Source organism: Cajanus cajan, chromosome 1 (genome assembly GCF_000230855.2).
Source record: "Cajanus cajan strain Asha chromosome 1, NIPB_CcT2T_4, whole genome shotgun sequence".
NCBI classification, from domain to species: Eukaryota; Viridiplantae; Streptophyta; class Magnoliopsida; order Fabales; family Fabaceae; genus Cajanus; species Cajanus cajan.
The window spans coordinates 65,678,788-65,750,876 of NC_138517.1; the positions used below are offsets into that span (position 1 = coordinate 65,678,788).

General features: G+C 38.8%; 3 protein-coding genes and 1 long non-coding RNA gene across 4 annotated transcripts; 2 read left to right on the top strand and 2 right to left on the bottom strand.

The window, feature by feature from the left end:
* The first annotated feature begins 3,823 nt into the window (after positions 1–3,823).
* LOC145953978 (uncharacterized) lies at positions 3,824–18,332 on the top strand. Its single transcript, XM_083067710.1, has 8 exons — positions 3,824–4,008; positions 16,157–16,429; positions 16,518–16,759; positions 16,847–17,053; positions 17,126–17,218; positions 17,310–17,411; positions 17,493–17,777; positions 17,867–18,332. Exons 2-8 carry the CDS (start codon positions 16,159–16,161, stop codon positions 17,960–17,962), a joined length of 1,296 nt encoding a protein of 431 aa, XP_082923836.1. The 5' UTR covers positions 3,824–4,008; positions 16,157–16,158; the 3' UTR covers positions 17,963–18,332.
* Positions 9,774–11,771, bottom strand: LOC109818355 (uncharacterized). Its single transcript, XM_083070003.1, has 2 exons — positions 10,260–11,771; positions 9,774–10,172 (listed from the first exon to the last, which is right to left on the bottom strand). The coding sequence occupies exons 1-2, from the start codon at positions 11,769–11,771 to the stop codon at positions 9,774–9,776; spliced, it is 1,911 nt and encodes a 636-aa protein (XP_082926129.1).
* On the bottom strand, positions 12,211–14,840 carry LOC109818356 (uncharacterized). Its single transcript, XM_020383803.2, has 2 exons — positions 14,490–14,840; positions 12,211–14,349 (listed from the first exon to the last, which is right to left on the bottom strand). The coding sequence occupies exons 1-2, from the start codon at positions 14,838–14,840 to the stop codon at positions 12,211–12,213; spliced, it is 2,490 nt and encodes an 829-aa protein (XP_020239392.2).
* Positions 18,333–47,057: 28,725 nt separating the features above from the next.
* On the top strand, positions 47,058–51,952 carry LOC109818358 (uncharacterized). Its single transcript, XR_014428379.1, has 5 exons — positions 47,058–47,641; positions 47,762–47,837; positions 47,963–48,051; positions 48,814–48,870; positions 50,038–51,952. It is a non-coding gene; the product is annotated as an uncharacterized LOC109818358 (long non-coding RNA).
* The last annotated feature ends 20,137 nt before the right edge of the window (positions 51,953–72,089 follow it).

The window sequence follows — 72,089 nt, forward strand, 5'->3', positions numbered from 1 at the left end:
GCCTGTAACAGAGGTAGGCTCTTTCCTTTGAGTGCATGCGTTGTTGACTACTTTGCTTCCTTTTTGATATACACGTGTTCGAGAGGACATGGGTAAGACACTATTTTCCTAATTATTGGTGTACCAATTTTAATATAAATAAATAAAAAAGATTATTTTAATTCAGGTTCATATTTTATGAATATAATATATAGCACATCATAAATATCGGTGGCACTATTTTTCTAATTATTGGTGTACCAATTTTTGTTACCAAGATAAAATGTATGGTTACCTTGAAAAGCCAACAACAATTTAACAAAATGAAATATGATAACTAATTTTGATTCAAGAACAATATTATTAGTAGTGATTATAATATATTAATTAAAAAAAAATCTCAAACATAACATAAGAATTAATTTGAAACATTCTCTCTCAAAATTTATATAAATCAATATATGTTTTCAACATAACTTTATAAACTTTTATAAAGAGTTGTCATGCATTTTTGATGATGTGCTAGAAGATAGATCATGCGACTCATTATTTGGTTATGTTAAATTTTTTGTAAGCATGTTTGATGTGATATAATTTTTGTACCAAAATCATGCACTACTTGTGCTAAGTTTGAACTAAGTATTTGTAGGTTGTTTAACTTATCTTAGACTAGTTTTGGGAGATGCATTTTAGGAATTGTTACGAATAAAATAGCTAAAACTAATTTAAATTTTCCTAAATTTCTATAATTAAGATATTTTATTAATTATTGGAGAATTTTCATTAATTTTTATATCAAATCAACTTATTACAACCTGAAAATTTTATTATAGGTTAATGATATCCTTATAAAAAATTTATAAAATTTAGGGGTCACTATTATTCCCACCATCTCGGCTCTTGGTTCTAGCAACAAACACTCCATTTTATCAATCCATCATTTTGTGTCCATAAGAAACAAAAAAGTTTTAATTTGACTAGGAAGAGGAAAAGGTTGGTTTACACATAATATTTACATTATATTGTTAATTTATTTTTATTTTTATATCTTTCCTTTATATCGATTGTAACAATTTTTATCACTCTTTTTTCTTGTAGGTAAATGGCATCTCCTAGCCAAGATGATAGCTTTGATTCTAATGAACCTAAATGGAAGAAAGGTGTAGTTATTATGAAGAAAATCATTCGAGCTAGAAGTGAAGGAAAAAAAATAGATGTAATGTATTTATTTTTTGCTTTGGAATCTTATTTATGTTTCTTGTATAAAAATTAATATGTGCTTATTTGTTTTATTAGGTTTCATGGAATGCAAAGGGTCAACCAATTGAACCTGGTGGAACAATATTCATTAGTTATCTCGGGTCCATTGTCCGATCTAACATTCCTATAACATGTGATAATTGGAAAGTTTCGACTCTAAGTGCCTATAAGAACATGGTTTGGAAGGATATACAAGTAAAATATACTAATTATATCTACTTATTTTAAATTAGTTTCTATGGTTAACCAACTTATTTCTATTATTACTTTTTTGACAGTTAACTTTTAATGTTGATGTATCACACAAGAAACATGTACTAAAGGTGGCAGGTAAATTGCTTAGGAATTTTAGAACTTACTTGACTAATTATTATCTAAAGGATGAGAATGGAAATTATTTAGATAGTCCACCTATTCAACCTCCTGAGCAGTATGCATCCATGATCACTGAGGATGTTTGGAGAAAATTTATTGCAAAACGTATGGATGTCATTAAAAAATGCTTGTAGGTTAGTATGTTCTGCTATAGCATTTTTAGGCCATGCCACTTTTCTTTTATGCTATTTTTTTAATCTTCATACATTTTATTTTATATTGTATCTTGGTGACTTATAATTTTTCTTTTCTTTGTAGAACCAATGGGCTGTGGAATATTCTAAGAGAGAGAACTACATGATATTGGACAAGCATTGATTATATGTTACTGTCGAGTTAATGTCAAATAACTAAATGTAATATGTTAGGTCTATATACATTTCCTTTTTTTTTTATTTGAGTCTAAGACTAGGAGTTGCATGGTAATGGACAAACATTGATTGTGTTTAGATATATGTAATTATTATTGCAACAAACTAAATGTAATACATGTTAGGTTTATATAAACTAATCTTTTAATTTTGATGTATTACATTATACATTATATTTATGAATCAAATTTGGCTACATTGTTGATTGATTGTTATAGTTCTATGTCTTGGGATTTATTTTTGCATGCATAGCAAAATCAACAAGTGTCAATGATGTAAAAAAATTATTAAAAAAAAAATTAAACATATAGATAGTGTTTATATAAGGAAGCGCTTTCTATTGGCTAGAATATTAAAAGTAGACATAGATAGCGCACTTAAAAGGAAGTGCTTTCTATTTGCATATACATAGTTAGCACACTTAAAAGGAAGTGCTTTCTATTTGCATATACATGGATAGCGCTTTTTTAGAAACGCTATCTATTAATAGACATCGTTCAAATAGAGAGCGCTTTTTAAGCGCTGTCTATCATTAAAAGAAGCGCCATCTATTGATGTTTTTGACGTAGCGGTTCAAACTTATTTGAACTTAACTTGGTTACTTCCCTTCAAGACAAACTTAGATTATATGAGTTTTCTAGACTCGTCTTAACTCCATTTTCTCATATGTATCTAACAAATTATGCAATACAAAGTTGTTTAGGTAATTTTTTAGTTAAGTTTTCTTTATTTTCCAATACATACCTAGGTCATTACATTGGGCACCTCAAACAAGATATTTTAATTTTTAGGACTAATACATTAGTGTACTATAGTTTGTCTTTTTACCTTTTTAGGTTTTAGTTATACACCTAGACTTCACCATGGGGAGGATCCTATCCTTAGCATTAGAGGGTCTAGTCCTTTTAGTTTAGACAATCTTTTTAGCATTTTTAGTGGAACTCCTCTTAGGATACACTTTCCATTTCTATCATATACTGTCACCTTTAATGCTTATTTTTATGTTTTTGTTGGTCATGAGGCCCACCATGAAGAACCTTTTGATTTGAGGTCAAATCCTTTTCAAGAGGGAGGGAATGATGGAATAACACTAAGGCCAAGAAGACCAAGAGGTGATATATTGAAGGAGACAAGAGGAATGAGTTAGTGTTGAAAAACTATAGGAGGAGTAAGCCTACTTTTGGGCCTTAGCTCCTAAGTTTTTATAGCATTTATTTTTATTCCTATTTTTGCCCTTGTCTTTAATTTCCTATTTTACCCTTGTATTTTGGGTATCTTAGTCATATGATTTATTTTCTTTTGTATTTCTCATTTTACCCTTGTATTATGGGGTGCTTTAGATCATAGGTTTTTAATTTTGGGCTAAGGTATTTAATTAGGGAGCTAGACGCATTTTTGGTGGTGTTTGGACATGTTTTTGGACTTAGAAAGGCTTAGGCCCAAGTGGAGGGCAAAGGTTGCATGGTCTTATCATGCACCTAGATGTAGCCTAACTAAACCCAAAGATTCCATCCTTGGCCACCAAGTTGCATCTAGGGTTAATTTGGGTTTCATTTGGTGTGCATTTGGCATTGTGAATTTTGGCCATGCAACCCTAAATGCAACCCTAGTTGCCACTACACCAAAAATTGAAAATTACAACACATACTTTAGGGCAGTTTTGTAAAATTGTCGCCGCTTAAATAAATTCACCTAAGCATATATAATTTGGGGCAGTTAAATTGAAACCGACGCCGCTTAAATAAAAAAAATGCCCCTTGTTAATTTATTCACCTTTCTCGGACCCACTCCCATCTCCCTTCACCGCTCTCATCTTCCTCCCGCGCCCGCCCCCCTAATTTTTTCAGAATTCATTCAAGGGCTTCGGAGGTGCGTTCTCTCTCGCTCTCTCTCTCTCACTCTCAATCTCAACATTTTCTCATGTTCTTCTTCGTCGGTCAGACATTGCTATTGTGAAGTTGTCATACACTCTTCGGGAAGCTCCGTTGCTCCACACTGCAGTAGACAAGGTTTCTACTTTTAGGTACTGTTTCAATCTTCAATTTGTTTCTTTGTGTGTTTAGTAGTCAATTTGTTCCATTCCATAGTCATACACCAATTTTCTAAAAGTAGCTATGTGGTAATTAAAGTGGATGGGGAAAACAATTTGTCATGAAAAAAATAATTTGATGGCTCTTTGGAAAGAATTTGTAGCAATAAGTAAATGGAGGGGTGGTCAGCCTTCCTTCATGTATGTTTGATTTCATTTCTCTACCTCCCTTTTTTGTTTCTAGGCTTTTGACTAAAATCAACGTATGTGGTTGTTGCTGACAGCAAGTCATGTACAAAATTTATTTACTTATTTTTGGTTTCTCATTTCTTTTTTTTTTTTTTCTCAAGGATAAGTCCCAATTTGCTTATTATTAGCTTATTTAATAGTTTGGCCGACTATCTCATATAAGTTGGACCATTTAAAAAGTAACATGTTTGGAACATTTGACAATTCTTTTGATGCCTTTTCAACCTTTTAGATTGTAAAAGAAATAGTGGGTTTTTAGTTAGTTATACCTCCTATATGTCTCAATTGATTTTCTTTGGCCACTGTTATTCTGTCACTGTTTTACCCCACCCAAACACATTGTGAGAGTACTATACCGAGGCTAAGGATAGGGATATGAATGAGCTAAGGATAGGGATATGAATGAGCTCCTGAGAGTGAAGTACTAGCTAGCTAACAATAAATATATAACATGAGAGGGGAAAATATGGTAATTGAGAATCTCTCCAATGGTGAGAGGATTAAGTATTTGATCTCTGCTAGTGCAACAACTTCTGCTACTCTAATAGCTTCCTTCATTTTTCTAGAAGCAACCAATCTGATTTCAGCAGTTCTAATGGTAGCTTTTGTATATTCAATCTTAGAAGAATCATCCATACCACCTTTAATTTTAGCATCCTTGGCCACTTGCAGTTTCTGTCTTGTCTGGTTTATAACAATAAATAAATAAATTATTTTGAAAACATATAACAAAACTATGGTGATTATGATTATGTCAATTTGATTTATATATTTATCCTTGTGTATATGTGTTAGTCTCACGTCTAATATATATATATATATATATATATATATATATATATATATATATATATATATAATAATTGTACCTGTCTGATGGGCACACTAAGTCTTCTAGTAGTCCAAAGGCCGAACGAGAACTCCGCTCCGACACGTGGATGAAGGGGTTGGTACCTGCAAAAGGCACTCCAACGCTCAAGTCAGGATAAGCACGAATATCTAGGGTAATTAATGAACAGTGACGTTACCTTTTGTCCTGAGCTATTTATACTGACATTTATGGGACCTGGACCCCATGGGCCCTGCGACATATTTACCGTATTAGGTAATACACCTTAATCGACTAATTAACCTCTAATCTTTGATTAAGAGTACCAAATGATGGTAGGCCGATCCTGGTGGCCGATTGGCATTCGACTTCCTGGTTCTACCATTCGGCGGCCGATGGGGTGGTGGCCGAACCCCCCTACCTGTACACTGCCCCCCAGCCTTGAGGAAAGGTGAAACTTTCTTTAAGGGTAAAATGGAGACAGTTTCTAGGGTAAGGTGAACGGTTGCGTGCCTCTAACCGTTGGATTTCGGGGATCGAACAGTTACATTTTTTCAAAACTTGAATTTTTTTCCCGCCCGTTTTTTGAGCTTATAAATATCTGATTGGTAGGGCCATTCACACGTATTGCTCTAAACCGAATTGTGGTAGCAGAAGGTCTGAAGCCGATCCGACTAACGATTGTGGTTCTGTGAAGAAATTGGTAAGTTTTTATCGCTATGGTTAATACTTCTGATAGTTCTTCGGCCAGTAGCTCTCGGTCATCGTCGTCGGAGGGGGCCTCGTCCGGTAGTTCGAGCTTTTCTAGTGTGGTTCGGTCTTCAGATCATGCCGAAAGGCCGAATGAGACTACTTCGGAGGAAACTTCTACTAGCGGGGTTGCCGAGGTACAGGGGAAGTTGAAACACGTGTCGAATCGGCAACGGTATGGTCCTTCCGAGGTGCTTGGCTACGAGTGGGTGAACGGGGAGGTGACCTCCTACTATTCACGGTACCAAGACACAAGCATGATCACCAACCTTCTAGATTATACAAATTGCTTAACTTTTAATGCTAAGGAGAATCCGTACCCGATCGGTATTCGGTCGTGCCGAAACAATGCCTTTCCAAACCCTGATACCGTTTGTCTTGATCAAAGTGGGGCAAAAATGGAATCGTTTTACATATATGATTGTCTCCTTCGGGATCTCAAAGTAAAACTACCTTTTGATGAGTTTACTATGGGAGTGTTGAGGGTTCTCAATGTTGCCCCAACCCAATTACATCCGAACAGCTGGGCTCAACTGCAGGGTTTCAAGCACTTGTGCCGATGTATTCACATTAGGCCTTCCCCACTGCTCTTTCTTTACTTCTACTCGTCCAGACCCTCCATATTGGCCAAGTGGTTGTCATTGAGCCGAGTAGGGGAAAGACAATTGTTGGATAGCTTTACATCTTCCTATAAGAATTTCAAAGCGGGATTTTTTCGAGTGACCATTCGTCCGAATGGGAGACGTTTCTTTTTTGGTGAGGATAACAGAAGCTTGTTTCCTCTATACTGGACACGTGCCCCTCGGCCATACGATGTAGTACCGAAGAGTCTTCTTTCGGCTGAAGAACGGAAAGATTTAAAATTGTTACTCCGGCTTCCTCGGCGCTTGCCGACCCGATCTCTAATTAACTTGGTTGAGTCTCCCCTATGGGAGAACGACCTGATAGGTACGTTATCCGTCCTATTTCGGCTATTGGCTAAATTCCTATTGATGTTTACTTTATCTTTTTGCAGGAATTATGGTGTCCAGTGGAGCTGACGAACTTAACATCCGTAACTTGTTGGCCGCTCGAGTGAAGCAGGTAAAGCAAGTCGGGGGTGTTGGTACTTCGACTGTTACGCGCACTCCCCAACGTGAGCAAGATAACCGAGAGCTTTCTTCGCCCGAACGAAAAAAGAAGAAGGGGAGGAAGGGGAAAGAGGTTGATCGGGAGTGAACGAAGAGGAAGGGTTCTGAAGAACAATCAGGGAATCCGAAGAAGGCTAAATCGGTGCCCGAGGCGTCACCCAATCGGACCGTGATTGTTGTGCCGCCCCAACTAATGTCTCGGGCTTTTCTGAGTGATGATGTATCAGCCGATACCCTGATTCGGTCCGATGCAGTGTCACCGTTCAGGCAGGAGTTCTTGGCCAGCTTGGAGACGAGAACCAAGTGGAGACTTTTCTGTGAGATGCAAGCGCGTTCGTTGGCCTTGGCTCATCACCTAGCCATGGAGCCTGTCGGCGAGGTGATGCATTTGAAACAAAGTCTCGAAGAGGTCGAGAAGGCCACAGCCGAAGCTATTTCGGTCACCGAACAAGCAATAGCCAGAAATCGCGAGTTGGCTGCCGAGATGGATTCTGTTAGGCGGGAGAATGACACTCTTCGCCTGGATCTACAAAAGGCAATCAATGAAGAGCGTCGCCGAGCAGAGATCGCCCAAGCTGAATACAACCGCCTGAAAGAGCAGGCTAAGGAGAAGATCGTCGCTCAGCACGAGGCTGGATTTAAACATGCTGTTCGGCAGGCAAAGCACTTCGGCCAATTCCCGGAGGACTTTGAATTCGACATGACCCAGGATTTTTATAAAGGGTCATTTATGTCCTTTGCTGTGATGCCCGAGGGGGCGAACCCTGATGACTCGGAGCCGGGAGCTGCCCCCCAACCGGAAGGAGATGCTGACGCCTCGTCTGGTGAAGAAGAAGATGAAGAACATGTCAATCCCGAGCCATAAGGGGAAACTGAGACTCATGCTCAGGATGACACGGTCAGAAATTCGGAGGAGTAGTGTTGATATTTTACCAAGGTTTTTTGTAACAAGGGGAGCCGATAGAGCCTCTGTTTTTTTAATTTTGTAGCAAGGGGGCCGATAGAGCCTCCACTTTTGAATGAAAAGGCACTTTCGACTGAATCATGGTATATTTTTGAATCAATGCTAATTCGGATCGTCTCTCTTAACTTAAAAACTTAAAACGAATTTATTCCAAGAATGTTTTGTATAAACTATTCCGAAAGAATTGTCGAAAACCGAGGGGAGGTTACTCGGAAATGCTTTGATTTCCTAGCAAAACCGAGTAGAGGTCATTCGGAAATGCTTGTAGCAAAACCGAGTGGAGGTCACTCGGAAATGCTTTTTCTTAGCAAAACCGAGTGGAGGTTACTCGGAAATGCTTTGATTTCTTAGCAAAACCGAGTGGGGGTCACTCGGGAATGCTTGTCATTCTAGCAAAACCGAGTGGAGGTTGTTCGGAAACGTCTTGATTTCCTAACAAAACCGAGTGAGGGTCACTCGGGAATGCTTGTCATTCTTAGCAAAACCGAGTGGAGGTTACTCGGAAATGCTTTGATTTCTTAGCAAAACCGAGTGGGGGTCACTCGGGAATGCTTGTCATTCTAGCAAAACCGAGTGGAGGTTGTTCGGAAACATCTTGATTTCCTAGCAAAACCGAGTGGGGGTCACTCGGGAATGCTTGTCATTCTTAGCAAAACCGAGTGGAGGTTACTCAAAAATGCTTTGATTTCTTAGCAAAACCGAGTGGGGGTCACTCGGGAATGCTTGTCATTCTAGCAAAACCGAGTGGAGGTTGTTCAGAAACGTCTTGATTTCCTAGCAAAATCGAGTGGGGGTCACTCGGGAATGCTTGCCATTCTGGAAAAACCGAATGGAGGTTACTCGGAAATGCTTTGATTTCTTAGCAAAATCGAGTGGAGATTGTTCGGAAACGTCTTGATTTCCTAGCAAAACCGAGTGGGGGGTCACTCGGGAATGCTTTGGCATTCTGGCAAAACCGAATGGAGGTTACTCGGAAATGCTTTGATTTCTTAGCAAAACCGAGAGGAGATTACTCGAAAATGCTTTGATTTCTTCGTTGGCCGAGTTAAGCAATTCGATAGAGAATCCTTTTTGACAACTTGAAGGTACGTCCTTGGCCGAGCTGATTACATCGGGAGGGAAACCTTTTAAATGATTGCGAAGGTACATCCTTTGCCGAGTTGATCAACTCGGGAGGGAAACCTTTATGATAAGGTACATCCTTGGCCGAGTTGATTAACTCGGGAGGGAAACCTCTTTTATTGATTGTGAAGGTACATCCTTAGCCGAGTTGACCAACTCGGGAGGGAAACATTTTTTGATGATTGTGAAGGTACACCCTTAGCCGAGTTGACCAACTCGGGAGGGAAACCTTTTTTGATGATTGTGAAGGTACATCCTTAGCCGAGCTGATCAACTCGGGAGGGAAACCTTTTTATATTTTGGAACAAGTAGAAGAGTAAGAATAACCATGACATGAATTGTCTTTCATTGATGTGTGTGCCTCGTAAAAACTTTGTCGGCCAAAACCCCTTTTCACTTTTTTAGAAGGGGAGAAAAGACCGATCAAGGAAAAGAGTGCACTTTGGAATTACATTGTCATTATATTACAACATCAACTATAGTATGTTTTCAAATGCGACGCGTTCCACGTTCTTGGGATGATCTTGCCCGAGAGCTCTTTAAGCTTATCTGCTCCATTGTCGAGGCTGTGTCGGACTCGAAATGGGCCATCCCAATTTGCCGCCAGCTTGCCTTCTCGCGGATTGCGTCTTGCCGACCCTTGTACTCGCCACACTAAATCTCCCTCCTTGAAGCTTCTCTTAGCGAGATTAGAATTGAACCTTCGAGTCATCCTCTACTTACACGCTTCGGCCACGATCTGAGCCTTAGCACGTACCTCGTCGACTAAATCAATGTCCACCTGAATGGATGCATCATTAGTGAGTTCATCGAAATGTGCTCGGCGGAACGAGGGTTCGCCTACATCGACAGGTATCATTGCATCAACACCATATGTCAATCGGAAGGGGGTCTCCTGGGTGGTGGATTGAGGGGTACAACGATACGCCCATAACACTTCCAAAAGCTCTTCGGCCCATGTGCCCTTGGCTGTCCCTAGGCGCTTCTTTAGTTCCGAGAGGATGACCTTGTTGGCCGCTTCGGCTTGGCCATTTGACTGTGGGTGCTCAACTGATGTGAATCGGTGTTTGATCCCCAAGTCCTGAAGGAACTTATTGAACTTCTGATCTACGAACTGAAGTCCGTTATTTGTGATGATGGCATGTGGGATACCGAATCGTGTGATGACACTCTTCTAGAGGAACTTCTGCACATTGTTTGCCGTGATTGTTGCGAGAGGTTCAACCTCAATCCACTTAGTAAAATAATCCACCGCGACCAGCAAGAACTTGCATTGCCCTTTAGCGAGTGGAAACGGTCCTAATATATCCATTCCCCATATGGAAAACGGCCATGGGGAAGTGATGCTGTGAAGCTGCTCGGCTGATGCATGTATCAAATTGCCATGCTTTTGGCATTGGATGCATTTTTTGACGAATTCCATGCAATCAGATTTGAGTGTCGGCCAATAATAGCCGGCCCGAAGGACCTTTGTTGCTAAAGTTCTCCCTCCCGAATGAGAGCCGCAGATTCCTTCATGCACTTCCCGCAACACATAATTAGCCTCTTCATTGTTTAAACACTTGAGTAAAGGAGACGAGAAACCTCTTCGAAAATGCTCCCCTCCTATAACAGAATATCTCGCAGCTTGGGTTCTTAACTTTTTGGCTGCCAAAGGACATGTCGGCACGACTCCTTCAGTGATGAATCGTAGTATGTCGGTCATCCATGTTGCCGACTGCTCGGAGACTGATAAGCATTCAACTACCTCAATGCTTGGGGTTGAGAGTTCCAAATGGAGGGTGGTTCGAAGCTGTCCTGGTTTCCGATTGCTGGTTGCCAGTCTAGCTAGCTGATCTGCCCTGTCATTATGTTCGCGGGGAGTGTGCTTCACCGATACTTGGTCAAAATGTTGGCACATGTTTTGAAAAGTATGATAGTATTTTAACAGTTGGGCATCCTTAACCTGAAAATTCTCGTTGACCTGCTCCGAAACAACTTTTGAATCAGTCCAACATAGCAAATTCTGAACGCCAACTTCCCGAGCCAGCCTCAATCCCACCAGTAATGCCTCGTATTCGGCTTGATTATTTGAGGCTTTAAAAGCGAAACGAAGGGATTGCTCAAGTGCCAAGCCTGTTGGTCCCTCGAGAATTATTCCCGCCCCACTTCCTTGGTTATTGGACGAACCGTCGACACGAAGTACCCATTGATCATTCTCAAAATGGCCCATCGGTTGCAACTCATTGACGAAGTCGACTAGGCATTGAGATTTGATCGGTCCTCTTGGTTTAAACGCTATGTCAAATTCAGATAACTCTACAGACCAGGCCATCATTCGTCCTGCTAGCTCGGGTTTTCGTAGGACCTTGGCAATGGGACAATCAGTCCGAACGATAACCTTATGGCTGTGAAAATACTTCCGAAGACGTCGTGCTGTGTGGACCAAGCCGAGTGCCATCTTCTCGAGTAGTTGGTATCTTTTTTCGGCATCTTGTAGCATTCGACTCACGAAATATACCGGCTTCTGAGATTCTTTTTCTTGCACGAGGACGGCGCTGATTGCCTCATTGGAAACACACAAATACACTATCATGTTGAGGCTTGGATCGGGTTTTGAAAGTATCGGGGGTGTGCCGAGTCGATGTTTGAGAATTTTGAATGATTCTTCACATTCTGCAGTCCAAGTGAACTTATTGGCCTTTTTTAACAACCCGAGGATGGGCTTAGCCATTTCAGCTAGGCAGGGAAGGAACCGAGAAAGAGACGTGAGTCGTCCGGATAACACTTGAACTTCTTTAATATTATGCGGGCTTCGCATGCCGATGACCGATTGACATTTATTCGGGTTAGCTTCAATACCTCTGGCAGATAGCATGAATCCAAGAAATTTACCCCCCCGCTATACCGAAGACACATTTTTCAGGGTTCAGTCTCATGTCATGCTTTCGGACTTGCTTGAAAACTTCTTCAAGATCACTTTGGTGGGTGCCGAGGTCATCTGATTTGACAACCATATCATCAACATAAACTTCCAAGTTTCGGCCGATCTGATGTCTAAAAATTTTGTCCATAAGTTGTTGGTATGTTGCTCCTGCATTTTTTAGGCCGAAGGGCATGACTCGGTAGCAGTAGTTGGCCGAGTCCGTGATGAAAGTTGTTTTCTCTTCGTCCTACGGGTGCATGCGTATTTGATTGTAGCCCGAGTAAGCATCCAAGAAAGTCAATAAACGATTACCAAACGCCCCATCAACCAAGCGATCAATATTAGGTAGTGGATAGGCATCTTTCGGGCATGCCTTGTTGAGATTGGTATAATTTGTGCACATTCGCCATTTGCCGCTTGGCTTTTTAACCATGACTACATTGGCTAGCCATGTGGTGTACTGTACTTCCCTAATGAAGCGGGCTTGCAATAACATGGCTACTTCTAACTCAACGGCAGCTTTTCTCTCCGATCCCATTTTCCTTTTTCTTTGTGCCACGGGTTTAGCGGCCGAGCAGATCGATAGCCTGTGACACATAAAGCTCGGATCTATTCCAGGCATGTCGGGCGGAGTCCAGGCAAACAAGTCTTTGTTCGAGGCAATTACTTTACTCAATTCAAGTCTTTCGGTGTCTGACAAACCACTGCCGATGTAGGTGACTTGAGATGCCTGTTTTCCGATTTGTATTGGGATCTTTTCTTCCACCGGTTCTGCCCTTTCATCATTCATTCGTGGATCGAGGTCACATAGTGAAGCTGATTCTGGAGAAGGGGTGATCGCATGAACCCTCCTTGATTTTGCTGATTTTTCTTGAACAGGTGGTACGCGCAAGCTGGCAAAGTAACACTCCCGAGCTGCCTTTTGATCGGCGTGTATGGTGAGAATGTTTCCTTTGGCCGATGGGAACTTCATAGCCAGATGCGGGGTTGAAACAATTGCCCCCAGGGCGTTCAATGATGGCCGACCAAGTAATATGTTATAAGATGTGTTGGCTTGGACGACGATATATTTCACCTGGATATCTCGGTGCTCCCTTTCGTCGAAACAAAACCGAGTAGAGAGTTTAATGAATCCCTTGGTGTTGACCCTTTCCCCTGCAAAACGAGCCAGCGGCTCATTGTAGGGGGTTAGCTCTTCTTCGGGGATACCGAGCTGTACAAAAGTGTTCCAATATAGAATATCAGCCGAACTGCCCTGATCAATTAGTGTCTTCTTCACAATACAATTGCGTATTTCTACGCTGATGAGCATAGGATCATCCTGAACTGGATCAATGCCCTTAAAATCCTCATCAGTGAATGTGATGGTGGGCAATCGCCGAGTCACCCGCTGCTCAAGAGCATTCACCGATCGAACAACTCGCAAATGTCGTTTTTGAGCCGATGATGTCGACCCGCCACCGGAAAAACCCCCGGCAATCATGTTGATAACCCGGCGATGCGTTGTATGAGGGTCCTCTTTCCGATCCCTTGATCGGCTGCGCTCGCGGCGATGCCTATCTGAGCGGTCAGACCTGTCTTGCTGCCGAGGTTGGTATGTTGACTGATGGCGAGATGAGTTTGGCCAATCCACGAAATTTCTGAGTTGCCCTTGTTTGATCAAATCTTCAATTTTATCTCTCAACGCCGCGCACTCTTCGGTCGAATGTCTGTGATTGCGGTGATACTTGCAAGATTTGCTGACATTAGCGCGGGGTGGTGTTGAGGCTCTTTTTGGGACTGCTAATACTTCTGAGGCGAGTGCTTGTTCAAGCACAACGGCTCGGCTTGCATTGAGTGGTGTGTAATGGGAGTACTTCAGACCTTGCGTAGGTCGATCACGTAAGGTTAACTCTTTGCCTCGCCCCTTGTATAGTTGTTCTGGTTGCTTCTCAGGTTTTCCACCCTGTTCGGCTCGGGCCTGATTGCGATACTCTGCCAATTCTTCCATCTGCATGTATTTATCTGCCCGCCTTCGTAGGTCATTCATGTCCGAAGGAGGTTTCTTGCAGATGCTATTAACAAATGGTCCAGGTTTCAAAGCTGTTGTGAGATGGTGGAGCGCTACAGCCGGATTAAGATCTCGGATCTCCAAGGTAGCCTTGTTGAACCGATCCATGAAAGTTCGAAGCGACTCCTTCTTGTCTTGCCGAAGGCTAACCAGCGACAAGGACGTCAAACTGTGAGGGCAACTTGTTGGAAACTGAATATTAAAGTGGGACGACAAAGTGTTTAACGAGTCAATGGAATTGGGGGGGAGCCGAGTGAACCAACTCAAGGCCCTGCCCTTGAGGGATGTTGGAAAAATCCGACACAACGCGGCATCACCCGTGGTGCTCAAAGTTACCTGCGTCAAGAAAACATCCAAATGTTCATCAGGTCTGTTGTACCATCATATTTGTCAATAGGCAGAGATTTCCAATTGTCCATTAAGGGGAGTTGCATAATAGAGAGGGTGAAAGGATGTCGGTGCGATCCGATAGTTGCCACATCTGCAAGACGACCAACTGTGGGGAGGGCCGAAGGGAACTTCTCAGGTGCTGCTGCCGAAGCATGGGGAACCGAGGTGTGGATCGCCTGGGACTGATAAGACCCTTGAGTTTGCGAGTTTGCCGCTTGAGAGGGTTTCCATGACATATTATCCTTTTTTAAGTTCTCGTTCTCGACTTTCAAGGCCGCAAGTTTCCTTGCATCTTTTTCTCGTTGCTGTTTCATGATCTCCATTTCCTGTTTTAGCACCCGAACAACTTCAGAAAGATCCGTTTCGTCAACAACCTCAACATGTTCTTCATTCTCGTGTTGGTGGTCCTGCGTATTTGTTCTCCTAGTTATCGCCATGACTTAATCCAATTAATCTTCGAACTCTCCGTTCGGCCCCACGGTGGGCGCCAAATGTACCTGTCTGATGGGCACACTAAGTCTTCTAGTAGTCCAAAGGCCGAACGAGAACTCTGCTCCGACATGTGGATGAAGGGGTTGGTACCTGCAAAAGGCACTCCAACGCTCAAGTCAGGACAAGCACGAATATCTAGGGTAATTAATGAACAGTGACGTTACCTTTTGTCCTGAGCTATTTATACTGACATTTATGGGCCCTGGACCCCATGGGCCCTGCGACATATTTACCGTATTAGGTAATACACCTTAATCGACTAATTAACCTCTAATCTTTGATTAAGAGTACCAAATGATGGTAGGCCGATTCTAGTGGCCGATTGGCATTCGGCTTCCTGGTTCTGCCATTCGGCAGCCGATGGGGTGGTGGTCGAACCCCCCTACCTGTACAATAACCAAAGTTAATATAAGACCAAAACTTTTGAAAGGTTCCTGCACATGTATTCGACGTGATTGTTTCCTATATATATATATCACGTTTGATCTCCTATATATCACGTCACGTCTAATATATATATATATATATATATATATATATATATATATATATTAATTATAGACGTGAGATTAATACATGTATAAGGAACTTTTGAAATAATTTAAGATTCTAATTTTTAGGTATGTATGTTGTATTTATTAACTCTCCCAGATATTGAGTTTCTAGAGTTTATTTAATCTGATTTAAAATCATACAATTATTAACTTTGCAAGACTAATACATACTGGAGAAAAAGAAGATGACGAACCCTACATTAAAGCTTCTGAAGCTCAAAATGGTTTATTATGTGGATGATGAAAAGGAACGAGGTTGGAGCATACCAGTTCATTTGAAGCTAAGAGACTTTTATGACATGGGTGGAGACGATAAAGAAATTATGGCATCCATTGAGGCATACCCATCACAGAACTTGGAACAAATTTTTTTCTGATGATACCACACATGTACAATTAGCAAGAATGATGATAGATGATGATCCTGAAACTCCTACCATTACTGATAATTTTGATGAGGATAATCAAGATATTTAGTTTTATGATAATCATAAGTAAGCAATCTCTTAGTTTGTCTTCTTGTTATTTTTAAATTTAATAGCAACAAATCGTTGTGTTTATAACATGTGATTAACAATGGATTTTTCAATATTACTCTTTGTTTTCTACACTTATCTTGATTTGTCTATTTATGAATTATATACCTATATTGTTATATGTTTAACTTCTGATTATAATTATTAAACTTAACATTATGGTTTGTACAGGTATGTCTCGTACAAGAAGACATATTGTAACTAGGTGTCAATCCACACCAAATGAACAAAACAAATCTTCTATGGGCACTTTTCAAGGTGAAGAGGTTCATCTACCTCAAAGTGTGCCCATTGCACACGTTGGATCAAATTCTCAAGATGAGATACATGCAGTTTCAGTTACTCAATCCGAATCTAGGTTACCACACCTTGAACCTAATTTGGGTGAAGATTCATCTACAACTCAGAAAAAATCCCCTACCTATTGGAATGTTGATGTTATTAGTATGTCTAATTTAATTTTAGTTTCTCTCTATTATTTTGTGTTGCCTAACTTATTGGGTTACTTATGTTTTGTTTACTTTTATGTTAGATGAAGGGGGTGTTGTTAGTCATACACGTTTAAGGGTGCAGGACGTGTTTGCTACACGTGATGCCACTAGGGTATGTACCAAGTGGAATGTTGAAGGTCAACCAGTAGGAGAGTCAGCTGGTTTATTAGCAGGGTTTTTAGGTGAAATTGCAAGCAACTTCAACAATTTCCCCATAATGTACGAGACTTGGAAAAAAGTTCCAAACGATTACAAGAATAATGTTTACAAAGAGACTATAAAGGTATCAATTATAACTAACTAAACATACTTGATTTCTAGTGGAATCTATTAGCTTACTAATGATAACTTTCATTATGTTGTGTTGAAGGCAAAATTTGATGTTAATGATCAAGAACATAAGAAATTTATCTTCTCCAGTTTGGGGAAGAAATGGAAGGACACTCGGAGTAGGATGTTTCATAAAAATTATAATTGGGAAATTTCTGTGGAAGAAAACTGTAGGAAGCACCCACCAGACATTGACCCAGACCATTGGAGGCTTTTTGTACAATTTAGAACAAGCCCTAAACAAATGGTAATATGCTTTCATTCCATTGATTATAAGGTTGGTTACATTTATTGACACTTAGGTGTGTTAATAATGCAGGAGATATCAGATAAAAATGTAGCAAATCGTGAAAAGTTGTTGATCCCACATACTTTAGGATCAAAGACACTAGCTAGAAAAAGGGATGAGATGGTATATATATAAACTTCATTAATTCTATTTGTTATAAAAAAATAATAAAATAAATTGTATAATTATTTGTTATGTGATGCAAAACCTCAAGAATCACAAAATGGACGACATTATAGTAGAGGAGATATGTATCCAATTGCTCATTAAAAAAAAAGATGGATCCTTTGTGACTGAAGATGCTAAAGAAAAATGTGTAAGTATAGTATATTATTTATAACTTCACTCATACAACTAATCTTTGAATACTTATGTACGTGTTTAACATTATATGTAGGAACAATTGCATAAAGAAATTCAAGAAACTTCTTCTAAGAATGAGGCCTTCTTAAAGGTGTTTGGAAAGGAGCATCCTGGATATGTTAGAGGCATGGGACTTGGAGTTACACCAACTCAGATCATTGGATCATGCTCTTCTTCTATGAGATCTGGATCTCCTTCAGATGCAGCCACAATAGCACGATTGCAAGCTGAAATTGAAATGCTTAAGACACGAGTTGGTGAAGTTGATGTTTTAAAGGAGCAATTGGGTTTCCTTATGCAAACTATTAAAGGAAATCAGGTATTGAGATAAGTCTTTATAAAACAATAACTTAATTATATAATTAGTTGTTATACTCTAACTTGTGTGTTTTATTTTTCTAATTTTAGGTGGTGGACTTGGAATCACCAAGAGATTTGAGGCGATCTTCCCAATCTAGTCATGTGCCTGAAGACAATGGAGGATCATCCCATGGGACTATTTAGATATTTGTTCAAGTTTTAGTTTGTTAGAAGTTTGCTGAACTTAAGGACCACCTTTATGTTTCTTGATGTTTATGTATCTTGTTAAAACTTAAGGATCATTTTAATGTTTGAATGACACATATCTTATGCAATTATTATAGATTTCAAATCTTAGTTAATGAATGACATTTTCATCTCATTTATCTTATTTGTATCAATTTACTTTTATATTTATGTTTTTTAGACGAAAAAATAATGAATAAACAGGTTAAATTGTTACAATTAACAAAAATGTTGCTTAAAAATGGTTGACATGTATTTGGAATTTTGCGACGGTTTTACAACCGCTTCAATATTATTGTTAAAGACTGTTACATTTTGCGGCGGTTTTCACATTGTCGCTAACTATTTCAAAATTATATTTTGCGACGGTTACAAAACTGCCGCAATTTTATCAATATAGTTTGTTTAGGGTTTTTACGACAGTTTTGAAAACCGCCACTAACTTTTACCAGATCCTTTTTTTATTTAGCAACGGTTTTAAAACTGCCGCAATTTCAATAACATATTTTGCGGCTGTTTATACGATGGTTCTGAAAACCGCCACAAATATACTTGTCAACGCTTCACATTGCAACAGTTTTAGAACCGCCGCAAGATAATTTAGTGGCAGTTAAAACCGCCGCCGGTGTAACTAAAAAACCGTCGCAAAATGAAATGTTTCTTGTAGTGTGCCTCCCACTCCTATAAATACCCTAGGCACCACACCTTGTAAATACTTTGGAAATTGAATATAAAGAGAGTATTTTTGCCTTTATATCATCCTTAGTCACCTTGGCTATTTTCGGCCACCTCCAGTCCTATCTCCACCTTGAGAGCAAAACCCTAGAAGTGGCCTTCACCTACCTTGAAGTGAGCCAAACCCTAGAGTGCCCTCTCAAACCTTTCATCAAACACCTTCTACCCAGCCTCCACACTTCCATTTCCGCCCATTCCTCCATTAAAAACGCCCCTTGAGGAACTTTGATCCAAGGAGTTAAAGCATCCCTTGCCATTGTTCAACATTCCTTCTTCAATGGAAGCAAGGATGCCATCATATATCTACTAAATATAATTGATGCCATCACTATTAATATTAATAACCTCGTATTGAATTACCTCATTTGTTAAGTGAGTGTGTATCTTAATGTCTGTGTTTTATTTCATGCTAAAGGTCACATGGAGATAATCATTTGCATGCGCCATTGAGATGTGATGTGAAAGTTTTTTCCTTTTTTAATGTGTTATAGATCTTGTAAACATATCCATTGCAAATTAAAAACACTTCTAGAATTTACCATTGGCGCTTACCCTATAATTTCATGACAACTAATGAAATTCAAAATCATGCCCGCTAGTTCAGAAACACAATGGGATCACTTAAAAACAACATAATCTAGCATACTCATCCAACATTAATGCACTAAGGCCAACAACAATTACAACAAAAAATACAATGGAACCACTCGCTAAAATGTTATGTCCAAAAGACTTAAGTTATCTATCCTTGGATTTCCATACGTAATAGTCTTGGTCCTTATATGATAAAGTATGCATATATGAAGTTGGAACTCAAGGAAACTCCATACATATACACTCATCCAAAAGGATAAAGTCTCTAGTATACATCATAGAAAAATGTTTCCCTTGTTGGGTTACATCTTCCCAAATATATTCTTATATACAACTCAAAACAAAACCTAATCAGTGTATATAATATATCATCACAGATTCATCTGAGTCAAAAGCCATCCACAAATGACCCCTTGTAGCCACAAACTGCAACTTTGGAAAATGTATTATTGTTCTGCTCTTATATCGAATATAATCATTGTAGCTACAATAATTGCTACAATAATGTACCTGATACTTTTAATGATAAGTAAAAAAGAAATTTATTTCGATATTCAAGGAGATGAGAACAAAGATAAGATAAAGAAAACGAAAGCATAAACATGAATTTGGAGTTGAAAAATGTAAATTACATTTTATTTTTAAATTTTTTTTAAAAATACTCTTTTATGTTTGGTATTGTTTTATCCATCATAGAAATTTCTTTTTATGTCGAATGTCATTATACTCATCATAAAAAGATTGGGATCAATTACAAAATGAACCTTCTCTAACACATTCTCTGATAGGTGTTGACTCACCCGATATAAAAAGAACTTCTAATAATGGGTGAAACAATGATGATATAAAAAGTTTTGTCATATTTACATTTTTATCATTGCTTTACTTTCTATATCATGTGGATTATACCTAAAATAAATTTTGTGTTATTGAAAGCTCTTTTTACACTAGTGTTAAACACATGAAAGCAAAGGTAAACTTGATATAAAAGAGGAACCCTACACAATCACATGTAAAAAAATAACACCAAGCCCAAAAATAGGGCACAACATCCACCATAGTCATGCAATTACCACTCAACTTCACGTGGACATTGTGATGAAATTATGCCAAGAGGACTGTCGCAACCCGAAAATTTCCAATCTTGCGACCTATGGTTTAGACATCCTTTTGAAAATCTCATAAATTAAGGAATGTTCGGACACCAGACTAATCCTTAATTAATTGTTTTGAAAATAGGTTCATGGAGTCGCCACCAATGTTTTACTCAAAACATTGGAAAAAGAAAAGGTTTTTTAAAAGTCCAATAATAGCCTTGATAACCAGAATTGGGTTTGGGGGTCGATTACGTGTAGGGAAGGTATTAAGCACCCCTACAACGCCCTTAATCGGTACCCTATGATGAAGTTAGCATTATAAATGATAATAATAGAAATATTAAATCCTCTTTTATTAATAACTATTTACATGCTTGAAATTTAAATTATACAATTAACCCTAAAATGTCTATATGATTATTTTTATTATAACAATATTTATTATAGATAAGAAATAAAAAAAGAGAGAAAGAGATTAACTGAAATACTTCTTGAATGAGCTCTATTGAATCTTCAAAATAGGAAAGATTTTAGGTGCTTTGTGGCAACCTTTCACACTATAATGTGTCTCACAAAATCTCAAGAAATACAAAAGAGAAAGAGAGAGAAATTTTGAGCTCTAAAGTGTCTGGATGAAATTTGGAGCCCTGAGAACTGTGCCCAAGCTATCTATTTATAAGCAACAAAAAGTTTCCAGAATGGCCCGTTCCAAAATCAGAACGACCCGTTCTGGATCCGACCGTTGTGTGTTAATTTTGTAACTAGAATGACCCGTTCTAAAATTGGAACGGCCCGTTCCAGAGATAAGATTAACACATAATTTGGTAGACTGGAACGGGCTTTCCGAACAAGGATATTTAGGCCCTTTTAATAATTTGGAACGGCCCGTTCCCATTTAGGAACGACCCGTTTCAGTATAGGTTTTAACTCTTTTTTTAGGAGTTTGGAACGGCCCGTTCCAATTTAAGAACAACCCGTTCTAAACTAGGATTTTAGGCCCTTTTAGGAACTCGGAACGGCCCGTTCCAAATTGGGAATGGCTCGTTCCGGTTTTGCAACAGCCCGTTTCAGGCTACTAAAACTAGCTTGTTTGGGCTTTTGGGCCTTCTAATGTCTTGTCCTATTGTTTGCATGCTTCAGGAGCTCCTTCCCTTCATAATAGAGGTCCATTTCCTTGTTTGTATGCCCCCGGACGAAATTGGGTGTCTAAAACTGCCCCTCTTTACTTGTCCTTTAGAATAGTAATGTGTTGCTTTTCTGAAGGCAAGTAAAGACTTAGACATTTCGTTCGGGTCTTCTCTTCGTCTCTTTGGTGTTGGCGCTTTTGCATTGTTTCCCTTGTGATAATGTGTTCCTTTATTTGTAGCTTGTTGAAGAGGGAGTATATTCTAAGCTCAGCCTCTCCAGGCTTGACTGATATTTAGGGCTTCAGCCGGCCCCCTCTAAGGTCAGATAACCCTCTTTGTTGTTGAAGTAGTTTCGTAGCTCAGCCTCTCCAAGCTGGACTGATATTTTAAGGCTTCAGCCGACCCACTCTAAGGTCAGGTAACCCTCCTTTTTGTTGAAGTAGTTTATAAGCTTAGCCTCTCCAAGCTGGTCTGATATTTTAAGGCTTCAGCCGACCCACTCTAAGGTCAGGTAACCCTCTTTGTTGTTGAAGTAGTTTCGTAGCTCAGCCTCTCCAATCTGGACTGATATTTTAAGGCTTCATCCGGCCCACTGCTAAGGACAGGTAACCCTCTTTGTTCGTGTACTAGTTTTGGGGATCTAGCAACCCTTTCACTAAGGTCAGGTAACCCACTTTGTACTTGTACTTGATGTCTTCTCATTGGCGTTATGGGATGAAAGACTACCCCTAGGTGGATGGGTAGGAGAGGTTTGATGTGCCCCTGTGTTGGTGGGCAAAGATAGATGGATGACAGGGATTCTAGTGTTGCCCCTGCCATGTGATTATTGTGATGCCTCTCCAGTCGTCTGCTTGTGATAGAGTTTTTTCTGAATTTCATTTTTGTTTAGCTTCGGCCTTTTCATGTTTTAAGCTTGCCTTTTTTGCTATTTTTCTAAATGCTTCGGCTTTTTTCAACATTTACAAAGCTTGCCTTTTTCTCATGTTGCTTTTGCTCTTTATTGTCATCATTGGTGGAGGGATCCATTCCATGATGTTATTTGCTGAATCTTTATTAATGAGTATTATTTTGAAAGCCACTCCTGGCTTTGGTGAGGAAACCATTCCTAGTCTTAGCATTCTCTTAGATCATCTTTCATTTGGTGAAGAAGTAAGGTGTGGTGGTCGATTCCATTCTATTCCACTGTTGATATGTCTTTGCTTAGTGGGCACATAGAATCATTTGGGGTTGTTATTTGTCACCACTTTGACTCATGCTTGGCTTTTGAGCTTTTACGAGTGCTTTGTCCTGATGACTCCTTTTGACCCATAGCAAGTAAAATGCACGGATGCAATGAAAATGCAAGACAAGAATGATTTTATTATTTATTATTATTTTTTTGTGTAACGCCCTTCCATATGCCCCTACCTCATATGCATGCGATGCAATTTATGCTCATGTGTTTGTTCCTAAAAAATGCAATTTTTTTTTTATGTTGAGAAATTAACTTGTACGCGTTAAGGTTAATGATGACGATTCCTTTTTATCCATGTCATTTTTTATTATTGTCGGGATGTGTTCCTTTGAACCCAAGCTTTTACTGGCTCATTGATTATCCAGTCGATGTGTAGTCAAGCGTCTCTCAGCTCTGTTTGGGGACATCTCGATCTTTCCTCTGTGAGTATTCACTATGCATTCTCCGTGTATATTTTTGGTACCATTTTAATGCCATAAGGGTCAAGAGAAAAGAAAGAAAAGGGATGTTTGTATTTTTTCAAAAGGTTGTTAGAAGGGATTTTTAGAAGAATGGCTGACCAAGGTGGGCTTTAGTGTTTATGGCTATTAAACAAGGCATATTTGTTACAAAGAAGCTATCATTGTGTTTTAGCCTTTTTGGAAAGTGGAGTGATGACTCGGGGTTGCGCTTTGTTTAGATGATCCCCCTGAGCCGCCTTTCAGTTTTCAACTCAGGTTGCTGCTTTAATGTCCTAACTTTTGCCTAGGTCACTTGAGATGTGTTTCCTAGTGGACATTTTTCTTTTGATCTTTTCTTTTGCCTAGGTTACCCAATTTTGCTTGTGGGTTGCCTAGCAGATCTTGCCCTAATTTTTGCCCAGCCCCCTCAGTGGGTTTCCTGCCGGGCTTTCATTTTTGCAGCATTTGTGTAGGACGCTCTATTTTTATTAAATCCTAGTCATGTTTGAATTTCTAATTGTTCCTTTGTTATTCTTTCCATGCTATTATTGAGTAACATGTTTGTCGCAAATACATTTTGTTTGTTAAGGGTTGATGGATGAGGCCTAGAGTGAATATTTAAAGGGATAAGAGAAACGAAAGAGTGTTATGGCATTTAAAACAGTACTTTCAATTTACATGTGCCCCTTTAGCAAAGCTCGAAGGCCCGGGCATGCCCCGAGTTCGTGATTCGTACATAGAGAGATTAACCGAGGTTGCCCCCTAGAGAGGCATGGTTGACGATTGGTCGAACTACGTTAGGAACGCATTCCCACTTGCCGGAATGTGGGTGTTTCGACTTTGGAGTGAAACCTTTATGAATTCTTGCTTTCTAAAGGGAATACTCAAGCTGCCTTTCGGTTTTCAACTCAAGCAGGCGTTGTTTTTTTTATTTTATGTATCCCTAATTTTTGCATAGGATGTATCCTATCGGGATTTTGATTCTTTTTTCTTTGCCCTAATTTTTGCCTAGGACGCCCTTTATGGGTTTTCGTCCTAGCGAGTTTTTGTCATGCAATGCCTTTATTCTTCAATTGGGTTTTGTTGTAATTCGCTAGAAGCAAGGATTCATTCATTCTTGATCATTCCTCCTATCCCAACAGTTGTCATTTCCGCATGGGGAACTCTCGGTGTTTGAATCGTCAATTTGGGCGTGTTATGCCCCCAGTCTTCTTGCACAATTACTGGTTTTTAAGTGCTTCCAATTTGATGTATCGAGTTTGCACTTGATTACCAATGATCTCATTATTTGATTAACACGCACAGGTTAGGTTTCCCTTTTTATTTTTATTATTTACAAGGAAGGCATATTATCTATATGAAGTGCAAAATAGGATGCAAAGGTGATTGAGAAATTCAACAAATATCATTCTCATTGATTTGTTTGTTTAGAGAACATTCTTTGTACAAATCTTTCGGTGCACTTTGACGATGTTGTAACAGGCTACAGAAGCTAATGCTTGAATGATGTCCCTATAGACATACTTGCTCGTTCGTTGATTTGCAATTATTTCTTGTTTCTTCTCAGATTCTCTTCTTGCTATTCCCATCAGAAGTAACTGTCAATAGGATCTTTGTAACGACCCGCCATGGTCACTACACTTAGTGGAATCGCACTACAACTAATTAACTAAGAATATAAAACTGGATAACACATATCATACATGCATAAATATAAAGATCAAAATAATTAAGTTTCTGTATACAAAATGAAATACCATATATGTACAGTCATCCCAAAATATTCCCTAGTGCCGGTCTCGCAGCGGTCACCTCTACTCCAAGCTATCCCTGACCTGCTCCCATACCAAGTATGATCATCGCAGTCCATCCACATGGAAACAGAAGGGTAAGCTAGAGTTCAAAAATCAATCAAACAAGTATAGAACAATAATCTATACTACATAATCATCCAAACTATCAATCATATTCATAGAGTCACACCATACACTCTATCCAATACTATTCATGCATAAAGTATAATCCACCAATCATGAAGTCAAACACCACACTTCATCATATTAATAATCATGCAATAAATGCATCTCATGACAGATATCAATGCATATCAATCATCTAATGCGTCGTCACGCATACACCTAGGAGATCTCCATAACAATAGAGTTGTATAAGTGACATCCCATCCTACCGAAACCACCCCAACCGTTTTCACGCTCAATGCGCCCGCTTGGTCACAGCTAAACAGGATATAATCCTCACTCGGGTTTACTCGGATGATGTCACTTACACACTTGGAAGTCCAGATCCACCGTCAAGTATAGCACAGCAGGGTACGGGCTTACCACGACCTTGGCATGCATAACCAAGTCAATTGTGGAGTTCGTCCATCGACTATCCGCAAGGATCCACGCACCTTCCCGAGTACTTGGTTAAGGGAATAACCCTCGACCTCATACCCCGCTCCAACACTAGCTAAGGACTTAGAGGAGACTCATCCAACCCAGTGGCCTATCTGAGCACCACTCTCCCAAATCCAGTGGCCTCCTTGAGCACCACTCTCATATATCAGTGGCCAATCCAAGCACCACTCTCAAGAGACTCTATGTGAGCTCTTCCAGTTCGAAAATATTTTTCCTCTCCTCAAGTCCTAGGCTAGACTCATGCCATAAGACATCACATGCAATTATGCATCATACATCATACATAGTCTGCCCACCATGATGATCAACAATCATACACATGTCATAAGACATCACATGCAATAATGCATCATACATCATAAATAGTCTACCCACCATTATGATCAATAAACATACTCATATGAACATATACACATGTCATATCATATTCAAACATTCATACGTATCATCACAAAGCATACATATGAATCACACCTCACCATACATCATATATCATACATACATGATCTAAACTTCAACTTTAAACATGCATAAGCATCAATTTAAAACAATTATTTATAAACATATTCACGTTCGGCGTAGCCTGAGCTCGCCTAGCCTAATCCCAACTTGAGAGTCCTAAGACGCATCCAAGCCCAGCGCGTTCAACTCACGCTCGGTGTCCTTGAAACAAAGACTCCTAAGAGTATCCACGCCTGACGCAACCAAATCAAGTATGGCCAACATCCAACCCGAGAGTCCTAAGCTCTTCCACGCCTGGCGCGCTCAACCTGCGCCTAGCCTAATCCCAGTCAGAGAGTTCAGAAACTCTCATCCAAACCAACAAATCCAACCACATGCAAACACAAAAACACAATGCATAGGCTCCATACAACTTAAATAAGCTTAGATCTCACATGCATCCAACCTATGCATCAAAATCATCAAAATCCTTCTTTTTCTCAAAATCCCAAAAAAATGAGATTTTCTTCAATCCCTCTATGGATTCTCAACATTCATGCACCTATTGAGTTTCTAAACTCACATGCAACCTAAACAACAAATATTTTAGCTTCCCTCACCTGAAAATGGGCTCAAAATAGCCAACAACTGTGACGAAATAGTATTTCCTTCCAAAGCTCAACCCGGAACTTCAATCCTCCCAAAGCAAGCTTTCTAATCTGAATTTCAAGAAAAGACAGAAAGAGTTAGTGATCTAGAGGAGAAAAGGAATCATACAGAGAAATTTGGGAGAGAAAGGAGCTCACAGGCCCAAAGACCTTCTCTCTAAAACTTCTCTCTAAAAACTCACATTCTCCTAAAGGCCCCCAACCCCTATTTATAGACTTTTCGGAATGGCCAGAACGACCTGTACTAATACCGAAACGGCCCGTTCTGAACTCCCTCAACATGCACAAAAGTTACATGCAGAACGGCCCGTTCTGAAATCAGAACGACCCGTTCTGGGACTCATCCGGAATGGCCTGTTCTCCTTCCGGAACGGCCTGTTCTCCTTCCAAAATGGTCCGTTCCCAATCAGTAGTTTGGAACGGCCCGTTCTGGCTACTGATTTTTTTTTACGTTACAATCTTCGGGTTCACCACTATTTTGGTGATTGCCAAAATTTTCATCTTTATTGACGAGGTTGATGAGTTAGAGAAGAAAGATGCAGTTTGGAGTGATTTGATAATGAATTGGAGGTGTAAGGGAGCTTATCATCAAAAAATTTCTTTTAAAACTTCCTAGGTTCATGATTTCTCGTTCATCAGCGGAGTTTTCTTTAGCTTCCCAAACTATGTTCTTTTGAAGAAAATTCTTTTTCTCTCTCTCTTTTTTTTTTTGCTTCAATTTCCTTTTTTGCATGCCTCCGTTTTGAAATTTCAAATAATCTCCTATTTGGGTTGAGGAATGAAATCTTTCTAAATTGGAAGAAGTTTGAGAATATGTAGACTTTGCCTTCTGTTGAAAGGATGATGAGAGTCCAAAGTCTAGTAGGCCTCCTTAGTATAAGGGCACACAATTCTTGTACATTAGAATGTTCTCCTTTCTCAAAAATCTTTACATACTATGTGCCTTCCATTTTTTAATGAATGTATATGCTAAACTAAAAGATGCATGATATTTGTTTTCTGCCTAAATTTTATCATTCTTTTTTTTTTACTAAAGGGAAATGATGCATGATTTTTTCTATATATTTATTTGTTTTTGTTGTTTTTTTTTGTAATAAACTATCCTATATGATGCTTTGAGGTTTGGGTATATAGGAGGGAGTTAAAATTTTTATCATATTTTTTTTATTAATATCTATTTGTTTGTAATTCTTATCCATTTGAAATAAATAAACACAAACAAATGCAACACACATATGCTCAAACAAATGTACACCCGCGAACAGTCACGTTTAAATCCTTGGTCTGTGGTCCCTGCAAGAAAAATGCATTGTATAGGACAGTTCTAATCTCACTGGTCTTAAGGCCCCCAAGGTGCCCCCATTATAGGGACCCAGTATCTCTGTCACCATCACTTGGCAAACTCTAAGGTCTGTCGCAGTATTTCGAGCTAGAGTAACTGGTTATCACCTTGAGTGTGATTTCTGACAAGGCTCGCAGGCTCCAAGGCCAAACTTGGGCCGGTCGTACGTCAACCACTCCCTATGTTTAATACCCTTATGCCCCCGGGTGTAGGGGGAACTGTTGTGTGCAAAGGTATGAAAACAAACAAATAAAACAAACAAAATAAAGGGGAAACATATTTAAATTATTATTTTTTATAATGCTAATTCCATCATTTATATGGGCCTAACCCTCTTAAAACTTTCCCAGTGGAGTCGCCAACTGTCGCAACCCGAAAATTTCTGATCTTGCGACCTATGGTTTAGACATCCTATTGAAAATCTCATAAATTAAGGAATGCCCGGACATCAGACTAATCCTTTTTTATTTCTTTTTGTCTTTCAGAAATCTGAAATCACTAAGTGAATTCCTCAATGTAATTTTAATATAGATAAAGAAAATTATTTTAGGTATCTTGAAATTTTTAATGTCATGTGATGATAGAGTTAGAGATAGCAATGTTCAGGATGAGTACAAGTTTTACTATCTCTATCCCTGTTCTCATTTTCGTATCCTATACTCATCTCCATCTTCGTATCTAATGGGTATGGGGTTTGTTTTTTCATCCCCATTAGGAATGAGAATAGGTTAGGCCTTAAACAAGGACCTATGGCTTGACCTCTATAAAGCCTAGCCTAGTCTGTTTAATAAAAGGCCAAGTTTAGGTTTTTAAGTGTCGCCACCCGCCGAAATGGACATTGGCATTCGCGACGATGGTTGGACTCTTTTTTGGTTTTGAAAAATGATGGATTGTTAGAACGACTTATTCTCAAACTGAGACCTCATCGAACTAACAATTTTGTTAAATGATTCTCACCAATCCGTGTTAATCCCAAACGGGACCCTCCATGGATTAGTGGTTTTCGCAAAAAGGGGTTCTTGGAGTCGCCACCAATGTTTTACTCAAAACATTGGAAAAAGACATAAGGCAATTGATTTTCGCAAATCAACTTTGGCCATTACAACCAGAGTTGGGTAAGGGAGTCGATTACGTGTGGGGAAGGTGTTAGCACCCCACAACGCCCCTTTCGGGTTCCCTATGACGGATTATTTCATAAATAATAGCGTAAAATTACTAAACTACCCCTATTTATTAGAACGATTATAAGTAAACTATCTACATGATGAAAGCTTTAAACGTGCAATGCAACAATCAAAAAGCGATAAATGAAAGCGGTAAAAGAAAGGATTTGGAAAGAAACCTTCGAAGCGGGCTTTTATATATTCAAAAAGGAGTTAGAAGGCTTTTTGGCGCTCCTTCCCACTACACGTTCGCTCGCTCCTTTCCCTAAAAATAAATATTAACTATGGAAATCAAAGAGATTTCCCTTCGACTTGTTCGAGTCTCAAGCTAAAGGCTCGTGAACTCAAGAACTTAGTCGGATCAGCTCTCAGAGAGATTTCTAGGGCAGAGAATAGCTCAAAAACCCAAGAATACTCAGCCAGAGGGTGGAGAAATGCTCCAAATGTGTGGAAGGACGAGCCAATGACGTCCTATTTATAGGATTGAGGCGCAGTACGGCCTAAGGAGTCAATACGGCCCGTACTGAGTTTTTGAACTACAGTACGGCCGTACTAAATTCAGTACGGCCGTATTGAAGTTCAAAAACTTCAGTACGACCGTATTGATTTCATTATGGCCGTATTGTAGTTCAAATGGCTCAGTGCGGCCGTACTGAACCTCTAGGAGGGCGTATTGAGCTCCAATCCTCACACACCCTTATTCTAAGCTACTCTAAGACTTCTAGACCTACAAAGAATCATCCTAGGGTCTTCCAGGAGTCCTTCCGGCTGACTTTCCTTCGGTCTTCGAGAGTCTTTGAGTCTTATTTCCGACCCGGACAATTTTAGGGGTCTACAGCTGCCCCCCCTTTACTTAGTCGAACGGCTTTTTTTTGGTGTACATGTTGACAAGTAAAGGAGTTGACCCAATTGTCCGGGGAGTAAGCCATCCTTCCAACTTGTAGTGTCTTCAGGTGGGAAAATTGTTGAGTAGCCTCTCCAGGTTGAGTTTGCCCTCTCCAGGGTGAGTATTAGTCGTCGCCTCTCCAGGCTCGTGCATACCTCGGTGTTTCTGACAACCTCGGTAGCGTGAGTTTGCCCTCTCCAGGGTCTGCATGCCTCCGTGTTTCTGACGACGTTGGCAGCTGCATACCTCCGTGTTTCTGACGACGTCGGTAGCTGAGTATTAGTCGTCGCCTCTCCAGGCTCGTGCATACCTTGGTGTTTCTGACGACCTCGGTAGCGTGAGTTTGCCCTCTCCAGGGTCTGCATGCCTCCGTGTTTCTGACGACGTTGACAGTTGCATACCTCCGTGTTTCTGACGACGTCGGTAGCTGAGTATTAGTCGTCGCCTCTCCAGGCTCGTGCATACCTCGGTGTTTCTGACGACCTCGGTAGCGTGAGTTTGCCCTCTCCAGGGTCTGCATGCCTCCGTGTTTCTGACGACGTTGGCAGCTGCATACCTCCGTGTTTCTGACGACGTCGGTAGCTGAGTATTAGTCGTCGCCTCTCCAGGCTCGTGCATACCTCGATGTTTCTGACGACCTTGGTAGCGTGAGTTTGCCCTCTCCAGGGTCTGCGGTTTGCCCTCCCCAGGGTTGCATACCTCCGTGCTTCTGGTCACTTTGGTAGCGTGAGTTTGCCCTCTCCAGGGATTTGTGATGATTTTGTCTCCACAGTCCACGATGCTGCTTCGACGGTTGTTTTTGATTTTGGTGCCGCTGAGGGCTGGATAACGCAGGGATCCGTCTAGGGGATGTGCAGTTACTCATAGGTTCTTGTGTCCCAACTTTCCATTGCGTAGTTGGTGCCCACTGGGGAAATTCTGATTCCTTGGGGATGCAGACACAAAGATGCTCTTTCTGAGGTGAGCGATGCCTTATGATTGGCTGACGTCCTTTCGACGTTGGTGGAGTATCCCGGTTATCCTTATTCGGGTGACTTTTTTGATTTTCTGGTTTTGTTGCCTCTGCGTAGGCTGTTATCCGCTGGGGGATTCTGTCGTATTGATCTTGATTGGCCTTTTCTGTTAGGCGGATTATCTTGACGTTCGGTGTTTAGCTGAATACCGAATTCCGCTTGGGGAATGGTTATTGATCTTTTCGGATTTTCTCTTTTTGAAGGAGTGCCTCTGAGTAGGCGAATGGGGATTGAGGATCTTATGTATCCCAGAGTATTATTTAGAAAGCCTCTTCAGGCTTAGCTTCACTCGTCGCTCAAGTTGGAAAGCTATCTTCCACTGAGGAAGTCTAAGTCCTTTGACTCGGATATTTTGTTTGGATGATCATGCTTCCATTGGGGAATCTTGCTGATCTTGCTCTGATAGCTTTCACTGGGAATTCGGCCCAAGAGTGCAAGCTGAGATGTCTCTGGAGAGTATTATTTCGGCAAGCCTCTCCAGGCTCAGTTATTTTGTACGATTGTTGGATTTTCTGAATTTTTTCCTTTTTTGTCGATTTTTCGGCTTTTTCTGTTGGCTGCTGTCATACACAAGAAATTTTTCCTATTTTTCTATTTTATGCGACTGCCTCATGATAAGGTCTTTGAATGTGCAACTAATGTGTGTGTGATGCACAAAATGCAAGTTTAATCATTTTGTTAATGTTTTTAGAAAAATGAATAGCTCTCCCTATCCTCCTCTTCTTGGAGGAATTTCTGTCGTCGACGTGAGGGAGGATTTCTGTGAGCCTCTTACGCAGGAGATTACGGATTTTATAGGAACCCCTCCAACTTTCTTTATTGACCGATTATTAAAGGAATTTCGTACAATTTTTTAAGAAACACCAATTTAGAGGCATAATCACATGGTCAAGAGAAGAGAAATGAATAGATATTTTATTGATATTCACAAATGTTTTTACAGAAAGATACACAAAAGGAATTTCTGAAGAATGGCTGGCCAGGGTAGGCTATATACATTAGGCTTAAACAATTATATCTGTAATTGTTGCTCTTACATTCCCTTAATTGCTTCGGGTGAGATGCCTGAGCCAGGAGTGTAGACACTGCAAGACGCTTGCTTCTAGAAGATAATCACTTGAACCGTCTTTCGGTTTTCGATTCAAGTGATCGTTGCTTGCTTTGTTTTTGTGTCTTATTCTTTTGCCCCTAATTTTTGCCTAGGACGTATCCTAGCGGGGATAAATTCGCCTTTATTTTGCCTAATACCCTTGTACTGGCGGGCTTTTTATTTTGCCCTAACTTTTGCCTAGGACGCCCTTTTCGGGTTTTCATCCTAGCGGGCCTATGCAAGCAACGTCTTCAAGCATAATACTTCTTTACCACGTCAACGTTGACTGGGTATCGAAGTTCTTCTCCATCCATGTCCGTGAGGATCAATGCTCCTCCTGAGAAGGCTCGCTTCACCACGTATGGTCCTTCGTAATTCGGGGCCCACTTTCTAATTTTGTCCTTTTGAGCTGGTAGCAACTTCTTCATTACCAGCTCTCCCTCATGGTAGACTCGAGGGTGGACTTTCTTGTCAAAAGCCTTTTTGATCTTCCTCTAATAGGCTTGACCATGGCATATGGCGTTCAGCCGTTTCTCTTCGATAAGATTTAACTGGTCGTATCGGCTTTGAACCCATTCTGCCTCGAAAAGTTTTGCTTCCATGAATACCCTTAGAGAAGGTATCTCGACTTCGACAGGTAGAACTGCCTCCATCCCATAGACGAGGGAGAATGGAGTAGCTCCTGTAGATGTGCGTACTGAAGTCCTATAACCATGAAGAGCGAAGGGTAACATCTCATGCCAGTCTTTAAATGAGACAACCATCTTTTGCACTATTTTCTTGATGTTTTTATTGGCTGCCTCGACTGCCCCATTCATCTTTGGCCGATATGGGGAAGAGTTGTGGTGTTGGATCTTGAATTCTTGGCACAGTTCTTCCACCATTTTGTTATTCAAATTAGATCCATTATCAGTGATGATTTTATCGGGAATACCGTATCTGCATATAATGTTCTTCTTGATGAAGGATGTTACCACCTTTCGGGTCACATGAGCATACGATGCCGCTTCTACCCATTTGGTGAAGTAGTCAATGGCCACAAGGATGAATCTATGTCCATTGGATGCTTTCGGCTCGATGGGTCCAATAACATCCATGCCCCACATTGCGAATGGCCAAGGTGAAGCCAATACGTTGAGTGGAGTCGGTGGGACATGAATGTTATCGGCGTATGCTTGACACTTATGGCATTTTCGCACGTACTGGTAACAATCCGTTTCCATGGTCGACCAATAGTATCCCGCCCTGAGGATCTTTTTAGCCATTGCAGGCCCGGGGATATGGGTACCGAAAACCCCCTCATGTACTTCTTTGATCATATTTTGAGCTTCGACTCGGTCTATACATCTCAACAAGACCGAGTCATAATTTTTCTTGTAGAGGGTTTCACCGACTAGCAGAAATCCCATGGCCCTTCTTCGGATATGCTTCTTGTCATTATCGTTGGCCGCATCAGGATATTCCTCTTTTGTTAAATATTGCTTGATGTCATGGAACCATGGACGATCATCGACAGCTTTATCTATCAGAAGGCAGAACGCTTGCTTATCGTGCCGCCAGATATTGATGATGGGCATTTCATGCTCACTATCCAAGGCGAACATCGACGAGAGCGTAGCAAGAGCGTCGGCAAACTGATTCTCCTCCCTTGGAATGTATTCAAAGACGACACTTTGGAAGAGATGTGTCAAATCTTTGATGTTCTCAACATATGGTATCAGTTTAGTATTTCGGACTTCCCAATCACCTCGTAGTTGGTAGATGACTAGGGTCGAATCACCAAACACTTTGAGCTTTAGGATACCATTGTTGATGGCTGCTTGGATTCCCAACGCGCAAGCCTCGTATTCAGCCATGTTGTTTGTACAATCGAAGTTGAGTCTTGCCGTTATGGGAATGTATTTTCCTTGTGGAGAGATTAGCACTGTGCCAATCCCTCGTCCAAGCATGTTGGAGGCTCCATCAAAATACATGGTCCACGCATCATCTTTAGGCTTTTCATGTTGTAGATTCATTATATCCTCATCGGGGAAATTATCCTGAAGGGATTGGTAGTCGTTGGTCGGCCCGTGTGCTAGGTAATCAGCTAGGGTACTGCCCTTGATGGCCTTTTGTGTGACATGTATGATGTCAAATTCTGATAACTGTACTTGCCATCGGGCAATCTTCCCAGTGATTATTGGTTTGTCGAACACGTACTTAATTGGATCCATTTTGGAAACCAACCAAGTAGTATGCCTAATCATATACTGCCTGAGCCGTTGTGTTGCCCACGCTAACACACAGCACGTCTTTTCTAACGGCGTGTAGCGGGTTTCATAGTCGAGAAATTTCTTGCTCAGGTAGTAGATGGCTCGTTCTTTCTTTCCCGTTTCATCTTGTTGTCCTAACACACCTCCCATGGACTCATCAAGCACGGTTAAGTAGAGGATTAATGGTCTTCCCTCAACAGGTGGCACCAATACTGGTGGATTGGCCAAGCACTGTTTGATCTTATCAAAAGCTTGTTGACAATCCTCATCCCAAGATTCGGAATGATTCTTGCGCAACAGCCTGAATATTGGTTTGCACGTGTCAGTCAACTGCGCGATGAACCTTGCGACATAGTTCACCCTGCCGAGGAATCCTCTTATCTCTTTCTCAGTCTTAGGAAGAGGCATTTCCATTATTGCCTTCACTTTATTGGGGTCCACCTCTATCCTTTTTTTACTGACGATGAACCCGAGAAGCTTACCCGACCGAACTCCGAAAGTACACTTAGCCGGATTTAGCTTAAGCTGATACTTGCGAAGCTGGTTGAATAATTTTCTCAAATATTGGATATGGTCCATTTCGTCCTTCGACTTTGCGATCATGTCGTCCACGTATACTTCGATTTCTTTGTGGATCATGTCGTGGAATAACATCACCATCACTCGTTGGTAGGTGGCACCCGCATTTTTGAGTCCAAAAGGCATCACCCTGTAGCAGAAAGTGCCCCAGGGTGTAATGAAGGAAGTTTTCTCGCGGTCTTCCACATTCATCTTGATTTGGTTGTACCCAGAGTACCCATCCATAAAGGAATAGAGTGTGTTCGTGGCTGTATGATCCACTAGTGTATCGATGTACGGTAAGGGAAAATCGTCCTTTGGACTGGCGCGATTCAGATCCCTGTAGTCAACACAAACTCTAACCTTTCCATTCTTTTTAATGACTGGCACGATGTTAGCCAGCCATTCGGGATACTGAGATACAACCAAGAATCCCGCGTCTAATTGCTTTTCTACCTCCTCCTTGATCTTTAAAGACCATTCGGGCTTGATTCGTCGGAGCTTTTGTTTGATGGGTCGAAACCCTTCTTTCAACGGTAACTTGTGCTCGACGATGTTAGAGTCCAAACCGGGCATATCATGATACGACCATGCAAATACGTCCTTATATTCCCTTAACAATTGGATCAATTGCGCCCTTATTTCATCACTGATATGGGTCCCAATGTTGACCTCTTTTATCTCTTGGCCCTGCCCCAAATTCACGGTCTCCAATTTCTCTTGATACGGTTGGAGTAGACGAGCTTCTTGATCTAGCAGTCTTTGCAGATCCGGAGAGATGGTCTCCTCATCACTGTCCAACTCAACCCATTTATCCTCAACTTTCGGATCCCGGTCGGAGCGAACAATCACAGACATAATTGTTTTATCGGTTCTGTTTTTGGTTTAGAATTATTAATGTTAATGAGAGAAAGAGAGAAAAGAATAAATGAGAGAATGATGTGTGAAAAATGCCTCTTTATTGATATGTATAAAAAACTGTACAAAAAACCCTTATTTATATGAAAAGGATCTCATGATCTCGAGTACTGATCATGAGTCCCAAAAAGAAAAGAAAAATGTGGATGGGCCCTATCGTGGCTTGCTCTTCTCTCTACTCCTGCTTCGGCAGAGGATTCTTGCTCACGTCGGGCGCTGTCGAATCAAAAGTGATCCACCCAGTATCGATAAGGTCTTGGACCTTATATTTGAGAGCTCTACAGTTCTCCGTTGAATGCCCCGGTGCCCCCGAATGGTATAGACATTTGTCTTGCGGATTGTACCAATCGGGGTAAGGTGGATCAATTTTCCTTGGTGGAATGTAAGCTAGAAGATGAGCTTGCACTAGCTTCGGCAGGAGGTCGCTATATGTGGTCGGAAGATGAAGAAATAGTTACGGCGTTGACTCCTCCCTCCTTCTTCTTCCCATAGGTCTTGTTAGCTTCAAATGATTGGGAAGGCTTAGCTAGCTTCCCACTTTTCAGCCCTTGTTCCACTCTTTCTCCAATGGTGATGATGTCCGAGAAGAGTGTTGTCGTGTTCCCTATCATCTTGTCATAATAGGGACCGGTCAACGAGTTTATAAACAGGGACACCATCTCCTTATCCGACAGCGGGGGCTCTATTTGTGCCGCCAACTCCCTCCATCGTTGGGCGTACGCCTTAAAGGATTCACCACTTTTATTACTCAAGGCTTGAAGATCGGACCTATCGGGTGTTAGGTCGATGTTATACTTGTAGCGCTTGAGAAATGCGTCGGCCAACTGCTTCCATGTAAGCACCTGATTCCCATCCAGCTGCATATACCAGTTGAGTGCGGTGTCAGCCAAGCTCTCTTGGAAGCAATGGATTAAGAGCTTTTCATTAGTGGCATATGCAGCCATCTTTCGGCAATACATGGTGAGATGACTTTTGGGGCAAGTCGATCCCACATACTTTGGGAGATCGGGCACTTTAAATTTGGGAGGGAATTGGATGTCCCTCACTAAGCACATGTCGGCGGCATCTTTGTTATCAAAATCATGCCCCTCCATAGCCCTCAGCCGGTCCTCGAGAGCGTGGAATTGCTCCTTTGAAATCTCGGGCTCTCTAATTGTAATCCCCGCCCCAAGGGGTACAGCTTGCGGAGGCTCTTGCTCTTGCTCCTCCTCATGATGAGATTCATGGTCACTGTGTTGAGCCCCGTGTATGTTTTGGTGACGCATGAGTTCCATCATTTGCGCCATTTGCTCCTTGAGCTGTGAGAGCTCGGCTGTAAGCTTCCTATTTTGTTCCTCCAACGCGTCCATCTTCTTGAGTTTCTGCGCGCACGTGAGGACAGAGAGATGACCAGCCACTTTCTAAAATGAATGCTTAATCTAATTAGTTTATTTATGGAATGAATACACTCTTGACATGAGCTTGATAACCTTCCATCTTTAAGGTGCTACCCTTTTAAGACGGAGGTTTACCACCCTCCTTGACTTATGATCTCTCCCCTAACGGAGAATCTCAATAGTCATGGGTCTCTTTCACTCATGTCAAGGGGTATTGGTGAGCCTAAAACGAATGGTATGAGGATGCATGATGTCTTATTGGTAATGATGCACATGCTCCTCACTTTCATTATATTTTCACACATGGTCTTTCCTCTCATGTCATGACATTTTTCATGCATGGGGGTTATTCTTAGACCTCATCACGAGGTTTATTATTAATGCACAAACAATGTCACATAGACCTATACACAAACAATTCACTCATCCACGAACAGTCACGAGCGAATCACGAGGTAGGGGTATCCTGCAGACAAGTGCATATTCAAGGAGGTTCTAACTGTTCTCACCGGTCTAAGGCCCCCAAGGTGCCCCCATTATAGGGACCCAATCCCTCTCGTCGTAAGTCGATGGAAAGCTCCAACGCACTGTCGGACTTGAGTTCATGGTTTTCACCTTGAGTGATGCTTTCCGAAAACGGTCTACGGGCACCTATAGACCCATTCGACAACCGGCCGTACTAACATCCACTCCCTATGGCTTTCCACTCATGCCCCCGGGTATAGAGGGAACTGTTGTGTGCAAAGGTTCGTGTGCAGTTTATATTTCAAACGATTGCGAAAATTTAAACACCCAACAGTTATTAAAGCCAATTAGGTAAAACATATTATCATACAAGCGAGGGGTAATGAAGTAATTTTGAATTATCATTTTAGAAATAATCCATCACTAAATGGGACTGACTCTCGAGGCTTCCCCAGCAGAGTCGCCATCTGTCGCCACCCGCCGAAACGGACATTGGCATTCGCGACGATGGTTGGACTCTTTTTTGGTTTTGAAAAATGATGGATTGTTAGAACGACTTATTCTCAAACTGAGACCTCATCGAACTAACAATTTTGTTAAATGATTCTCACCAATCCGTGTTAATCCCAAACGGGACCCTCCATGGATTAGTGGTTTTCGCAAAAAGGGGTTCTTGGAGTCGCCACCAATGTTTTACTCAAAACATTGGAAAAAGACATAAGGCAATTGATTTTCGCAAATCAACTTTGGCCATTACAACCAGAGTTGGGTAAGGGAGTCGATTACGTGTGGGGAAGGTGTTAGCACCCCACAACGCCCCTTTCGGGTTCCCTATGACGGATTATTTCATAAATAATAGCGTAAAATTACTAAACTACCCCTATTTATTAGAACGATTATAAGTAAACTATCTACATGATGAAAGCTTTAAACGTGCAATGCAACAATCAAAAAGCGATAAATGAAAGCGGTAAAAGAAAGGATTTGGAAAGAAACCTTCGAAGCGGGCTTTTATATATTCAAAAAGGAGTTAGGAGGCTTTTTGGCGCTCCTTCCCACTACACGTTCGCTCGCTCCTTTCCCTAAAAATAAATATTAACTATGGAAATCAAAGAGATTTCCCTTCGACTTGTTCGAGTCTCAAGCTAAAGGCTCGTGAACTCAAGAACTTAGTCGGATCAGCTCTCGGAGAGATTTCTAGGGCAGAGAATAGCTCAAAAACCCAAGAATACTCAGCTAGAGGGTGGAGAAATGCTCCAAATGTGTGGAAGGACGAGCCAATGACGTCCTATTTATAGGATTGAGGCGCAGTACGGCCTAAGGAGTCAATACGGCCCGTACTGATTTTTTGAACTACAGTACGGCCGTACTGAAGTTCAAAAACTTCAGTACGGCCGTATTGATTTCATTATGGCCGTATTGTAGTTCAAATGGCTCAGTTCGGTCGTACTGAACCTCTAGGAGGGCGTATTGAGCTCCAATCCTCACACACCCTTATTCTAAGCTACTCTAAGACTTCTAGACCTACAAAGAATCATCCAAGGGTCTTCCAGGAGTCCTTCCGGCTGACTTTCCTTCGGTCTTCGAGAGTCTTTGAGTCTTATTTCCGACCCGGACAATTTTAGGGGTCTACATTAAGAAAGTCTATTTATTTAAAAAGGTCAAACTTCGTCTTATAGAGAAGTCTATTAGGTTTGATAGGTCAACCTATTTATTTATATAACTAGACTTGTGTCCGTGCGTTGCACGAAAAATAAATTATTATAGTCAATAAATTTTATTTTAATAATTAATATATATATATATATAATTTTGAAAATTAGTTGAACTCAACGCAACATGAAGGAAAATATCTGAATATATAAATAAAACGCAATGATAAACGATTGAAAATATGATAATATGAAGTATTAGGAAAACTAAATTGCATTGTGTCTCAGCTTCAAAAACATCAACATCTACAATATGAGCTAATGCATTAACCTGAAGAAAAAAACCCTTATAATTAACTTATAAGAGCTGTAATATTAAAATGTTATAAAGATGTAGTAATTCAAATAGAAAGGAAAAAAAATTAAATTTTTACCTTATACAGTAATTATGTAATGACTCCTGAACACATCTATCATGAAAAATAAACTTGGTAAAATGCTTGAAAAATTGGTAAAATTAAAACTAAAGTAGACATGTTTTCCTTTTATAATGTTATTATAAAAAAATGCAAGTTACCTATGTCAGAATCTGAAAGACTTCTTTATAAACTACATTAGTAATAGATGTTGAACCATTTACCTCTAATAAGAATTTTTAGACCACTACGAGATGTGACTTGAGATATTGCGACATATAATTGGCCATGTAAAAAAACAGGTTATGGAAGATAGATGACAACATGCTTCAATAATTGTCCTTGGCTTTTATTTATTGTCATGGCAAAGGAGATATTTATTGGAAATTTTCTATGTTGAAATTTGAAAGGAATTCTCTTATATGATGAAATTAAGGACAATAGAGGAATAAAAACCTTTTTTCCAATAGTGCTGCCTAATATCACTTTTGCCTCCAAAACATATTTATCCAACTGAGTTATGATAAGTCTAGTTCCATTACACAACCCAGAAGATTGATCTATATTTCTCAACAACATTATTAGAACACCAACTTTCAATTTTACGTCATGATTTGGAAGTCCAAAAGCAGTGATAATATTAAGGGATTCAGGGGTATAAACATCATTAGGTGTACCTAATTGCCCTTTAGTAGAACATGTAACTCAAAGAGAATCTAGAATTTGCAGGATTGTAACCCTTTTGCACTCTCTTAGAATACCACATCATTGCTCCACATTCTTGGCACTCACAAGTAGGATCACCAATATCGTAATAAATTGTTTATTATTATAAGAAAATAATAAGCCTTCATGTAATAGATTAATGGTTAAAATATGAAACTTAAAATAAAATACAATATTGAAGACATACAATTGGTAGTGGATACATCTTCATGTATACCATCAATGAGTACATTTTGCTTTAAAGTTCTAATTAATCTACCATTGTTCCATAATAATTTCTGTGGTCCTTTCCCTTGTGCATGATTATTATGATTTGATTCACATTCTTCAAAAAACATGTCATCAAATTCATTATTTTGATTTGATGTGCGATTTGCTCTTTGGCTAGATAATATCTTAACTACAAAACAAAAAAATAAAAGGATAATCAAATAAGAAATGGAAAATATAAACATTATAAAATTAAATAATATAGTTATATCAAAAGAAATAAGACTCCATAAATTATCATTTGTGACATTTGACAATGGAGATTGAGTAAATTGTTCTGTCATGTATACACCTCTTCTAACAACTCTATTTAAGATAGTGTTAGATCGATGTGCATTATGTGTGCTCATTGAATGAAAAAAAAATCTTGTAAATAAGTTTCTCCATAAATAATTTTGAGAAATAAATAATATATAAAAAAAATTTTGGCTAGTACTAACCTGTTAACCTGGCAGTTGTTACATCAAAAGATTGAGACATATTACATCGACGTTGCATAGGTGCAACTTTACCAAATAATAGTTTATCTCCAGCAAAAGAGGGGGAAACATTTTGACTGTTGGCGCCTAGTAATAAGGATAAAAAAATATTAATAATTATTAATTTTCAAACATATAAATAGAATGAGACATCTTTTACAATATATTTTTATATAATATTTTTGAATAATTATAAATTAGTTTTATATTTAGAAATTTTATAATAAATTTTAAAAGATAAAATTAATAAAATATGAAACAATATTAATTTTTTTATAACATATATGATTGGTGTACATTTATGTTCATGGTATTATATGATTGGGTTCAAATCTCGTGCAATATTTTTCTATTAATAAAAATTATAAATTGACATTAAAAAGCTGTAATCAATACATAAGAAGTTATGTATAAATACTTTTCATTCATGTTAAAAAAACATTATCAAAAGAAAAAATTGACGGTAATTAGCCTTAAACAAAATGATTTGTACATACAAAAGTGACGGTAAGTTTTTTTAAAAAAAATATTGAGTTGTAGGATTTGGTTAAAAAGAAAAAAATTGAAAGATTTGAATCAGACTAATTTCATTTATTTTAAAATAAGGTTATTATTTGAATTATAAAAAGTAAAAATAATTAAAAGAATAAAGGGAAAAAACACGTTAGCTTCTAAAAATAACATGCGTGCAGAAAAATTTATCGATGTCTTTACTAAGATCATTAACTCATTATAATTTATTCAGAAAATAATATCTTTACTAATCATATTTTTTTGGTGAAGATAAAAATTTCAAACAAAAGAAAAAACAAAAAATACACTATCCAACAATGAAATTTATAACAATTTATGATATGAAAAACCTCTTCATCCACCAAAATCGTCTCCAAGGAATTTGTTTGCAATGAATTCTTAAACTCTGCACTACTAGAAAAACATTATTCCACGTTAGCAATTTTACATCGATTTTGTCAAAAATGATGTAAAATTAAAATGCAGTGATAATTTTGTAATTAAATATGAAATTTTAACATATTTACATCAGTTTTGAGTAAAACTGATGTAAACGAGTACTATTCTACATCAGTCTTTGAGGTAACTGATGTAATATTATCTTTATCAGGGCAAAAAAAATTGTGCTTTTCTCCTTTCACACGAAGTCACGCGCATTCTCCTCTCTTCATCGCCTCTCGTAAATGCAGACACCAAAACCCAAACCCTATTCTTCATGTTCGAATCATTCTTCTCATGCTCAAGATCCGAAGCCCAATTACATGTTTGTGGTAAAGTCGATCAAAAAAGTGAAGCAACCGCGTGGAAGACGAAGCCCCTTCCTTCAAAGTCGCACTGCCGCTACGCTATCACTCTCCTCCCTAGCAACGACATCGGCCCCAAAGTCATCTCTATCGCCAAAGACATTCTTATCCTTCTCGGTTCTAATAAAACTTTAGAAGAAACTCTTGTATGTATTTCTTCGTATATGAAATGTGTTACATCATTGAGCATATATAAATCTGAAAATAACAAACTCTAACAGAAAGATAAGAATCATTGCTCCTAAGATCAAGCCACAATCAACTACTTGATAAGATAAAATAAAAACAGAAAAAGAATAAGAATGATGTGTTGTCTTTTATTACTCCCCCTCAAGTTGGGGAGTGAGCATTGTAAACTCCCAACTTGGACAAAAGATGATGAAATTGTTTGGTCCCTAGAGCTTTTGTAAATATATCAGCTTGTTGTTGTCCGCTACGTATGTAGCTTGTAGCAATATTGCCTGATTATAGATGTTGCCGAATGAAATGACAATCCACTTCAATGTGTTTTGTCCGCTCATGAAAAACTGGATTGGCAGCTATATAGAGTGCTGCTTGATTGTCACAGAAAAGTGGTGTTGGCATATCAGATGGAACTTGTAATGTGGTTAACAGATTACGCAGCCAAATTATTTCACTCGTGGCATGAGCTATGGCACGATATTCAGCTTCACTAGATGATCGTGATATTGTTGTTTGCTTCTTCATTTTCCAAGATATGGGAGTCGGTCCTAACTTCATCAGATATCCCGTAACAGAACGTCTGGTCGTGGGACATGCTGCCCAATCTGAATCACAAAAACCTTGTAAACGCAAGTCACTATTTTTGGGTAAGAATAACCCTTGACCTGGAGATGCCTTTAAATAACGTAACACACGTATGGCTGCATCCCAGTGGTCTTGTCGTGGACTCTGCATGAACTGGCTCAATATGTGAACAACATAAGTTATGTCTGGTCTCGTAATAGTTAAGTAAATCAAACGTCCAACTAATCTCCTATATTGTGGAGCATTAGCATATAATTCTCCTGTATCAATTGACAGCTTATGATTTTGTTCCATAGGAAAACCAGATGGTTTGCAATCTAGCATTTTGCACTCCTTTAGAACATCAAGAGTATATCTTCTTTGACAAACAAAAATACCTTCCGAACCACGTGCCAATTCAAGACCAAGAAAATACTTGAGAGCTTCGAGATCTTTCATATGAAAGCACCTATTTAGGTATGACTTGAAACTACAACATGCTTTATTATCATTTCCAGCTATCACAAGATCATCCACATATATTAGCACAGCCAAAAAAATGTGTTCAGCTGAGTATGTGAATAAACTATGATCGGAGGAACTCTGAACAAAGCCATATTTAATTAGTGCTTGAGATAGCTTTGCATGCCAGTTTCTTGATGCTTGTCGTAAACCATACAATGACTTGCGTAGTCGGCATACAAGATTTGATTTTGGCACTTTGTATCCAGGGGGGATTGCCATGTAGACCTCCTCATCGAGATCTCCATGAAGGAAGGCATTAGTCACGTCCATTTGGTGCAAATCCCACCCCTTTGCTGCCGCAATTGTTAAGAGGCATCTATCGTCGTCATCTTGGCCACAAGTGCGAACGTTTCTGTGAAATCTTCCCCTTCCACTTGTGTATAGCCCCTTGCCACTAGGCGTGCTTTATATTTATCTATCTCTCCATTGGGTTTATATTTTATCTTATAAACCCACTTGCAACCAATCAATTTCTTGTCAGAAGGTAGTGTTTCAAGTGTCCAAGTATGATTGTCCTTCAAAGCTGTAATTTCACACTTCATTACTTCTCTCCAATGTTCATGTTGAACTGCCTCTGAATAGCTTTTAGGCTCATCATTGGTAATGATTGCCGCAAGGAATGCCTTGTGGTTAGAAGAAAACTGATCATTATTAATATAGTTTGAAATTGGATAGAACTTACCAGGAGAGGATAATGTCTTTGGTGTCATGCATGAGGGGTTAGTTGTTGCCACATTGCAATAGTAATCCTTCAAATACAATGGTGACCGTCTCGTTCTCTTGTCATTTGAAGTTCTAATTTCAGCATTCGACTCCCCCTAGCTACTAACTCCAATTTCTTCAAGAACTCTTTCATTTTCTATTTCCGAGTTATTGCCTTCCTGTGCGATTTGGCCTTCAAAGGGATCGTGGGATATCTCATTGTGATATGTACTCTCTATTTCTGGAACTTGCACCGTGTCCAGAAGAGCGTTTGTGGGACTTTCATTCCCTGCACTGTATGGGAATACAGTTTCATAGAATATCACATCTCTTGAAACCATGAACTGTTGTTTTTGTAGATTGTATATTCTCCACCCTTTCTGGCCTTGAGGGTACCCAATGAAGATACAACGATCAGCTTGGGCTTCAAACTTATCAGTTTTCTTAGTGAGTGTTTTGGCATAGCAGAGGCATCCAAAAACTCTTATGTGAGCATAAGAAGGTTGTTTGCCATATAACATTTCATAGGGTGTCAGACCTTGATTAGCCACTGTCGGAGTTCTATTGATAAGATGTATTGCTGTTAGCACACATTCTCCCCAGAATGTCAAAGGCAGATTGGCTTGAAATCTTAGCGCTCGTGCCACATTGAGTATGTGTCTGTGTTTGCGTTCTACCCTGCCATTCTGTTGCGGTGAGCTCACACATGAAGTCTGATGTAATATACCTACTTCTTGAAAGAAAGAATGAATTTTAGAATTAACGAATTTTGTTCCATTGTCACTTCTCACAACCTTTACTTTAGTGTCAAATTGAGTTTGCACCATTCTATAGTAGTTGATAATTACATTGGTTGTCTCTGTCTTATCCTTTAATAGATAAATCCATACAGCTCTAGTAAAATCATCAACAATGGTCAAGAAATAGTGTGACCCATTATGTGATGCAGTATGATATTTCCCCCATAAATCACAATGGATTAAGTCAAAAACTTTACTTACTTTATTATAATTCAAGGAAAAGGGAAGTCTACATTGTTTGGAGCGATGGCATATATCGCAACACTCCATCTTATTATTTGCATTAAAGGAAAAACTAATTATAGTGGACAATTTAGATAAAACTTGATCTGAAGGATGGCCCATCCTTGCATGCCAAAGAGTTGTGATGTCTCCAGAACTCGCTACAAGGGAGTATCCACCTACTTGTTGAGTGAAAATGTAAATCCCATCACACAATCTACCGAATCCAATCATCCTCTTCCTGGTTTGGTCCTGAATTACACATTCATCAACAGAATAAGTCACAACACAATTTAAGTCATGCGTTAGCTTATGAATAGATATTAAATTACAGCGAAATTCTGGAATAAAAAGAACATTATATAATTTAATATTTTCATTTAGCTTCATTGTCCCCTTTTTGTGTACTAGAACAACATCGCCTATGGGTACAGTTATGCGAAGGGGTATACTGAAGTCTTGTACTTCATCAAGTTGTGAGTATAATGAGGTCATATGGTGGGAGGCCCCACTGTCCAAGACCCAAACATCATTTATCATTTGATTACCAGACATGTAGTCATTCTTGCTACCATGGGAGCCACCGCTATCTTGAGAGCCGCTAAGTGCATGCCCATCGGTCCCTTGGTTGTTTTCCCATGCCAAGTTTGCTCCACCTGAGTGCTCAGTGCGTTTAGTTGAATTTCTGGTATTCCTCCGTGGGTTCCAGTTGGCGGGGTAACCCACTATCTCAAAGCATTTCGTCTTGTCATGGCCGATCTTTCCACAATGATCACATCTTGGCTTCGGTCCGTCACGATTTTTTTTCTTGTTGAAAGTTGAGGAATGAAAAGCTGTTCCAGACTCTATTTTATGGTCCTTGCCTTTTTCTGTTAAGACTCGTGTTTCTTCTCGAAGTACGTGATTGAAAACACGAAGCAAGGATGGCAACGGATCTGTATTGAGAATGATTCCCTTTGCATGAGCGAATCGATCGCTGTCTAGTCCTCCAAGAAAGAGATGCACACGATGCTCCTCTTCTCTTTGTGCTAAATTCTTCGCTGCCCCACAGGTACATTCTGGCAATGGTTGAAGTTCTCTCAATTCATCAATGATGCTTTTGAATTTTGTATAGTATTCGGTGACTGTCACATTGGTTTCTTGTTGCATTAGACATAATTTGCGCCATAATTGATGTATTCGCGGTGCATTGGCTTGGGCAAAACGCTCTTCCAAGTCAAGCCATATATCTTTTGCCGTCATGGCATGTGATATGCTTCCATGCAAAATTGGATCAGTGGAGTTAATGATCCACGCAACCACCATGGAATCTGCCCTCTCCCAGTGTTGATAGTCTGGTGATGTAGAAGTCGGCTTCTTAATGGACCTGTCAATGAATCCCAACTTCGTCTTGGCTCTTAGTGCCGTTCTCATGGACCTTGCCCAATTTCGATAATTATCGCCTTTAAGCATTACTGCTACCAGCGACGTTCCAGGGTTATCGGAAGATCCAAGATAGTAAGGAGATGATGGCGTGATGGCAGCTGCTTCATCCTTGCCCACAAGGTTATTAGTTTTCTTCTCCGGTCCCTTACTTTCCCGCTCTGATGCCATAATAAAACTTTAGAAGAAACTCTTGTATGTATTTCTTCGTATATGAAATGTGTTACATCATTGAGCATATATAAATCTGAAAATAACAAACTCTAACAGAAAGATAAGAATCATTGCTCCTAAGATCAAGCCATAATCAACTACTTGATAAGATAAAATAAAAACAGAAAAAGAATAAGAATGATGTGTTGTCTTTTATTAGGTTCCTTCCAAGGTAACCCTCTAATTGCAACATTTTCATTTTCTATTGAGTGCTTGTTGAACCAAGGATAAAAATGAGAAACAGCTCAAGCCAAAGATTGGTTTGCTTCAGATTCGGGAAGGGCTTTGAGTATTTGCAAATCTAAGATCGGCTACTTTATTTCCTGAGGTAACAATTTATTCGTGCTGCATTTTCTCATTCGTGATGGTGAAACTGAAATACAGTTTAGGGCAAACGTAATTTTTGTCTATCTCTTGTGTGATTTTAGTTGTGCTAATTTTTCTATAGTTAGTGAATGCTTCAACTTTGAAGAGAGAGATTGCTGAAAAGGTTGATCTCATGGTTGTGAGGGAACTCACTGGAGGTCTGTTGTGTTATGGTTTCCTATTGTTAATATGATAGTTAAATTTTGAAATGTTAATTCTTTGTACATTTTCTTTAACTACGGCCATGTGTTGCTAATTCACTGGACTATGTCTTGTTGTTTAGGTATATATTTTGGAAAACCCAAGGGCTTTGACACCAATGAAAATGGTGGATCGATTGGCTACAATATCGAGATTTATGCCGCACATGAGGTATCTTGCTATTATATAAGGGTTTTATAGATAAATAATGTATGTCCAACTAGTGAGCTATAAAAGTATATGAATTACAACAGATTAATGAAGGTTGATGATCTTGGTTGAATATTTCTGGGAAAGAGAATTTTTGTGGAGTTTCTTGTTGTACAATCATTCCAAATTATTTGATCGACTAATGCCTAGTTATGAGAATTATTAAAAAATCTCTATAATTTGACCAAAAATTGTAGTTGCATGAGCTGGGATTTTCTTAAGATCTTTAGTTGAAATAGGTAACATTGTGTTAGGAGGAGTTAAGAGAGATGGAAAGGGAAGTTAGTTGAGATAGTTAGGATATCAATTAGTTGGTTAACACATTAGGCAAGTAAATAAAGGAATGTAAGGGAAGGGGATTCATTCAGTCTTGTATCATTTCAAAATTGAGCTATTATATATGGAAGGAGACATCTTTTGCAAAGAGGAAATCACTAGAGGAGAGATATCGCTCCTTTGTTGTGTCAATTCATTCAACTCAATAAAATATTTTTCTTTTTAACCATTTCTAGTCTAGTTTCATAACACATTCTAGGAGGAAGGATAAGGAAGTGTACTTTATCCAGATGTGAAATTCACTTTTTCTTTCCCTTTGAAGAGACTTTTTGTTTTATTATAGAGTTGTATCTTTATCTAATTTCTGTATTAACTTTAGATGTATGATTCTCTGATTAATAATAATTTGTATACCAAATTGATTGCATAGCTCGTTTTGCATTTAAGATTGCTCAAAAGCGTAGTGGGAAACTTTGCTCTGTTGACAAAGCCATTGTACTAGAGGTATGTATTGTTGGATTAATCCACAAAACTTATTCAGGTATAGGAAGAAAAAAAAGTTCATCGCAGATGACTTCCAACTGAATATGATCTTGTTAGTTGTTTGATATATTGAGAATATTAGTGCTGATCTACACTTGAATTTTCTAATTTTTTAGAATTGAGTTGCATGCCTCAAATTTCTTAAACTTGAAATTGGAAGATTTAATCATGCCGTAAGGAAATGCCTCACTTGTTTTGTGTTGTTTAAGATTCTGTTTAGATTAGGCGTTTCAAATATCTTCTGAGACAACTCTAGTATAAAATGTGGTTACATTATTTTTGTTAACATTTTTATATTTCACCAAAATGCACTTCTATTGACCTACATTTGTAAACAATTTATAAGCTTGGAAACATAATAGCTATTAACTCAAGTTTTGTATGTATTTTTTGCAACTTGATAGTCACTCTGTCCAGATCTGGTGGCTTCTTTTCTAAAGCATAATGTGATAAATTTAAAATGATATGATTTATATTGCTTTGCTTGTCTAAAATCATATATGAGGATTCCATTCATAACTAACCTATGCTGGGAATATATCTTGGAATCATTTTTATACTGATTCTTGCTGATCTTTATATTATTAGTTAGCTAATGCCGTCTATTCAATGGAAACTTATCAATGCTGGACGAAAAACACCGTGATGTCATGCTTATACCATTTTACAATTATTAAGAGTGAACAATGATAATAAAACAAATATGCAATAATTGGAAGTCAAAACTCTAAAGGAATATGAGAGAACCAATAGCTTAATAGGAAATTGATTTCAACAAAATTACCACAAACCTGTGAATCAAATAAGTAAACAACGCAAACATTTTTCTATTTTAAATGTTCCACAAAATTTTTAAGTACTGGTACATGTGATTAAAATTCCATCTAACTTGCAAAACATTACAAAGTAAATTTGATTGATCACAATTTGTCAAGTTAGTGCAACCATCAAATTTTATAAACAATTTTTAGATACTCTTCAACATTATAGAAACTGGTCATATTTACTTGATATTTTGAAATTATTTTTAATAAATGTGATTCCTTGGGCCTTATTCTCTCTATATTGATGTTTCATTTTATGTAAAAATTACCATTGTTCTTAATTATAATGATTCATTGGACACAGGTTCGTTGAAGGTAAAACTTGATTGAAAGACACACCTAAGAATTACTCTTGGAGCAGCTAAAGGGCTTGCTTATCTCCATCATGACTGCAACCCACAAATTGTTCACAGGGACATAAAGTCTTTGAATATTGTACTAGATTAAAACTTTGAAGCTCATCTATTTGATTTTGACACTACTAAATGTATCTCATCTATTTTGATTTTGACTTATGGTTCATGTTTATATAAGTTTTAATTAAAAGGTTTATTTAACCTTTTGGTCAATGTAATTTAAACTTTAATTTTTAGTTCATTTTCTAGTTAATGTAGTTGAAATCATTTTAATTTAGTTCTAAATAAATATTATTATTTTTAGTTTAATTTAACAAGCATCAATTTTATTTTTTTGGAGGCAAATGACTTTTGTGATTAATATTTACATACTAATGTAGAATTGCCAATTTTTTTACATTGATTGTTAATAAAACTAACGTAGAATATTGCATAACAATATTCTATACACTATTCTACATCTGTTCTATCAAGAACCGATGTAGAATATGATAGAACAAATGTATAATAAGGCATATTCTACATCGATTCTTGATAGAACAGATGTAGAACATGCCATATTTTACATTGGTTCTTGATAAAACAGATGTAAAACATGTCATATTCTACATCGGTTCTATCAATAACCGATGTAGAAATAAGATTTTCTAAATCGATTTTGAAACTGATGTAAAATGTCTTATACTTTCTACATCGCCTTAATTTACATCGATTTTAAAATCGATGTAAAATGTCTAAAAAAACTGATGTAAAATGTGTCTCCTGTAGTAGAGCTGGCAACCTCCACAATCTTATTATATGAACTCTTATATTCTAGTAAATTCTCCCTGCAGCAATTTCCATTAGTAATGTAAACCTTTCAGCCATGTCCTTTAAAAAGAAGATGAAAGCAAAAAGGATAAAACTTTTAATAATATCTTCACTAATCATATTCTTTTTTGGTGAAGATGAAAATTTCAAACAGAAGCAAAAACAAAAACTACAGTATCCAACAATGAAATTTATAATTGTTATTTATGGAAAAAAAAACCTCTTCATCCACCAAAATCATTTCCAAAGAATTTGTTTGTAATGGATTCTTAAACTCTGGTAGCCTCCACAATCTTATTATATGAACTCTTATCTTTCAGTCAATTCATCCCGCTACAATGTCCTTTAGTAATGTAAACCTCTGAGCCATGTCCTTTAAAAAGAAGATGAAAGTAAAAAGAATAAAACTTTTAATAATATCTTCACTAATATTTTTTTTTGGTGAAGATGAAAATTTCAAACAGAAGCAAAAACAAAAACTACACTATCCAACAATGGAATTTATAATTGTTATAATTTGAAAAAAAAAACTTCTTCGTCCACCAAAATCATCTCCAAGGAATTTGTTTGCAATGGATTCTTAAACTCTGGCAACCTTCACAATCTTATTATACGAACTCTTATCTTCCAATCAATTCTTCCCACTACAATGTCCTTTAGTAATGTAATCCTCTGAACCATGTCCTTTAAAAAGAAGATGAAAGTAAAAAGCATATAAAACTTTTAATAATATCTTCACTAATCATATTCTTTTTTGGTGAAGATGAAAATTTCAAACAGAAGCAAAAACAAAAACTACAGTATCCAACAATGAAATTTATAATTGTTATTTATGGAAAAAAAAACCTCTTCATCCACCAAAATCATTTCCAAAGAATTTGTTTGTAATGGATTCTTAAACTCTGGTAGCCTCCACAATCTTATTATATGAACTCTTATCTTTCAGTCAATTCATCCCGCTACAATGTCCTTTAGTAATGTAAACCTCTGAGCCATGTCCTTTAAAAAGAAGATGAAAGTAAAAAGAATAAAACTTTTAATAATATCTTCACTAATATTTTTTTTTGGTGAAGATGAAAATTTCAAACAGAAGCAAAAACAAAAACTACACTATCCAACAATGGAATTTATAATTGTTATAATTTGAAAAAAAAACTTCTTCGTCCACCAAAATCATCTCCAAGGAATTTGTTTGCAATGGATTCTTAAACTCTGGCAACCTTCACAATCTTATTATACGAACTCTTATCTTCCAATCAATTCTTCCCACTACAATGTCCTTTAGTAATGTAATCCTCTGAACCATGTCCTTTAAAAAGAAGATGAAAGTAAAAAGGATAAAACCTCTAATAATATCTTCACTAATCTTATTTTTGTTTTGGTGATGATGAAAATTTCAAACAGAAGCAAAATCAAAAACTACACTATCCAACAATGAAATTTATAATTGTTATAATTTATGAAAGAAAAACCTCTTCATCCACCAAAATCATCTCAAGGAATTTGTTTGCAATAGATTCTTAAACTCTGGAAGCCTCCACAATCTTATTATATGAACTCTCATCTTCTAGTCAATTCTCCCCACTGATATGTCTTTTAGTAATGTAAACCTCTGAGCTATGTCCTTTAAAAAGAAGATGAAAGTAAAAAAGGATAAAATTTTTAATAATATCTTCACTAATCATATTTTTTTTTGGTGAAGATGAAAATTTCAAACAGAAGAAAAAACAAAAACTACACTATCCAACAATGAAATTTATAATTGTTATAATTTATGAAGAAAAAAAAACTTCTTCGTCCACCAAAATCATCTTCAAGGAATTTGTTTGCAATAGATTCTTAAACTCTGGCAGCCTCCACAAGCTTATTATATGAACTCTTATCTTCCAGTCAATTCTTCCCACTACAATGTCCTTTAGTAATGTAAACCTCTGAGTCATTTCCTTTAAAAAGAAGATGAAAGTAAAAAGCATATAAAACTTTTAATAATATCTTCACTAATCATATTCTTTTTTGGTGAAGATGAAAATTTCAAACAGAAGCAAAAACAAAAACTACAGTATCCAACAATGAAATTTATAATTGTTATTTATGGAAAAAAAAAACCTCTTCATCCACCAAAATCATTTCCAAAGAATTTGTTTGTAATGGATTCTTAAACTCTGGTAGCCTCCACAATCTTATTATATGAACTCTTATCTTTCAGTCAATTCATCCCGCTACAATGTCCTTTAGTAATGTAAACCTCTGAGCCATGTCCTTTAAAAAGAAGATGAAAGTAAAAAGAATAAAACTTTTAATAATATCTTCACTAATATTTTTTTTGGTGAAGATGAAAATTTCAAACAGAAGCAAAAACAAAAACTACACTATCCAACAATGGAATTTATAATTGTTATAATTTATGAAAAAAAAACTTCTTCGTCCACCAAAATCATCTCCAAGAAATTTGTTTGCAATGGATTCTTAAACTCTGGCAACCTCCACAATCTTATTATACGAACTCTTATCTTCCAATCAATTCTTCCGACTACAATGTCCTTTAGTAATGTAATCCTCTGAACCATGTCCTTTAAAAAGAAGATGAAAGTAAAAAGGATAAAACTTCTAATAATATCTTCACTAATCTTATTTTTGTTTTGGTGAAGATGAAAATTTCAAACAGAAGCAAAATCAAAAACTACACTATCCAACAATGAAATTTATAATTGTTATAATTTATGAAAGAAAAACCTCTTCATCCACCAAAATCATCTCAAGGAATTTGTTTGCAATAGATTCTTAAACTCTGGAAGCCTCCACAATCTTATTATATGAACTCTCATCTTCTAGTCAATTCTCCCCACTGATATGTCCTTTAGTGATAGACTATGGCCAAGGCCAAGGAATCCAAGAGGTGATATCTTAAAAGAACCAAGAGGAATGGGATGATCTTAAAGACCTTTTCATTTGTTTGTACATATAGTAGTCTCTTGTATAGGTTATTTTGCCTTTGTATTTGTAAGGCACTTTACTTGCTTTTTCCTAATGTTTGTATATTGATTTTGAGGTAGGTTACTTGGAGAGTTTAACTCCATTTAACCTCCCTAGATGATACATTCATTTTATATTTTTTCAGTAGGGAAAAGGGGGTGACATTTAGCAATGCTTGAGGGTGTGCTTAGAAATTGGGCCTGAATTGGGCCTAGGCAAAATTTTGCATATTGGACTCATTTTGCTCCTAATTTTTCATAGATTTGATTTAGCTAGGTCTCATCATCATATAATGAACCTAACTAAACCAAATCAAAGTTTTTCAAATTAAATCATGGAGCCATTTTTGTCCAAAGCCGCCTAGCTCATATGCTTCTCATTTGGCCGAATTTCTCAAGCTTCACCTCTTGGTTTTGAAGCTTGTCTTGCAAGCTTCTAAACCAAGGGAGGTTAAGCTTACCTTACCATGGTTCTTAAGTGAACCATGGTCAAGGTTAGCTTCTCCTAGAAGCTAGCTAAACCGTGGGAGTTTAAGTTAATCCTACCATGGTTCCTAGTGAACCATGGTTAAGGTTAGCTTCTCCTACAAGCTACCTCTCCCTATATATTTGATTTCTACACTTTGTAAGACACTTTTGAACATAAATGAGATTAAATCTTCAGATTTCTCTCAACTCAAGAGTCCCTAAACCGTAGAGAACTTCCACTCTAGGTTTCCCTCAAAGTTTATTCAAACTTTGTCTTGGTTCCTCAAGCTTCTACAACAAGCTAAGGAGAACCGAATCATCTTCAAAGACTTCTACTCCATTGGAGCTTTCTTCAAGGAGTTTCGGATCTCTTTCAAGGTCAACTCAAGAGCATTTTCGGTCCTAAGCATGGAGAGCTTGAAGGAACTTCAATCTCCTCCAAGTAGCTCCATCATTTTTGGTATCTAGAGCCTAGTGCTCTTGAGGTTTTTGTCTCTAATTTTTTCTAATAGAATCCGTGTTGTATCTTCCTCATATTACATGTCTTGTTGTGTTTTCTGTATGGATCTAGGTTTTCTAAAATTTTTGATGGATCCTTATGTCACATATGAAATGATTGATTCATGATTTTTGCTTGTTCCTAATTCCTTGAATCAATTCGGTTTGTGCTTTAGGTTCATGTGCTTGTGCTTTTATTTTTGCTTGAGTCTCTCTATTCCTATAAGCATGAGTCCGTGATTGGACATTGACAATACTTAGTGTATGTTTTTGTTTTTGAATCATATGTTTTGTCTAGAGTCATGTGTAGTCCTTTGAATGTCATTGAATCCTAGACTAGCTTGTTTTAACCTAATTTTTGTTTTGTGTTCTTGAGTCCGAAATTTGTTGTGTATTTTCTTATTAAATCTGAACCTTCCTATATGTGCTTTTGCTTTACATGTTTGAGTTCTTAATTTGCTATTAGTTCTAGCAAATTTCCTAGAGTTAGGTTTCTATTATGTCATATTAAAAGTTTTGTCAAATTAAATTGTTAAACACTCTCCTATTAGGTTTCCTTGTGTCTTGTGTTGTGGCTGAAACTTATTGAAATTTTTTGGACCTTAAAACAGAACCAAAACAGAGGTGTGAGTGTCCTAATTGCTTGAGAAAAACAAAGAAACAAAGTGCTTAAAAATTTGACCTAAAAAAATACTACAAAATAGTGAAGCACTAGTGAAAACATACTTGTGAACACCTCTTGTTTTGTGTCATAATTTTGCTGCAGTTTTTCTATATTGAAACCGAGACATATAAGTGCTTAAAAGGCATTGAAACTCCTGAACATACAAAGAAAAATAAGTGAAAAATAATTTGCAAAAGAAAAAGAAAGAAAATAGCAAAAGAAAAAGCCAAAAGGAGTGAAAATTTTGCTTAAAATTGCTCTCGGTTTTGATGAATTTTTGCTTACATTTTTAGTTGGTCCAGCCACCTATTTGTGTCTTGTTTTTGTTCATAATCTTAGCTTTTAATTTTGTAATCCATTCTAGGGCCTTTCTTAGGATACTCTTGTGTGTGCTAGCTTCCAAATTTGCCTTAATTTTTGCTTGTCAATTTGTGGAACTCTTTCTAGTTTTGTCTCATTTTCTTCTACCACTTGGTGTATCCATTCTAAATTGTTCATTTTCAGTTTTAGCACTAATATTCAGTCTTGAAGGTGGTTGAGTGCTTCTTGAAAGGTGTAGGAGGCCAAGGCAAAGGACATCCACTTGAAGGCTTTGGTGGTTGCTTAGGGAGTTTGTTCTCTCTTGGTGGCTAGGCTCTTGGAAACACCTAGAAGTGACTAACATCAAAGTTGCTTCTAAAGAGAGGAGTGAAACACCTTGTGAGGCTGCAGTTGGTGGCTGATTTGGAGCAACAAGAAACTAAACCAATTGTGAAAACTTTTGTGAAAATTTAGAACTAAATTTAGTGACGGAAATTTTGGTTTCTAAAACCTAGTTTTTCATTACAAAATCCGTCTCTAAATTTGTTCTAAATTAGTGGCTAATTTGTTTTCCTTGAAATTAGGAGCAGCCACTAAATTCATTTGAGAGTGAATTTACATTTCATTTGGAGTGTAAATTTACATTTCATTTGAAGCAAATTTGAATTTCATTTACCTTGTAATTTTTTGTTTTCTAAATTTTTGTACAAGGCCTTTATTAAGGAGTGTCTTGGAGTGCCTTTGGTGTATCTCCATCTCTCCTTAAGAACTTTTATAGTAATTACGTGTAGTACTTGTGAGAGTGGTCCTTGAAGGTCTTTGGTGCCTTTCAAGCTCTCACTTAGGTTTAATTGCTTTCAACGTCTAGTTTAAGTTTTCAAGCAATTTATGTTTTAAGGAATTTATGTTTTCAGTCATTTAAGTTTTCAAGCAATTTATGTTTTCATGCTCTTTATGTTTTCAAGCATCTTATAAATTGTACACATAGGCACTTGCTTGTTATTTTTCCTTTAAGAAAAGTTCTTTGTGAAAATTGTTTTGTGCAAGACAAAAGTACAAGGGGGTTTAGAGATTTTTACTTGAAGAGGCTTGGTTATTAAGTGGCTCTTTAGTAGCTCACCTCCCTCCAAAGTTCAATTTGTACTCTTAGACCTCTAAGTGCCAAGTCTAAAGCACTCCAAAACCTTATTTTCATAAAAACTATTTTTGTGTGAAAAATATCTCTTGAATTAAAATGTCTCAAGATTCCTTCCATAGTGAAAGTGATGGCTCTCCAAAAAGTCTTTCTTACATTACTAAAGAGCTCAAATCACTTAAACTATGGAAAAAGCAAGAGTCCATTCAAAGAGAGAAGGAAAGAATTGAAAGAGAAGGACAACTTGCTTATCTTGAGGAAGAGTTGAGAATTTTAAGACAAGAGGAGGAAAAATTGAAAGAAGATATGAAGAAACATAAGAAAAAGAGTAGGAGCTCACATTCCCAATACACATCCCCTAATGAAAGCATGAATCAAGGGGATCACTACCAACATACTCCTAGGAGAACTACAAGACCTAGGGAAGTCAAAGTTGACCTCCCACAATTTGTTGGAAAAGATGATGTGGAGATATATTTAGATTGGGAGATGAAAGTTGAACAACTCTTTGCTTGCCACAGGGTAAGTGAAGAGAGAAAAGTCCCTCTGGCTACCCTTAGCTTCCAAGGGCATGCCATGTATTGGTGGACAGCTCTAGAGAGAGAGAGACGCCTCCACAATGATCCTCCAATTCAATATTGGAATGATCTTAAGAGTGCAATGAGAAGGAGGCACATTCCCACCTACTATGGGAGGGAGCTTATGAACAAGCTCCAAAGGCTCCAACAAAGGGACATGTCTGTAGAACAGTACAGGCAACAAATGGAGCTTTTAATGATGAGGGCATGTATTAGGGAAGAGGAAGCCACAACTGTAGCTAGATTCCTAAGTGGTCTTGATTTAGAGATTAGAGACCAAGTGGAGCTACTACCCTACAGGGACTTAAATGATTTAGTCCAACTTTGTGTAAGGGTAGAACAACAAATGTTGAGAAAATCTCCTTTTAAAAGAGAGGGCTCCCACTCTAGATCTCTTAAGAAAGACTACATGGAGGAGGAAAAATCTTTTGAAAAGAAAAATATTTTAGAACCCTCCAAGGAATTAGCTAAGAATAAGGATAAGAACAAAGAGAAGGGTAAAGGTACCCACACTCCACACACTAGCACAAAGACTAGTGATATTAAATGTTTCAAGTGTCTAGGGAGAGGCCACATTGCTTCTCAATGCCCTACAAAGAAAGTCATGATCTTAAGGGGGCATGACACTTATAGTAGTCAAGAAGAAACTACTACCTCCTCTTCTAGTGAGAGTGAGGTTGAAACAAAGTTTCAAAGGACCAAAGTGGAGCCAATTTATCCTTATGAAGGAGAGCTCCTAATGCTTAGGAGAATCCTTCATAATCAACCTAGTGGTACCCTATCACAAAGAGAGAACATCTTTCATACAAGATGTAATATTTTAAATAATGCTTGTTCTCTCATTGTTGATAGTGGTTCATGGTGCAATTGTTGTAGCACTAGGTTGGTTAAAAAGATGAGTTTAATTACTATGCCACATCCTCAACCTTATCATTTGCAATGGCTTAATAAGGATGGTGACATAGTAGTTGACCAACAAGTGAAGGTCAAGTTTTCCATTGGGAAGTATGAAGACCAAGTTTTATGTGATATAGTACCAATGGAAGCTTGTCATATTTTGTTAGGAAGACCATGGCAATTTGAAAAGAAAATTATACATAATGGTCTTACTAATGAAATTTCTTTCACTCACAAGGAAAAGAAATTTGTACTTTATCCTCTCTCACCTCAACAAGTGGCTGAGGATCAAGCACAAATGAAAAACAAAAGAAAAAGAGAAAAGGTAGGGAAGAGTAAAGAGGAAGAAATATCCTCTAAGGGAATTATGTCTAAAGAGAATTGCTTTATCACTAAAGAACCTATAAAAACTATTCTCTTTACTCATAAAGACCTTAACTCTTACCCTCACGCTGCCACTAGTCTTGAAGAAGAGATTCACAAATCCATTAATTTTAAAGAAAAAGAATCTCAACTTCAAGATTTTGTGAAGGAGAAGTGGACTTCATTTAGTTCTACTTCTCATGCTACTTCCTTGGTGGTGCCCGAGGTAGATAGTCTTCCTTTTTGTAGGACTTGTCCTACCTTAGTTGTGTCAATAATGCACCTAATTTATGGAATATATTATTTGTTGGATATAACATATGAACCTTCAAGGTTCCTTATGACAAATTCTTTTCATAACTATCCAACAAATAATATAATCCAAAATTGTTTAGGAAATTTCTTAGTAGTATTTTCCTTATTTTCTAGGAAGTGCCTAGGTTTCCACATAGGGTACTTTAGGCAAGATATTTTAATTTTTAGGATTAAATCTTTAGTGTGCTATAGTTATAGTTTTAGCACATTTTTAGGATTTAAATATATACCTAGTCTATGTTTAGGAGAGGATCCTAGTCATTATATTAGTAGGTCTAGTATCATAGATTTCTTTAGGTTCCGTGAAAGGATTCCTACTAGGACATACCTTTCACATTTATTTGTTGAGAATATCACCTCTAATGAATTTTATTATATATTTGTAGGTGTGGCCAATAATCATGAAGACCCTCGAGATTTGAGGTCAAATCCTTTTCAAGAGGGAGGGGATGATAGACTATGGCCAAGGCCAAGGAATCCAAGAGGTGATATCTTAAAAGAACCAAGAGGAATGGGATGATCTTAAAGACCTTTTCATTTGTTTGTACATATAGTAGTCTCTTGTATAGGTTATTTTGCCTTTGTATTTGTAAGGCACTTTACTTGCTTTTTCCTAATGTTTGTATATTGATTTTGAGGTAGGTTACTTGGAGAGTTTAACTCCATTTAACCTCCCTAGATGATACATTCATTTTATATTTTTTCAGTAGGGAAAAGGGGGTGACATTTAGCAATGCTTGAGGGTGTGCTTAGAAATTGGGCCTGAATTGGGCCTAGGCAAAATTTTGCATATTGGACTCATTTTGCTCCTAATTTTTCATAGATTTGATTTAGCTAGGTCTCATCATCATATGATGACCCTAACTAAACCAAATCAAAGTTTTTCAAATTAAATCATGGAGCCATTTTTGTCCAAAGCCGCCTAGCTCATATGTTTCTCATTTGGCCGAATTTCTCAAGCTTCACCTCTTGGTTTTGAAGCTTGTCTTGCAAGCTTCTAAACCAAGGGAGGTTAAGCTTACCTTACCATGGTTCTTAAGTGAACCATGGTCAAGGTTAGCTTCTCCTAGAAGCTAGCTAAACCGTGGGAGTTTAAGTTAATCCTACCATGGTTCCTAGTGAACCATGGTTAAGGTTAGCTTCTCCTACAAGCTACCTCTCCCTATATATTTGATTTCTACACTTTGTAAGACACTTTTGAACATAAATGAGATTAAATCTTCAGATTTCTCTCAACTCAAGAGTCCCTAAACCGTAGAGAACTTCCACTCTAGGTTTCCCTCAAAGTTTATTCAAACTTTGTCTTGGTTCCTCAAGCTTCTACAACAAGCTAAGGAGAACCGAATCATCTTCAAAGACTTCTACTCCATTGGAGCTTTCTTCAAGGAGTTTCGGATCTCTTTCAAGGTCAACTCAAGAGCATTTTCGGTCCTAAGCATGGAGAGCTTGAAGGAACTTCAATCTCCTCCAAGTAGCTCCATCATTTAGTAATGTAAACGTCTGAGCCATTGTAGACCCCTAAAATTGTCCGGGTCGGAAATAAGACTCGAAGACTCTCAAAGATCGAAGGGAAGTCAGCCAGAAGGACTCCTAGAAGACCATAGGATGACTATCTGTAGGTTTAGAGGTCTTAGAGTAGCTAAAAATAAGGAAGTGGGAAGATTGGAGCTCAATACGGCCTCCTTGGAGTTCAGTACGGCCGTACTGAAACCAATACGGCCGTATTGAAGTTTTTGAACTTCAATACGACCGTACTGAATTCAATACGGCCGTATTGAAGTTCAAAAACTCAATACGGGCCGTATTGACTCCAGAGGCCGTACTGCGCCTCATCCCTATATATAGGACGTCATTTGGACGTCATTCCACACTTTTTTGACACTTCCCACAGTGTTTTGACTCTCTCCTTGAGTGTTCTGGGGTTTTTGAGCAGTGTTCTGCCCTAGAAATCGCTCTAAGAGTCAATCCGACAAAGTTCTTGAGTCACGAGCCATTTGCTTGAGTCTCGAACCGAGTCGAAGGGAAATCCTTTGGATTTCCATAGTCAAAAATTATTTTTAGGAAGGAGCGAGCGAGCTTGTAGAGGGAGGGAGCGCCAAAAAGCCTCCTAAACTTCATTGAAATATATAAAAGCACGCTTCAAAGGTTTCTTTCTTAAAATCCCTTCTTTTACTGCTTTCTGATTGTTGCATATTTAAAATTGTCATCATGTAGATATTTAATTTATAATCGCTTATAATAAATAGGGGTAATTTAGTAATTTTACACTGTTATTTATAAAATAATCCGTCATAGGGAACCCTAATGGGGCGTTGTGGGGTGCTAACACCTTCCCCGCACGTAACCGACTCCCTTACCCAACTCTGGTTGTAATGGCCAAGGTTGATTTATAAAAATCAATTGCCTTAAATCTTTTTCCAATGTTTTGAGTAAAACATTGGTGGCGACTCCAAGAACCCTACCTTTTGCGAAAACCACTAATCCATGGAGGGTCCCGCTTGGGGTTAACATGGATTGGTGAACCATTTTAATAAAATTGTTAGTTCGACAAGGTCTGAGTTTGAGAATAAGTCGTTCTAACAATCCATCATTTTTCAAAACTTTAAAAAGAGTCCGACCATCGTCGCGAATGCCAAGGTCCGTTTCGGCGGGTGGCGACAGATGGCGACTCCGCTGGGGAAGCCTCGAGAGTCAATCCCATTTAGTGATGGATTCTTTTCAAAATAATAGTTTGAAATTACTTTATTACCCCTCACTTGTATGATAACATGTTTATCTATTTGGCTTTAATAACTGTTGTATTTTTAAATTCTCGCAATTGTTTGAAATACAAACTGCACACGAACCTTTGCACACAACAGTTCCCTCTATACCCGGGGGCATGAGTGGTAAGCCATAGGGAGTGGATGTTAGTACGACCGGTTGTCGAATGGGCCTAGGTGCCCGTAGACCGTTGTCGAAAAGCATCACTCAAGGTGATAACCATGAACTCGAGTCCGACAGTGCGTTGGAACTTTCCATCGACTTACGACGAGAGGGATTGGGTCCCTATAATGGGGGCACCTTGGGGGCCTCAGACCAGTGAGAACAGTTAGAACCACCTTGAATATGCACTTTTCTGCAGGATACCCCTACCTCGTGATTCGCTCGTGACTGTTCGTGGATGAGTGAATTGTTTGTGCATTGTTTATGTGACATTGTTTGAGCATACATTGCATTCTTTAAACATACAACATTCCCTTTTTAAATAAGAATAAATGGGAATAAGAATCTTCCATTACATGGTGTTAACATCTACCATCATCACATTCATGTAGGTAGTTTCCCTTTTCACCCAAAAAAAAATAATAATACAAAAAACAAAATACCCAAAAAAAGAAAAAAGGGTTATTTATCCAAACCAAGCAATATCATGCATCATCTTAGGGACATCCTAAAAACATGATAATGCTTAGTTGAATAAACACAATGCATGCATATTCATCGCCATCATCTCATATCATGCATTCTTATCAAAGATCATGGAGGGATCTAGTTTTGCATTTCATACATCCCTCCTAGTAATTCATTAAAAAACATTAATAAAAAGAAAGGATCAATCGATGCGTATGTTCAAAGAATGGATCGCACGCCGTTCGCCAACAACCGTGCCAAGCGAACACACGTCAACTCCGTTGTTGGTAATCAAGACGAACAAAGGGGAAGGTCCAACACCGTTAAGGATCACTACTCCAAGGCCTTTTCCCTACGAATCAAATAAGGCTGTGCCATGGATATACGACATCCATTCTTCTGCCGACAGCGATATCTCTAACATCGCTGGACTTGGGGGCATGACTAGGAGTGGCAGGATCTACACTCCCGAAGATCTTCATGATAAAGCTCCCAAGAATAAAGGGAAAGAAAAAGAAGAGAAAACCGAGGAAAACAAAGAATCCGAGGAGGAGACTGATGAGCTGTTAAAGTTTATCCGACAGAGCGAGTACTCCATCGTGGATCAACTTCATAAGACGCCAGCAAAGATTACGCTGTTGTCTTTGATCCTAAGCTCCGAACCGCATCGGCAAGCTCTGTTGAAAGTCTTGAACGAGGCATATGTATCGCATACTATCTCCCAAGACAAGTTTGAGGGGATCGTTAGTCACATCACGGCTAATGATCACCTCACTTTCACCGATGCAGAGATCCCCGCTGAGGGACCAAATCACAACAAACCCTTGCACATCTCTGTAAAGTGCAAGGAGTATCACATCGCTAAAGTCTTGGTGGATAATGGATCTTCCTTGAATGTGATGCCAAAAAGAACGTTTGATCAAGTGGCAATCAAGGGAGTCCAAATGCGCCCGAGCAACATGATCGTCCGAGCTTTCGATGGTTCTAAAAGGGAAGTGGTGGGAGAGATCAATCTTCCAATCCAAATTGGACCCACCATCTTTAATGTCGAATTCCAAGTGATGGACATTACTCCCGCATACAGCTGTCTCCTTGGCTGACCTTGGATTCATGATGCGAAAGCTGTTCCTTCTACGCTCCACCAGAAAGTCAAGTTCATAGTGGGTGACAAGCTGGTGACTGTACAAGCTGAAGATGACATACTCATCAGCAAGCCATCCGCCATACCTTACGTGGATGCAGCAGAGGAAGCTCTAGAGACCGCCTTCCAAGCATTGGAAATCGCCAATGTCGAAACGTTTCCCCGAGAAATGAAGAAGGTAGCCTACATGCTTACCAAGAACGGATACTTGCCCGGACAAGGACTTGGCAAGGACTCCCAAGGGACTCTAGAGCTACCCATTATCAAAGATAATCCGGGAAAACAAGGGTTAGGATATGACCCTAATAAAGATCAAAGAACGAAGAGGAACAAAGATCCTTCTCGACGTTCTTTAAGCCAGATCTTTAGGAAGGCCGGTTCACAAGCGTCAAGGTCGGTCGTCGTCATCAAATGCTCTTTTCCTTCCGATAGAGATGTATAGGCCTGATGACTATTAGAGATTACTCCTCGGGGACAGCCCGACCCCCGAGCCTCGATAGGGCACATGTTTCCATTATGATTATAATAAAATCATTCTTTATTCATTTCTTATTGCTTCTTTTCTCACTTACGATAAACTTCTAGGCCACATTATTTAACCCTGTTTGAATAAGCATAAATGAGGTTAAAATTGTCTTAATAATAATAAACCCGCATCATTTTTATGTGGAAGTGTGCGACAACTTAGAGCACCTTTCCTTGGCCTCGACAAATGCCATCATGGATAAAAAAGGAAATCCTAAAAACAAAAAGCTCGGCAGGAAACCCAAAAGAGAGACTGCGCAAAAATAAGAGCAGAGAACCCGCTAGAGATCCCACAAAAGGGTGACCTAGGCAAAAATTAGGGTTGCAAAATAAACAAAAATAAAAGTCCGCTAAAACGCCACCAAGGGGTGTTTTTGGCAAAAATAAGGACAATCAAAAGAAATCCATGATGGTACCATGAGCTGAATTCAAAAAGAAAAGTTCAAGGAAAGCTATCTAAGTTGACAGATCACAACGTCAATAACAAGATTTGATTAACTTCATAAATGCTTAAACAAACAAGCCTAAACACATAAGCCTACCTTGGCCAGCCATTCTTACAAAAACCATTTTTCAAAATAAAAATAAATCCCCTCTAAAACACAAACTTTCGAAAAAATATATCTTTCCTTTCTTTTCTCTCTTGTCCCAAACGATTTTAGGATAATCTAGTGGAAACATGGAGATATAGTGGTCAATAGGAGGGTTGACATATCTTCTAAAGGAAGGGAAGGATTACTTGGTTGATGACACAAAATCACGATATAATACACATCATTCCTCGGTTATAGAAGTCGGCGGCGCACAGTCTGTTTTGAGGAATGGCAAAATCCAAACAAAAAACGCATCGGTTAATTCTTTTGAAAGATAAATCAAATAGAATTAGGTGCATCATACATCACATACATGCATAAAGATGATAGGTGTACTGGAAGATCACTTATTCTCTGTTTATCTAAAAAAATATATATATATATATATATATATATTCAATACGGCCCGTATTCCTTTCAATACGGGCGTATTGAAGCTAGGGTTAAGGCAACCCTTCAGCTTCAATACGGGCGTATTGAGCCCAAAACGCCCGTATTGACCTTAACGGTCACACCAATACGGGCATATTGAGTTCAATACGGCCCTTATTGGTTCCCAAATTTGCACAAAAACGGCCATGTCAGTACGGCCGTATTGAATTCAATACGGGTCGTACTGACGTGAGATCTTCTATAAATAGCCATTTCCCTTTCTCATTTCTGCACAGCATTCTTCACTCCTTTGCATATCTTCTTTGTGAGTGAGTCCAAGGTCTTCCAAAGTTCAGAGAAATGGCCGAGTCGTCTAGAAAGAGGCAAAGGGTCCCCGCCCAACGAGAAATGACTGCGAAGCATCTAGAGAGGCTAGAGCTTTTTGAATCGTTTGTCTTCAAGCCATCAAGGGTGCTCGACGTGAACATCCTCCAAGCGATGGAGTGGGAAGACGAGGTCCTAGGCTATATCAACGCCATAGGATGGGGGTTCCTCCTTAGCCCTCATTCCAAGATCTTCCCGACAGCGACAAAGGAGTTCTTGGCTACCGTCGGCGTCACACAGTCGACGAACAGCTTCGGAGAGACAGTCTACTCGGTAGACTTTTGGATGAACGGGGGGTACCGTTCTTTGTCATTGGACGAGTTCAACGTCCAAGCCGGCTTTTTCACACGAGCTGCTCAACTGGAGTATAGGGATGCCAATTGCGAGTATCCGGATGGTCTGACCCAAAATGAGATGTGGAGAGAGATCACAGGTCAGACGGACTACCACGCCGGAGTGAAGGGTACTCGGCTCCCTACCGCACTCCGAATCTGCCACAAGCTAATCACAGGCTCCATTCATGCAAGGCAGAAGAGCCCAGAGTCGGTGACACGGCAGGACTTGCTGGCTCTATATTGCATGGTCACTAGTCAGAAGGCCAACCCCGGATTCTTCTTCCTTGAGCACATAAAGAATCTGGGGGCAAGAGAGGGAAGCGAAGCCCGGCGAGGATACATTCTGGTTTCCACGCTCCTCTCGACACTCGCCGAGGCTTGGGGATGTCCCGACGGCATAGATGCGGAGGATTTGGCGCCTAAACCCATTGGTGCTCCCACCTTACTCAACATGAAGATGATTGTCAAGGTAGGGAGGCAATACGTGCGGGCCACCGACGACTTCAGCGAGCTCTTCGCAGATATTGAGCTCCCGGGTGACGAAGACCCGCAGCCAGAGGCCGGCACCTCGCAGCAGGACAGGGCCTACTTCGATGCCCGCTTCGACGCCTTACAGCGGAGCATCGATAGTCGATTCGATACCGCTCAGCATAGCATCGGCGCCTTGCAGCAGAGTTTCGACACTCGATTTGATGCTGCTCAGCATGGTATCGATGCCCTCAGACAGGAGTTTGACAGCCTGTCGGTCTGGCTACACCGCCGCTTCCCCGACCCTCCACAGGACCCGCCGGCAGAGGAGTGAAGACCGGCTACCTTTTTCTCGCTTTTTGTGTATTTGCTTGATTGGGCTTTGCCCCACTTTTTAATCATCTTTGTACAAATTCATTCTATTAATGAAATTTGTCATTTTGAATTCAAATTCTTTAGCACCTTTAATTTCTATATAGAAAAAGCCAAAATCAATAAAAAAGGCAAAATACTGAAAAAGCCAAAAACGACAAAAAAGGCGAAAATTCAGAAAATCAATCACATCATAACAGAATAATTGAGCCTGGAGAGGCTTGCCGAAATAATACTCTCTCATCATAACAGAATAATTGAGCCTGGAGAGGCTTGCCGAAATAATACTCTCTCATCATACAGAATAACTGAGCCTGGAGAGGCTCGCCGAAATAATACTCTCTCATCATAACCGAGCCCGGAGAGGCTTGCCGAAATAATACTCTCCAAAATAACTGAGCCTGGAGAGGCTCGCCGAAATAATACTCCCCAGAGATATCTCAGCTTCCACGCTCGGACTAAATTCCCCAGTGAAAGCTATCAAAGCAAGATCAGCAAGATTCCCCAAGGGAGGCTTGATCATCCAAACAGAATATCTAAGTCAAAGGACTTTGACTTCCTCAGTGAAAGATAGCTTTCCAACTCAAGCGATGAGTGAAGCTAAGCCTGAAGAGGCTTTCTAAATAATACTCTGGGATACATAAGAACTTCAAATCCCCAGTCGCCTACTAAGAGGCATCCCTACAAAAAGCAAAAATCAATAAACCATTCCCCAAGTGGAATTCGGCTTTCAGCCAAACATCAAGCGTCAAGATGATCCGCCTAACAGAAGAGGCTAATCACAATCAATGACAAAATCCCCCAGCGGATAATAGCCTACACAGAGGCAACAAAAATCAGAAAATCAAAAAGAGTCACCCGAATAAGGATAACCGGGATACTCCACCAACGTCGAAAGGACGTCAGCCAATCATAAGGCACCGCTCATCTCAGAAAGAGCATCTTCGTGTCTACATCCCAAGGAAACAGAAATTCCTCAAATGGGCACCAACTACGCAATGCAAAGTTGGGACACAAGAACCTATGAGTAACTGCACATCCCCTAGACGGATCCCTGCGTTATCCAGCCCTCAGTGGCACAAAAATAAAAAACAATCGTCGAAGCAGCATCGTGGACTGTGGAGATAAAATCATCACAAATCCCTGGAGAGGGCAAACTCACGCTACCCCGAGGTTGTCAAGAACACGGAGGTATGCAACTGCCAGTGTCGTCAAGAACACGCTGGTATAGCCTGGAGAGGCGGTACTCGGCTACCCCGAGGTTGTCAAGAACACGGAGGTATGCAATTGCCAGTGTCGTCAAGAACACGCTGGTATAGCCTGGAGAGGCGGTACTCAGCTACCCCGAGGTTGTCAAGAACACGGAGGTATGCAACTGCCAGTGTCGTCAAGAACACGCTGGTATAGCCTGGAGAGGCGGTACTCAGCTACCCCGAGGTTGTCAAGAACACGGAGGTATGCAACTGCCAGTGTCGTCAAGAACACGTTGGTATAGCCTGGAGAGGCGGTACTCGGCTACCCCGAGGTTGTCAAGAACACGGAGGTATGCAACAGCCAGTGTCGTCAAGAACACGCTGGTATAGCCTGGAGAGGCGGTACTCAGCTACCTCGAGGTTGTCAAGAACACGGAGGTATGCAGCTTCCGGCTCGGGCGGCGAGCGAAGCAAAGCCTGGAGAGGCGGTACTCACAACTTCCAGCTCGGGCGTCGAGTGAAGTTGAGCCTGGAGAGGCGGTACTCACAGCTTCCAGCTTGGGCGGCAAGCGAAGCTAAGCCTGGAGAGGCGGTACTCACGTTGCCAAAGTGTTCGAAAACACGGAGGTATACAACTTCCAGCTCGGGCGTCGAGTGAAGTTGAGCCTGGAGAGGCGGTACTCACGCTACCGAAGTGATCAGAAACACGGAGGTATGCAGCTTCCAGCTCGGGCAGCGAGCGAAGCTAAGCCTGGAGAGGCGGTACTCACGCTACTGAGGTTGTCAGAAACACCAAGGTAGAGCCTGGAGAGGCGGTACTCACGTTACCGAAGTGTTCAGAAGCACGGAGGTATGCAACTTCCAGCTCGGGCGGCGAGCGAAGTTGAGCCTGGAGAGGCGGTACTCACGCTACCGAAGTGATCAGAAACACGGAGGTATGCAGCTTCCAGCTCGGGCGTCGAGTGAAGCTAAGCCTGGAGAGGCGGTACTCAGCCACCAACGTCGTCAAAAACAACGGAGGTGTGTAACTGCTAACGTCGTCAGAAGCAACGGAAGCAGAGCCTGGAGAGGCGGTACTCAACCTGGAGAGGCTACTCAACAATTTTCCACCGGAAGACACTACAAGTCAGAAGGATGGCTTATTCCCCGGACAATTGGGTCAACTCCTTTACTTGTCAACCGGTACACTAAAAGGTCGTTTGACTAAGTAAAGGGGGGGCAGCTGTAGACCCCTAAAATTGTCCGGGTCAGAAATAAGACTCGAAGACTCTCAAAGATCGAAGGGAAGTCAGCCAGAAGGACTCCTAGAAGACCATAGGATGACTATCTGTAGGTTTAGAGGTCTTAGAGTAGCTAAAAATAAGGAAGTGGGAAGATTGGAGCTCAATACGGCCTCCTTGGAGTTCAGTACGGCCGTACTGCACATTTTGAACTACAATACGGCCGTACTGAAACCAATACGGCCGTATTGAAGTTTTTGAACTTCAATACGGCCGTACTGAATTCAAGACGGCCGTATTGAAGTTCAAAAACTCAATACGGGCCGTATTGACTCCAGAGGCCGTACTGCGCCTCATCCCTATATATAGGACGTCATTTGGACGTCATTCCACACTTTTTTGACACTTCCCACAGTGTTTTGACTCTCTCCTTGAGTGTTCTGGGGTTTTTGAGCAGTGTTCTGCCCTAGAAATCGCTCTAAGAGTCAATCCGACAAAGTTCTTGAGTCACGAGCCATTTGCTTGAGTCTCGAACCGAGTCGAAGGGAAATCCTTTGGATTTCCATAGTCAAAAATTATTTTTAGGAAGGAGCGAGCGAGCTTGTAGAGGGAGGGAGCGCCAAAAAGCCTCCTAAACTTCATTGAAATATATAAAAGCACGCTTCAAAGGTTTCTTTCTTAAAATCCCTTCTTTTACTGCTTTCTGATTGTTGCATATTTAAAATTGTCATCATGTAGATATTTAATTTATAATCGCTTATAATAAATAGGGGTAATTTAGTAATTTTACACTGTTATTTATAAAATAATCCGTCATAGGGAACCCTAATGGGGCGTTGTGGGGTGCTAACACCTTCCCCGCACGTAACCGACTCCCTTACCCAACTCTGGTTGTAATGGCCAAGGTTGATTTATAAAAATCAATTGCCTTAAATCTTTTTCCAATGTTTTGAGTAAAACATTGGTGGCGACTCCAAGAACCCTACCTTTTACGAAAACCACTAATCCATGGAGGGTCCCACTTGGGGTTAACATGGATTGGTGAACCATTTTAATAAAATTGTTAGTTCGACAAGGTCTCAGTTTGAGAATAAGTCGTTCTAACAATCCATCATTTTTCAAAACTTTAAAAAGAGTCCAACCATCGTCGCGAATGCCAAGGTCCGTTTCGGCGGGTGGCGACAGCCATGTCCTTTAAAAAGAAGATGAAAGTAAAAAAGGATAAATTTTTTAATAATATCTTCACTAATCATATTTTTTTTTTGGTGAAGATGAAAATTTCAAACAGAAGAAAAAACAAAAACTACACTATCCAACAATGAAATTTATAATTGTTATAATTTATGAAGAAAAAAAAACTTCTTCGTCCACCAAAATCATCTCCAAGGAATTTGTTTGCAATAGATTCTTAAACTCTGGCAGCCTCCACAATCTTATTATACGAACTCTTATCTTCCAGTCAATTCTTCCCACTACAATGTCCTTTAGTAATGTAAACCTCTGAGTCATTTCCTTTAAAAAGAAGATGAAAGTAAAAAGCATATAAAACTTTTAATAATATCTTCACTAATCATATATATTTTTTTTTTGTGAAGATGAAAATTTCAAACAGAAGTAAAATAAAATACTACACTATATCCAACAATGAAATTTATAATTGTTATAATTTATGGAAAAAAAATCCTCTTCATCCACCAAAATCATCTCCAAGGAATTTTTTTGCAATGGATTCTTAAACTCTGCTAGCCTCCACAATCTTATTATACGAACTCTTATCTTTCTGTCAATTCTTCTCGCTACAATGTCCTTTAGTAATGTAAACCTTTGAGTCATGTCCTTTAAAAAGAAGATGAAAGTAAAAAGGATAACATTTTTAATAATATGTTCACTATACATCAACATTCAACATTGAAACAACCAACCATTAAAATTAAAACTTTATACAAGCTTACCTAAAAATGGTTTTCCTGTGATTAATAGAGAAGGTGTGAATCCTCATATTAGAAGTACAAGAGTACCCAAATCAGAAAGTGGACAATGTATATATGGAGAGAGTATTTTTAGAAATAGGGAGTATGATGGAACTGGACAATTAGAATGAAGTTTTGAAAAGAAAAATGCTTTAAAAATTAGAGGATAGTTGAGATCAATTAGCATTAAAAAGCTGCAACTAATGCATATATAGGAAATAGATATCCATAATTGCTTTTCTGAGTGGAAGATAAAATGTAAGCAATTTGATGGGAAACGTATAAAGAAGAGAAGAAGAGGAAGGATTTTTCTTTTGTATAAAGCAAAGAGAAAGTGGAAAAGTTTTTCTTATGTTCAGAATTTATTAAAATAAAAAAATAAAATTCAGAATAATTATGATAAGATAAAATTACTTAAGTACCTTTATTTTGAGCAGGAAAAAAGAATCATAGACTTCCTTCTTGTTATTATAATAAAGATATGGTTAAAAAATTAATATATATATATATATTATGAAAAATATAAATAAACAAATAAATTTATAAAACAAAAATAAATTATCAATATTTAAAATAATTTTTATACAATTATTTTTTTATTATAGATTTATAAGTTTACAACCTGTGCATGAGTATACATCAACATACTTGACTATGCATAAATTGTCCCTTCAACAGAAAATGATTCAATTTTCTCTTATATTTTTAAAATTAAATTTTAATATTAAGTAAATTATATTTTAAAAATAATTTTGTTGATTTTTAAAAATTAAGTTTATTGACCTAATTAACATTAATAATTTAAATAGGAATAAGTCAAGTCAAACTAAAAAAAAACTTATGATAGATAATGGGTCAAGCTTAGGCTTTACTTTTGTAAAATAGACCCAACCTAAATATTCAAAGTCTAACCTAGCTTATTCTCATTCCTAATCTGCGTCCCAATTAAGTATCAAGTATACTTGTACCTACTAAAAAATAATTAAATATTTTTTAAAATACAAATATTAAAACATAAGAATTTAAACATAGAA

What these genes read in the sequence shown, in the direction of transcription:
- LOC109818355 (XM_083070003.1), bottom strand. Translation starts at nt 11,771, where the DNA reads ATGGCTAAGCCCATCCTCGGGTTGTTAAAAAAGGCCAATAAGTTCACT. An exon ending in AACCTCTCGCAACAATCACG is followed by an intron (nt 10,173 to 10,259) that starts GCAAACAATGTG and finishes AACGGACTTCAG; the next exon opens with TTCGTAGATCAGAAGTTCAA.
- LOC109818356 (XM_020383803.2), bottom strand. Translation starts at nt 14,840, where the DNA reads ATGGCGATAACTAGGAGAACAAATACGCAGGACCACCAACACGAGAAT. An exon ending in TTGGTCGTCTTGCAGATGTG is followed by an intron (nt 14,350 to 14,489) that starts GCAACTATCGGA and finishes TTCTTGACGCAG; the next exon opens with GTAACTTTGAGCACCACGGG.
- LOC145953978 (XM_083067710.1), top strand. Translation starts at nt 16,159, where the DNA reads ATGTCTCGTACAAGAAGACATATTGTAACTAGGTGTCAATCCACACCA. An exon ending in TTGGAATGTTGATGTTATTA is followed by an intron (nt 16,430 to 16,517) that starts GTATGTCTAATT and finishes CTTTTATGTTAG; the next exon opens with ATGAAGGGGGTGTTGTTAGT. An exon ending in AAGATGCTAAAGAAAAATGT is followed by an intron (nt 17,412 to 17,492) that starts GTAAGTATAGTA and finishes CATTATATGTAG; the next exon opens with GAACAATTGCATAAAGAAAT.